At 54.6% G+C, this 69,253-nt stretch overlaps 1 protein-coding gene and 1 long non-coding RNA gene across 3 annotated transcripts in view; one reads left to right on the forward strand and one right to left on the reverse strand.

Moving 5' to 3' along the window:
* Positions 1 to 1,683: 1,683 nt before the first annotated feature.
* MUC4 (mucin 4, cell surface associated) lies at positions 1,684 to 57,053 on the reverse strand. Of its 2 annotated transcripts, none has more exons than XM_089331901.1 (25): positions 56,923 to 57,053; positions 29,732 to 39,868; positions 24,775 to 24,927; positions 23,526 to 23,659; positions 22,705 to 22,869; positions 21,846 to 22,001; positions 20,684 to 20,814; positions 18,443 to 18,531; positions 16,777 to 16,956; positions 16,508 to 16,636; positions 15,712 to 15,831; positions 15,171 to 15,379; positions 14,593 to 14,683; positions 14,013 to 14,180; positions 13,534 to 13,635; positions 12,963 to 13,196; positions 10,807 to 10,944; positions 9,332 to 9,513; positions 8,182 to 8,341; positions 7,208 to 7,387; positions 6,720 to 6,793; positions 5,658 to 5,722; positions 5,334 to 5,569; positions 2,996 to 3,158; positions 1,684 to 2,196 (listed from the first exon to the last, which is right to left on the reverse strand). In XM_089331901.1, exons 1-25 carry the CDS (start codon positions 57,002 to 57,004, stop codon positions 2,001 to 2,003), a joined length of 13,674 nt encoding a protein of 4,557 aa, XP_089188027.1. In that variant the 5' UTR covers positions 57,005 to 57,053; the 3' UTR covers positions 1,684 to 2,000. The 2 variants fall into 2 exon arrangements, with proteins under 2 accessions (XP_089188027.1, XP_089188026.1); XM_089331900.1 differs by having other exon boundaries at positions 25,253 to 39,868.
* Positions 57,054 to 67,571: 10,518 nt separating this feature from the next.
* Positions 67,572 to 69,253, forward strand: part of LOC149127024 (uncharacterized) — a 6,513-nt gene continuing 4,831 nt past the window's right edge. Inside the window, exon 1 of the long non-coding RNA XR_016232102.1 lies at positions 67,572 to 67,689. This is a non-coding gene — a long non-coding RNA (uncharacterized LOC149127024). The remainder of the gene's footprint in view (positions 67,690 to 69,253) is intronic.

Raw genomic sequence — 69,253 nt, forward strand, 5'->3', positions numbered from 1 at the left:
ATGGAAGTTGATCAGGTTTCTGGGAACAAATGGAGACAGAGTAGGGTTGAGGGACTTTGGGGTCCGGGAAAGAACAGAAAAAATTAAATGAGAGTACTTCAAAAGAGGTCCTGGAAAATGGAATTAAAAGATAAATTTAGGGGCCAGCACTGTAGCGTAGCCTGTGAAGCCACCGTCTTTAGTGCTGGTATCCTATAGATGGCACCGGTTCAAGTCCCAGCTGCTCCACTCTGATCCGGCTCTCTGCTATGGCCTGGGAAAGCAGTGGAGGATGGCCCAGGTCCTTGGGCCCCTGCACCCACATGGGATACCAGGAAAAAGTTCCTGGCTCCTGTCTTTGGCCTGGCCCAGTCCTGGCCATTGTGGCCATCTGGGAGAGTGAACCAGCTCATGGAAGACCCCTCTCCCTCTGTCTCTTTCTCTCTAACTCTGCCTTTCAAGTAAATACATCTTTTTTTTTTTTTTTTTAAAGATAAGTAGAGGCAAAAACTTTTGAAATTAACACGGGTAAGAGATCATCAAAGGTCATGGAAGATAAATATTATAAAAAACACACACAGATTCCTCCATGTGGGGGACTCTCTGCTTTCCTTTTCAGAGAGCTAAGCTTTGGCTTTGTTGAAGTGGGAGAAGAATGTGACACACAGGTGGAAGTGATATGGGGGTCACAAAGGAGGGGGTTAGATAGGAATAAGTGAGCCAGGATATTTCCTCACAACTTGTGTCTCTGCAACCCTGAACTGTATCTCCACCCCTTGCGTGCCAATCCACTATGCCCACTTTCCCATGATGCACCTGCATCTCATCCGGGACTGGGAAGGAGATGCCATAATAGCCACGTGGAAGTTAAAACCCACACGGAGGCACCATGAAACTCCCAGAAAATCTCACATACACTGAATCCCGCCTAAACTCCACCCCGTTTGTATATTCAGTTGGGGACAGGCCCATATGCCATAAAGGGAAACACTGTATGCGGGAGTGGCCTGTTTAATGGCATCTCACCCTGGCTGTTGGTCCTTGCTTCCCCCGCCCCCCTGCATTGCCGTCATAGGCATCGCTGGCCCTCTTACAGCCTTTGTGTTTCCTTGTGGGGTTGCCACACGCACGTGTGAATGCATTCTCTCTCTCAAAAGGCTTATTTATGTATTTGAATGGCAGAGTGATGGGGGAGCTCAGAGAGAGAGAACTCGTCCGTGTGCTGGTTCACTCCCACAAATGGCCACAGAGGTCCAGGCTGGGCCAGGATCAAACCAAGAGTCTGAAACTCCATCTGGGTCTCCCATATGAGTAGCAGGGGCCCAAGTAACTGAGCTGTCATCCGTTGCTTTCCCAGGCACATTAACAGGGAGCTGGATGAGAAGTGGAGCCAGCGGGACTTGAATCGGAGTTTATATGGGATTCCTGTGTCACAATGCTGCGCCCCTCCTCCAATAAGCCCTGCTCTTATTATTGCACTGCTTGGTATTATCTCACGTGGGAGCAAGCATTGGGAATAAAATCCAGGATACATGTTCCCACAGCGGTTGCAAGGACTCCTGCCCGGTTGCAGTCGCTGAGGTTTCTCAGGATGCGGCAACCGAGCCTGTAGGACTGGATCCAGCCGCCCGGCTCTTCCACACACACCGGCGGCTGGGAATGGGTAACCTTCATTTCATGATTTGGAGACGCAAAAACTCAGACTTTATCTAAATAGACTTTAATCAGAAGTAAACCAGAGAGTTTTGTGTGCAAAGTCGTATTGGTTAACTTAAAGCCACCAGCCCACTACCGGGCTTGCGCGTGCACAGGCGCAAGCCCGGGTGCTCTTTGCGGGGATGTCTGCGTGAGAACACGTCCGTTTCAGTGCGCCTGCGCGCTGGTGGCTCTGGACGAGGTAGTCTCGTCTTTTTTCCCTTTCTTCATTCTGCTCCGAGGATCCCGATGGACCTTCAGTCATTTCCCCTTTTCCAGTGTCCCCAAAACAATGGCTCCGTGCGGCGAGCCCGCGGGGCGAGGCCTCAGCCCACCAAGCCCAGAGGGTAGGAGGACTTGACCCTGCCGCAGGCGCAGAGGCGCAGGAGCACAAACGTGGCGATCGCCAGCAGCAGGAGCGCGCCTAGGGCCCCGAAGAGGATCCCCAAGAAGGCCCCGACTTTGACGCCCAGGTGCTCGCAGCGCTCGCCCCAGGGCGAGTAGATGGAGAAGGGCACACAGCTGGGGACAGAGAGAGAGAGAGGGCGCGCGGTCAGCGGCGGCGAGGCGGGTGTTCCACCTCCCATGCCCTCCTGGTCTGCCGGGGCCAGAGGAGCTTCTCCAGGGCCGGCCGCGCCCACGCGCTGGGGAGAAGGCAAGTCCACAGGGACCCGGACTGCGCGGGCCACAGGCGGATGGGCGTGGCCCCGGCCCCGCCCCGGCTCCACAAGCCCCTCCTTAGCCAGGGTCTGGAAGCGCAGTGGGGGCGAGGTGGATCCAGGGCGCTCAGGTGGCAGAGTCTGGGCTGGTGCTGGGACTCTGTCCACACAGGGGCCCCTGGGACTATTCACAGACGCAAGGGGCATGAGGCGCCCGCGTAGGGGGCCTCTCCTTGCTGCGTTCTCTCACGGGGCGGGGGCGGGGAGGTTGGGGGGACGGGCAGTGCTGGCCCTGGACACAAGACTGTAGGTTCCTTCTCCCCTCAGAGACGGCAGAAGCAAAACCGGGTGGAAGAGTTTGATTTGGAAACCATGGCCTGCTGCAAAGCTTACCGGGAGCCCTGGAAGGGTCCCAGTCACCTGCAAGCTGCAGTGGGCACCACACCCCCTCGGGGCCCATCAGCTTCAGAGGTAACCCAGCAGGCATGGGCTTTCCTCTTCTATGATCCCTTTGCCTCTGGCCCCAGCTCTCTCTAATTACAAAGGAGGCCTCCTGATTGTCACTGGCCACCAGTTACCATCGCACTCCCGGATCCCTGTTGAGGGTCCTGCCTGGCTTGGATTCCCCAGCCCTGTCTTGCACTTCCTCCCCCCGGCCCTACCTGCAGCGGGGCCCGTCGGGCAGGTGCTGGCACTGGCCTCCGTGGTCACAGTAGCCCTCGGTGCACGGGGACGTGCAGGTGAAGCCGCTCTGGGGGCCGTAGACCAGGTGGTAGCCCTCGTAGCCATTGCATTTGAGGTATGTCTCCAGCGTGCTCACATTCACTGTCAGGGAGGACCCAGATGAACATGGAGTGTCATGGGTTAAGTTAACACCTTTTCAATCGAGACTTCCACAGCAGGCATTGATCTGAGAGCTCATTGGAAAAGTGCATCAACACGTGTCCATGGATACACAGATCCGCGGGGTTGACGACAACAGTAATGTTTAATGGGAGTTAAGTCAGTTACTGCACATCCCTGCCCAGGCCGTGTCAGTTTTGATGGGATGGAAAATGCATTGGTGATGAGCAGGTTTTGAAGTTGGTCAGATCTGAGTTGAAATTCAAACTCTCCTACTAACGCGTATGGGCCAGGGGAACTATCTTACTGCTTTGAGCCTCAGTTTATTGTATTTTGCAGAGGAAATTAATAATAACACTAACCTTGCTGTGAGGTTTAAATGAGGTAGTATAAGACATGACACACAGCAGGCACTCAATACACAGTACCTATTACATCATTATATTTTTAAATGCATCATCAGGCACTAAATGCAAGCACATTGGTATAAAATATCTAATGGGACTCCACACACATTTAGGAAGTAATATGTTCACAATTGTTCGGTGGGGGGGTTGGCCGCACTAGGTCTGATTCAGTCCCTTAATGAACATCCATGTGAGTGGCGATCCTCACACGTGAGTTCAGAGGATGTGTACAGTGCTGTCGCTGGGGAGGGGCTACAGGTTATTTTTCTTCTTTTTGTTAACTGGTGTCTCCCGAGTTTCTGTGATAGTGTTGATGCGTAATGAAGAATTGTGGACTTTCCTAAACAAACTGCATCCGCAGGGCTGCCTCCCCCTTCTCCCAACGCGACTCCCAGCATACAGCAGCTCTGAGGGCCCGCGCCTTGTCCCAGCAGGGAGGACACTTAACCTGGATTCTAGAAGCCCATGTTAAAACAGCAATAGTTTGGTGCTTGGAATGGTCACTGTTCTATTCACTCTCCCATTCCAGAAAACAGGGTGGCCCCTTGGTTTCTCTCCCTCGTTCCTGTTCGGGAAGAACCAGGGGCTGCGAGAGCTAAAAGGGGCCTCAGAAGCTCCATGTCAGTTTCCAGATGGGGTGCGGAGGCCCTGCCTGGGAAGAAGACCGCCTCTGGGTCGTGCCTGCAGGCAGGGCGACATTTGCGCCCCTGGCCAGTCTCCAGTTTAACACCTCCAGCTGGAGGGCCAAGGCGATGGGGTTGTCTTTGGGTGGCGTAAGTGCTATAGTCTTTTAAGCAAACTGCTAGCCATTTTCAAAAGGAAAGAAAACCCTTAGAGCAGGAGTCGGGAGAGGCCCTGCGGGAGTAACTAAATGCTCTGTGAAGCCGTCCGCCTGCACATGCCTCAGCAGCATGTGGTGCTCCTGCCCGGAATCTACAGACGGGAGGGTTAAATGTCTAAAACTTATCTGGGAGCCGGCGCCGTGGCTCAATAGGCTAATCCTCCACCTTGCGGCGCCGGCACACCGGGTTCTAGTCCCGGTTGGGGCGCCGGATTCTGTCCCGGTTGCCCCTCTTCCAGGCCAGCTCTCTGCTATGGCCAGGGAGTGCAGTGGAGGATGGCCCAGGTGCTTGGGCCCTGCACCCCATGGGAGACCAGGAAAAGCACCTGGCTCCTGGCTCCTGCCAGGATCAGCGCGGTGCGCCGGCTGCAGCGGCGGCCATTGGAGGGTGAACCAGCGGCAAAAAGGAAGACCTTTCTCTCTCTGTCTCTCTCACTGTCCACTCTGCCTGTCAAAAAAAAAAAAAAAAAAAAAAAAAAAAAAATAAAACTTATCTGGGTGGGCTGGGGTGGGGTGCACGTTTGGCACAGCGGTCAAGTTGCTGCTTGGAACAGTCGCATCCCAGGTGCAAGTCCTGCCTCAGCTACTTCCAATCTAGCTTCCTGCTGGTGTGAACCCTGGGAGGTAGCAGGTGTTATCTTGGGCCCCTGCCACCTATGTAAGAGACTCTGATGGTGGGGTCACCTGGCCCAGTCCTGTTGTTGCAGACATTCTGGGGAGTGAACCATCAGGTAGGGAATCTGTTTCTCTTTCAAATAAAAAGGAAAATGAGCAATGTGGAAAAAACTTTTTTTCTTTTGAAAATGGCAAAATGAAGCCACCAAACCACACCTTCCCACTGTGGCCTGTGTGGGCTGCAGGCCTGTGGCAGGCCCCTCCCCTCCCCCTCCTCCAGGTGGAGGGACTCACGCGCTGCGAGATCATGCACGTCCACCCTTGAGATGGGGTAGAAGAGCACGTTGTTCCTGGGCCCCTCGCTCCTCTTCCACCTCCTCCTCTGAGCCTGCAGGAAGAAGGCCTGCACCACTGCCTCCTGAAGCCGGTTGTTGAGGAAGTCGATGACAGGGCCCTGAGGCCGGTACTGGAAATGCGAGGTGACCTTCCAGCGCTGAATGAGGCTTCCCGAGCCGGGGGCCGGAGAGGCGCTGTGTTCGAGAGGACAGTGAGGGGCAAAGGGTGTGTGGGGAGAAGACGCTGGTGGGGGTGGGGCAGGCAGGGGGCAGTCCCGCTTACATCGGTTCCACTAGGCTGTTCCAGAGAAAGGCACGCACGTCCAGGGTCCCCAGCCTGTAGGCCACCTGCAGTGGAGGACGAGCGGATGGGAAGGTGGTGAGTGGTGAGGCCCGATCCACTTCGATGTCTGTGTCTGCCTTTGAGACTTGGGCCCCGGGACCCCCAGAACATTCTCACCCATCTCTGCATCCCCACACCCCAGTCCAGCTCAGAAACGGATGCTGGTATTTGCCTAATATTTGTTGGTGAGTCAAGGCTTCTACATTCTTCCCCCACTCCTCTGCCTGGCGTGACAGCCCCTGCCTGGCCTCCCCTCCCTGCAGGTTTCCCGGACATCAGTGGTTTAGGCGGACTGAGGGGACGGTCAGCTTTGGAGCCGATGGGAACCATGTGCTCTCAAAGAACGAGCCAGGATTTGAACTGTACCCCAGAGCTCCTGGTCTGATGTGGTAGACAGATGTCGGGCGAGGTTACCATATAGTGTGTGGTGTGCCACAGCAATAGCAGTGAGAATGGCAGTGATAATAGTTTTTGAATGCATATCGTAATTCAGGCACCATGCTTGGTGCTTCACAGAACATCATCATTTGAACCTTGATAAGCACTGGAACTATGATTATTCCTATTTTTACCAATGAGCCACTAAATAATTTGTCAAACACATGTGTTCTAGCAAGTGGTAGAGCAGGGACATGAATCCTCAACCACACAATAACTGGTAACTTTGCCTGTGACTGAGGGATGGACAGGATGTGGGCATCAGGGAGAGGGAGCCCCCAGTGTCCTCTGGGAAGTCAGGGAAAGCTCGTGTTGCTTCCCCCACATACTACCCAAGGAGTGCAGGTCTGGAGGGGTGCTCAGCGGGAGCAGCTGGGGTGGCTTGGCACCCTCGACTCTGTGGTCTCTGTCCCCAGCTTTCCTGACTTTTTAACCCCCAGGCCCTCCCCGCTCCGGGGCCAAAAGGCCATAGGCTCCTCCGGTGATTGCATCTCGATGAGGGACAGACAGGTGCTGGTCCAGCCCTCATTTGAACCTGCCGGGAGCTGGGCCCGCAGCACTGACCGAGGCGTTGACCTCTGCTACGGAGGCATTTTCATCTTCGATGAGCAAGAGCTGGATGGTTCTTAAGGGAAGCTCTGGAGATGGGAGAAGCAAATTCGTCATCAGTCAGGGTTTACCTGGACTTACCCAAGAAGTCCATTGGACCAGCCCATGCACCTGCTGCATTCCACAGTGACAGAGGCCGCTGGAGAAATTGGCAGTGCCTGGGTCCCCTGGGCCTCACCCCTGTGCCCGTCCTGTGATGGCCAGAGTTTCCATGATTCTCATCCCGCCGAGCCATGCCGTCCCTGCTTCAGCCTTTGTTCAGCAGACTGCTCAGGCCCATGGCTCATGCTGGGATGGCCGCCCCCAGGGTGTCCCCCAGCTCATCACCACCCAAGAGAACGGGGGGGTTCTGCCCTGTGGATTTGAAGGAACTTAGTCCTGGACCCCAAAGGTGACAGCAGTGTGGAGGTGGGCGTGGGGATGGCAGGGCCACCTGGCTGTACCTTGATGGGTGGTTGGAGTGAAGCTATTCCCAGCCAGGAAGCAGCGGGCGTCAGTGAAGGCTGGGGGGCAGGTGCAGGAGGGCTGGCAGCTCAGCGTCGGGGCAATGTAGCAGTGGCCCTGGTTGTGGCAGTAATTCACAGGGCAGGAGTGGTTCTGACAGAGGTCGGAGTTCTCCAGGGCTGCAGAGGGAGCCGTGAGGTCAGCCGCAGCATGGTGGTACCGCAGTGGGGAGGAGCCCCCGGCCTGGGCAAACTTGCTCTCGGGACAGGCTTGGGTCCCTTCCCCTCGTGCCTACCCAGTTTCTGTGCTGCTTGTGGGCCACTCTGAACCCCAAACTACCCTCTCCCCCTTTCCAGGCATGTTGCTGCCGGGCAGCCCTGTCCATCTGCCGGGGAGCTGCCCGTCCCCCTCTGCAGGAGGGACGTGTGTGCCAGGATGGCCCCTGAAGGCCTCCCTCCCTGCCACCTCCTGTCTGCCTTTATAAGGCAGGGGTTCTGCCCACTCTGGCCTGCTCCTGACTTTGTGTGATGCGTGGGGGCCGTGTGGGGAGCCGCCCTGTGACCATGGCTGCAGTGGTCTGAGGTGGAGAGGCAGCAGCTGGGAGAGGACTGGAAGGGGAACGGAGGCACCTCTGCTGCTGCGTCCGCATGAGCTCCCCCTAATGTTCCTAGGTGCAGAGACCCTGGAGACCCCCAAGCAGCCCCAGGGGCCCCGCTTGCCACTGGGTCCCCAGCCTTCTCCCAGCCATCGTCAGCCTCCTGCCCTGGGTTTTTCCCATCGATGCTGCCGGGCTACTCTGCCCCGGCCCCTCCCCTATGCCTTTGCAGCCTTTCTTCCACCCACCACCGCCTGCCCAAGCCCTCCTTTCCACCCCCATCTGTCTAAAGACTTGCAGGAAGAGCGAGAGAACGGCTTGCCTTGGCTCTCCTGGGCCCCAGCGCCTGGTCCTGTCTTGGGCATGTTCCTGGCTCACCTGCACAGTGCCGCCCGTCTCCGGTCATGTCTATGGGGCAGGCCTCGCAGCCTCGCTCAGGAACGCAGCTCACGCCAGGGAAGCACTCCTCCTCACAGGGGTCCTTGGAGCGCTCACAGAAGCGGCCAAAGGTGTCCCCATCACACTTGCAGTCAGCCACCTGGAACGAGTGGCCGATCACTGGGCGGCTGGGAGGCAGGTGAGCCATTAAGGGCTGCGCGATGCTTCTGTTCTGACGTCAGTGGACCTTGTGTCTTTGTCTTAGTTCTGCCAACATCTGCTCAGCGCCACCCTGACCAGGACCCTGTCTAAAGCCACCCCACCCTCCCTGGGCCATTTATCCTGACCCCTGCCTGGCCCTGCACCAGGGCTCAGCTTCTTCCCTCGCATGCTGTATCTGCTTGCCCCAAATCCTTTCCCGAGTAAGACAGGAAGGGAAGGGAGGGTGGGGGAAAAAGCACACGGGGACAAGATTCAGGATGAGACCAAGTGTCTTGGCCAGAAACCTAAATGCACAAGGAGTTCCTCTGAACTGAGAAAGAGATGCTTCCTCAGCAGGAGACAGACAGCAGCGTAGAAAGCAAAGGGGTCTGAGGATATCAGGATAGAGGGACCCGTGCCTCTCTTCCCAACACTGCGGTGATGAGGCCCCAGCGAGAACCGGCCGCGTGCAGCTCTGGCCGACAGCCCCGGGAGCGGCCGCTCGGGCGGCGGCCTGCATCTGAGCTCGGCCCAGGAGCAGCCGAGCGGCTCCAGGGGCTGATGGCAGAGCCGTGATGGGAACTTGTGCAGACTCACGCCCAGGAACTGCACAGACTTCTTCCCCCACCTTGTGCCCATTCGCTGGGTTCACCCCACTGGAGGGAACGGGAGCCGCTGGAGCTGTGGGAAAGGCTGAGATAGATGTTTCCTGCCAGCCTGGCAGAATGGGAGGTGGGACATAAAAGTTCAGTTGAATTTTAAGCAATCAAAAATGTTCTATCTCCTGCCATGGGATTTCATGGCTTGAGAATGGTGCCTGCTCCATCCACCTCCCAACACGTGGCTTACTCAGGAGAGGCAGAACCTGGTATCCCTTCCATTTTCTACTTCCTCCCCTCAGCGCGCAATCTCCCCTGCCCCTCCCCCACCACACCCACCCTAGTCTCACCTGGAGGGAGGAATTGCCCACCCAGCTGGTCTGGTTGTACAGACACTGGCTCTCTGCACTGCATGCACAGAGCACGGTCTGGGGCTGGAAGGCAGACGAGAGGCCCGTCTTGGTGCTTCTCACTAGGATCTCCAGAGTGAACGGTTCCAGTGACTTCGGGGTCCACAGCAATGTGCCGTTCTCTGCCCAGGGAGGATGGGATCACTGAGAGCTGGGACCCTGGGATTTCCTGGCACCTGACACTTCCACCCCACCAACCTCACCAGGCCTGTCCTTGGAACAAGGCTGCTGTCCTGGGTGCTGCAAGCTGGAGGCAGGTGCAGCTGTCCCCAGTTGCCTGACTGTGGGGAGCAACTCCACAGGGGGAAGGAGATTCCCCCCAAGAGACCCCAGAGGGTGACCCAGCCAGGGCCTGCACCAGAATGGGATGCCCTGGGTGACAGAGAATGAGGGCCAAGACCTGCTGACACTGCCCCAGGCTGCCCTGCTGGCCCTACTGCTTTACCTCACTGCCTCCCACTCATCGCCCCGATTTCTCACCTCCCTCCGCTCACTCCCTGGGCCTCTGATTACCCCTTCAGACACCAGACGTCAGTGAAACACCACAGGGCACCTTCTGATGAAAGCTGTCTTACACTTTTCAAGAAAACAGGAATGTCTCCTTAGGACAGCAGGTGCCGGGAGCTGACAGCAGGGGACAGACACGAGTGACTTACAGACCAGCGCTGTCCAGGAGAGGAGCACAGTGGGAAAGAAAAGTATCCTGACACCACTGTCATACACTAGGGAGGCCGCTGCGTGCGACAGCAGCGAGGCAGGCCCTTCTTACACACGGGCAAAGAACAGGAAGCAGAGAGGGGTCAGAGCTCAGAAGGTCCCCGAGGGCTTTGGTTTAGCAGAGCTGGCCTCGAAGAAGAGCTGCATCCCTGTGCTTGGACTCTTCCGCCCAGGTCAAGGAGACAGGCCAGGGCCTCCAACACCCTTACGGAGAGGGAAGGGGGAAGCATTGCTGATTCCAGCACAGAAAATCAGCCAGGGAGAGACAGCCAGGGAAGCGTGGTTAGCAAGAAGACTAAGGACGGTGCCAAATGAAGGCATCTATATTTCTTTAATCCTTGTTCCACATTGTATCTTTCTGTTAATAGATACGAAAATATTATAAATCACCATTGTTAAATTATACTTGATCACTCTAATAATTTGGCGACTGCATAACACTGATGAAAGCTGACTGCATAGTGTGAGGTCGAGATTAAATGATCTTTGAATCACTTGTGCTGACCCAGTCCTCTGCAGGCCCACCCCTCCGGTTCACTGGGGACACCTATCTGAATTCCCGATGTCATTTTTAGAACTGCTGCTCCTTGATAGTCAAGTGAAAAAGTGACAGGAACTCGTGCAGGGTACAGAGACGCAAAATTCCCCAAAGCCTGACTCTCCCCCCCCCCCCCCGCCCCGCTGGCACAGGTTCTGACCGAAGAGCTTGATGTCAGTGCAGTTGTTTCTGAGCGTGAACACAACATTCTCCGAGTCGCTGGTGTACGGAATCCACACGGTCTTCCCCTTATAGGCGCAAATCACATGCTCGCCCTTGATGGAGGGCGGGAACTGATCTGAAACGCAAAGAGGGGACTCGGGGTCTGAGGCTGGACACTGCTGCCTTCCCAGCCTCTCCTCTCCCTTCCTCAGCTACGACGTGTGTGAGGCATTCCCAGGACCGAGACCACCTCTGGAAACAAGAAGTACCCTGTGCACCTGCCCACAGACCCACGCAGAGCAGGCTGGGGCTGTACCGCTCACCCGGCCAAATCCTCAGCCTCTCTTTTTCTACTTCCTCTTCAGACAGGGCCCTGTTCTAGTCTTTTCTGAACAGGAGTACTATGCAGGCATGGCATGAACTGAAGCAGAGAACAGGACTGTTCAGACCAGCACAGAGCTCTGCCTTCGGGAAAGGACTGAAGGCCACGAGGCTCATATCCAAATGGACACTGCGTTTGTCTGGAAGGAGACAGGGACTAGAATCTCTGCTCTGGTCTCTAATTCTGGGAGCCCTGCTATTTCCATTTCATTGTTTCTTCATTCATTCATTCATCCAATCAGGCATTTGACAAGTACTTATTGAGCATCTAATAAGTGGCTGGCACCATTCTAAGACAAAGTAATAAACAAACACTAAAAACGGTATGTATGAAAATGACGACATATCTTAGTTATAAATGCTACAGAGAAGAAGTAAAGCTGGCAAGGTGAGTGGGAAGTGGGTGAACGTGAAGTTTTACATAGGGCAGTCACGGGAGAGCTCACTGAGGCAGCTGAGACAGCTTGTGCGATACCCACATCCCACATCAGAGCAGAGTGCCTGGGTTCAATGCTGGCTCCACTAATGACCCAGCCTCCCGCTAACGTGCACCCCGGGAGGCAGCAGGCCATGGCTCGGGTACTTGGATTCCTGCCACCCACGAAAGACACTCAGTTTGAGTTGCTGCTGACTCCCAGCTTCAGCCTGGTTCAGCCCTGACTACTGGAAGCATTTACAGAAGAAACCAGCAGACAGAAGACCTTTCTCTCTATTTCTGTCTCTGTCTTTCCTTCTCTGTGTCTCTCTGCCTTTCAAATAAAAAATAAAATAAGCTTGTAGCTATTTTAAAAGAAAAAGAGAGGTGCTAGCACTACAGCCTACGGCACCAGCATTCCATATGAGTACTGGTTCATGTCCCAGCTGCTCCACTTCTGATCCAGCTCCCTGCTAATGCGCCTGGGAAAGCAGTAGAAGATGGTCCAAGTTCTTGGGCCCCTACACTCATGTGGGAGACCCAGAGGAGGCTCCTGGCTCCTGGCTTCAAATAGGCCCAGCCCAGGCCATTGTGGCCATCTGGGAAGTGAGCCAGCAGATGTAAGATAGCTCTCTCTCTCTCTCTCTCTCTCTTAAATAAATAAATCTAAAAAAAAAAAGGGGGGGGTGGCTCTGTTGCACAGTGGGTTAATCCTCTGCCTGCAGTGCCCACATCCCATATGGGCACTGGTTCTAATCCCGGCTACTCCACTTCTGATCCAGTTCTCTGCTATGGCCTGGGAAAGCAGTAGAAGATGGCCCAAGGCCCCTGCACCCACATGGGAGACATGGAGGAAGCTCCTGGCTCCTGGTTTCAGATCAGCTCAGCAGCTCCGGCTGTTGTGGCCATTTGGGGAGTGAACCAGCAGATGGAAGACCTTTCTCTCTATCTCTCTCACTGTCTATAACTCTACCTCTCAAATAAATAAGTAAAATCTTTAAAAACACTTAAAAAAAAAAGGAAAGGAAAAGAGAGGCCTCACAGAGAGGTGACATTGGAATAAAGGCTCTGAGGAGGTGAGGGGGCTGTGGCTGATGGGGGAAGGGCATTCCATGCAAGCGAACAGCTCCTGCAAAGTGTGGGAGTTGACAGTGAGCCTGCAGCATGTTTGGAAAATGCTAAGAAGCCAGTGAGGCTGCAGGAGGGAGCAGGGTGGAGTGAGCTGGGGAGTCACTGGGGGGTTGGGAGCATGGGCGGTCACATGAGTAAAAGCTAATAAAAACGCTTCGCTGGTAGGTGTGTCCCGCTCCCTGGCTCTCCCCACTGCTGGGAAGGCCTCACCGGGCCTCGGCACTCACTCTGGGTGGCGTTCATCTGCCGGTACGTTCTAAACAGTGTCCTGGTGTGGATGCCTGCACCGGCGTCTCGCATGGCCAGGGCGTCATAGATGCATTGTCTGTCTCCACTGCACCCAGAGACCAGAGCCGGGTCCCCGGAGCTGTTGTCCAGCAGTTGGAAGAAGAAGACAGGGGTGAAGGTGGGAGGCAGCTGGTCGTCCCTCTGGCCAAGGAGGCCTGTCCCGTTGAGCTTCCCTGTAACACCCGGGTGCAAAGGCAGAGGGCTGAGGTTGCTGCCGGTTGCTGCTGTGTCTCCCCAACCTCATCCTCACTTTCTGTGTTCAGGGCTAGGGAGGGCAGTCGAGGGACAGAATGGCTTCCAGCATCGGAGCCTGCAAATCTCTGCCCTTGGAGGAAGGGCCACCTGCTTCCCAGGCCTCTTCCAGGTGGGAGGGGGTGGAGGGGACAAAGTGGGTGGGGGTAGGGGTGGGCACCAGCACCCTCAGGCCTCCCCCTGGCCTTTGGCCCCAACCTGACAGAGGAGGGGACACTGCACCTGGCTCCCACGCCCCGCCCTGCGGCCCAGACTCACAGGTCATCCCATAGTGGAAAAGCTGCTCCTCGGAGCTCCCGCGGGCCACGGAAGTGCCATTGGGCATCCGGAAGTCATCATCGGGATTGTTGTTCCAGAGCCCTGAGGGCACAGGAGGAGGCTGCATGCTCTGGGAGTGGCCCCCCCTCCCCAGGAGGGTGCGAGGGGCCTGGGCAGCCTGTGCCAGGTACCTCTGTTTGGGGTTCAGGCCTCGGGGAGGAGAAGAGGGGCCACACCGCACACCGCAGCTCTGGGGAGGGAGGAGGAGAAAGGAAGGAGGAAATGGAGGCAGACAGGAGGGATTTGCAGAAAGGAAGGGAAAATGGGGTGGGGCGCCTGCCCCAGAGCCCATGCTTGCTGCGGCCCAGGCGGGAGGTCGGGGGGAGAGGACAGGAAGTGAACCTCAGAGGTGGCCACTCCATGCAGGCAGGGGGAGCCCTGCAGAGGTATCCGTGTGGGTCTGCACCCCTGCCACTCACCCAGGAGGCCCTCCGTGCGGCCCTGGTACTCCTCTGGGAGGCTGGAGGAGGCGTGGAGGAGGTGGGAGACAGCCATCACCGAGATGGCCACCGTGCCATCAAAGCTGGCTGAGACCTGAGAGCCATTGCGGGTCAGCAGCACCCCGGTGGTGTTGAAAATCTCCTGGCCTGCAGGATGGCAGACAGGTGAGGAAGCAGCCAGCACGGGGACCCTGTGGCCACCAGACCAGGTGGCGGCTGGACCCCCGAGGCAGAGAGGAGACCCCAGGACGGCCTTGGGATGTCATAGTGGGGCTATCCTAGTGGCCCCAAACTACATACAAGGGTCACCCCAGGGCCCGGACCACTCCTTCTTCCTGGGGCCTGGAGCTGGGTGTTAGCAAAGGAGAGGACCCCAGCACTGCACGGATGGTGGTGTTCCTCGGGCAGCCCAGCTGCTGACGGCACAGCCAGGGTGGCCTGCTCCGCCCAACGCTGCTGCCTCCATGCCCTCACACTCTGCCCCCAGGGTGCTGGGCAGCCCGCTGCGCTCCCGCCCGGGGATACAGGAGAGGCCGGCTGGCCACTCTCCCCAGCCTACCTTCTGCATCTTCAAGGTCGGTTTCAAATGTCACAGTCTGGTTATTGTGCAGCACACGGATTGTGTCATTGGGCTCCAGGAACCATTGAACCTGGAAGGGAATAGGAGTCCTGAGCTGGACTGACAGGGGGAGCAGAGAGCTAGGAAGGAGGCTCCAAGAGAAGTGCTCAGGCCTGGACCTGAGCCCCGGAGGCAGAGGAAGGTGATGAGAGGGTGGCAGTGAGATTGTGCCCGCTGACACCTGTGGAGGGCCCTGCATGGCAGTCTGGGTGCTAGACACATCTCTTGGATGATCTCATTCAAATCTCACGACAGCCACTCGAGCGAGGTATTGTCCCCATTTTATCAGAAGAAAACCGAGGCACTGGAAGCTAAGCAGCTCCTTCAAAGTGAGCTTCAGGTAAGTGGAGGAGCCAGGGCCAGGTCTTCCTCTGGGGCTGCTCTCTTGGCTGGCCCGTGTCCTCCCACCCGCCTGCTTCCCTTTCTTTGCCCTCATCCCCTTCCCGGGTCTCAGGCTGCAGCTGGAGGCCCCTGTCAGGGTGGGGGGATGCAGGGACATGTGGGCACCTCTCCCTCACCGTGATGGGGGCCAGGCTGCTGGACTCATACTGAGCTGCAAAGGCAATGAAGTTGGTGGCCTGGGCGGAGCCGGTCTGGGCAGTGCGGCCTTGCAGCAGGAAGGAGGAGTTCCCGTCCCAGGCCCGGACCAGCAGGAAGTCCCCCAGACCATTGAAGGTGAAATTGGCGCCATCCAAGGTGGTGATGTGGGGGTCCCCAAACATCCAACCTGGGAAAACAGGGGGTACCACATTAGCAAGCCGGGGGTCAGGCCTGAGCTCGCCCACGCTCCCCAGGAACAGCATCTGCCTGGGGAGGGGGCATGGAGGAGGGCACGCCTCCTCCAGGACTTCTTGCCCTCGGGGGCCCCTCTCCCCTTCCGCCAATGCTATGTGCAAAGTCACACATACCCACACCAGCCCCACGCGGAATTGTCGCCCGCATCCCCTGTGGCTACAGCTCTGCCCCAGGAGGCCGGGCCTCTCCTGATTCAGGCTCCTTGACCCCAAGGTCAAGAGGCAAGCACTGCCCCAGATGCTGCAGCTGGGCCTCGACCCTCACCCGGCCTGGAGGGCCTGTATCCGGCACAGCTGACGGGCGGCCGCCTCCACTTGTACAGCGAGCAGAAGGAGGGCTTGTCGTTCCAGTGGCAGCACCAGTTCTGCGCCTCCAGTTCCTGCTCTGTGGGGAAGAGCAGCATGTTGGGGGCCACAGGGACGGGGCGGGGGGGGACCAGCCACAGGGGGCGGGGTTAGGCACGGCGGTGTTGGGAGCGGGAAGCAGAGGAGCGTGGCTGTGGCACCTGCCCGAAACTGTCCCAATCCCACCCTGCACAGTGAATGGCCAACTGGAGGCCCCCGTGGCCTGCAGGTGAGTCGGGGCCATTGTGCAGTGGGGCACACAGTGGGAGGGCCTGACTGATGGTCAGGGACCACGGAGACTGCGAGGGGACGGGGGAGGCTGGAAGGACACAGAGACTGCCCCCAACCCTGCACCCCAGGGGCTCCTGAGCGCCCTTCCTTGGAGGGTCTGGAGGGAGCTGCCCCACAGTCTTGCCTCACACAGTCTGCCAGTGTGGGACCAGAGGGATGGGTTAGACCCGGGCCTCGCTCTTTTCCCAGGAAGACGTCCCCATCCTGGACTGGGGCCACAGGGCCAAGGGGGAGGGGGCAGACGCCCCTCAGCATCAGTCCCTAGCAGTCAGCAGGCAGGGATGCTGGGCGTTTCATAACTTTAAGATCGGGGTGGATAGAACTCGGGCAAGGGGGACAAGAGGCATTTCTGGTGCTCCACAGCTGGGCCGGGCAGAGCCGTGGGCTCGCGAGCAGGTGGAGTAGCTCTCCATGGGCGCACTTACCAAAGTGCCAAGGACTGTCCACTCCCCAGCCTTCGCGAAGCTCTCCCCAGGGCCCGTAGCTGCAGCACACGCCTCCTTGCCAGGAGGAGAAGCGGCACAGCTTCCGGCCGCCGCCATGGCCCCACCAGCCTGCAACAAGGGCAGACACATGAGGTCCAGGCTGGGGGATGCCTGGGGTGGGGCAGAGGAGTGTTTCTGGGGAGAGGCTGCTGGGGGTCAGCCATGAGCAGAGGGTAGGTGGGTAGGCTGTGGGGACAGGAAGGTGTCACCTGAGCCCACAGGCCGGAATCGTAAGTCCCATCGTCCCTGCTGCCAGGTGCAAGGGCAGGAGATCTGGTTCCAGTTCCAGCTGGGCCACTGAGGCTGGCTCTGCAGCCACTGCTGGCACTTGAGATAGTAGTTGGGTATCGCCTCCCTGTGGAGCCTGTAGATCTGCAGCCCCCGGAGGCCTGCAGGAGCAAGGGAAGGGGGTCAGCCCCAGAGCCCGGGGCCTCAGGCCTGCTCTAGCTCTAGTGTTAGCCACAGCTCCTAAACACACACCCTCGGGCCACTCCCCACCTCTCTGGACAGCTCAGAGATGGGGGGGTTCAGCTGAGACTGGCAATGGTTCCTCCCCAAAGCCCCTTTGATGCAAGCCCTTGAGCCTTCAAATCCTGGATCTTAGGATAAAACCCTGGGGCAAGTGCTGGGCAGTGAGGGCTCGCCTGCACACAGCTCCGAGCCAACCCTGGCCCACCCCGCTGTCGCTGTGGGCTCCAACACCTTCCAGTCCCCCCAAATCACATCCTCACACAGCTCGTGCCTCAGTCAGGGATACCATCCCCCTGCTGGTCACACGATCAGACACTGGGCCTTGAACCTTCACCCTCCCTCCCTCCCAGTGCACAGAGGTGGGTGCAGGGGCTTGCTCCAATGCCATGAGGCCAAGGAAACCGCCCCTGTGCCCAGACTGGAAGGAGAAACCCCACCGGGGGTTCAATGTGAGACTTTAACCCCGGGAAGCTACACGCTGCCCACCCCAGCCGAACGGTAGCAAGGGGATTCCACAGCCAGAGAGGACACAATACAGCACAGGAGATTTTAACCCTGTATCCACGCAGGTGAAGAAATGATCGACATAACCACAATTTGTTAAGATTTTCAGAAGAATAATCATCGTTTATGATAATCTGCTCATGTATCTTCTCCGCCTGGTGTCAGAAGAAACACATCAGATACTCCGCCCCAACACAGGCACGCACACACACACACGTGCACGTACATGCATGCACGCACAACACTATCGCAGTGCACCTCTGGCTCACAGATGCATCTCGTGAGACGGCCCTGATGTGACGGGCAGCCCTCTCCGTAAGCTGGCACGGGGCCTTGACTTAGCTCATGTTTCCAGTTACCAAAAACTGTTGCCACAAAACAAACAGGACCTCAAAAATGCTTCACAGTTGACACGGCTGATGTCTATGCCCAAACGTCCTTTCTTCTCTCACCCTCTGGGAACTGTCGGGGCCTCCAGGCATCACGTTGAGCCGTGGACCAGCCACCACAGTCTGGCTTTTTACCCAATTACAAGCTGTTTGAGAGCCAGTAGCAGTTGGCTTTCTCTTGTTTCTCATTTTCCTGGCTGCTAGCATGGTCTTGTCCCAACTGCCCGTTCATAACCCCGCCTCCCACAGCACCCTGGTCTCACTTCCAGGACAGGTGTCTCTGCTGAGGGAGGAAACACAGCCCCCACTGAGACCATCCTGTGTCTGAGGGATGGAGGGTACTGTCTGCTCCCGGGAGTACTGGGTCCTAAGCACCCCTGTAGGAGGCCCCACCGTGCAAGCTGTGGGCAGTCTTTGGGGTGGAGGAGAGGGTAGCAAGCTGTCCTCAGGACCACCGTGGTGGGCGGAGTGGAGAGAGCACCTCCACAGTGTCATCAGGCAGCCCTCTTACCTAGTTTGGAATTCAGCCATCGGTCCGGACGATACCTCTCCCACACTGGCCGGGAAATCAGCGGGCTGTTGGCAAAATACCCGTCTGCACTGCAGGCAAAGGAAAAGCTGTCAGGCGTCGGCGTGCACGACCCGCCCGAGCGCAAACTCTGAGCTGAAAGGCCGATCGTTCGCTGAGCTGCTTGGTCAGCCCGTCCGCACTCATGCGTCCAGCTCCTCGGCAGCCAGCTGCTGGCCGGCCAACTGCTGGCCGGCCAACTGCACGGTCAGCCGCTCAGCCTGAGCGGGAGCAGGGAGGAGGCGCACGGGCAGTGGGCTGAGGCCATCGGCCATCTGATTCCTGCCTGCAAGGAACTGGCAGACCCACGTGGCCAGGAGGGAGGGGCACGAAAACAGCAGAGTTCCTTTCTGCTTGTTTCCCCGCACCCAGAAACTGGAGAAGCATAGGCGAGGGGACAGCATACTGGGAGAGGGGGAGTGGTCTCTGCAGTTAGCCAGCCACGGGCTCACCTGTGGAGTCTAGCACTTAACTAACTAGCTTGGTGACCACAGGCAAGTAAGTTACTTAAGCTCTCTTCTTAGTGCCCACATCTGAGTCAAAGGGGTCACAGCTGGGGCAGACATCTGCACAGTGGTTAAGACACCACGTGGGGTACCTGCATCCCATACTGGAGTGCCTGAGTTTGAATCTCCACTTAGCTTCCCGCTAATGTGCACCATGGCGGGTACTTGGGTTCCTAACACCCACGTGGGAGACCCGGATGGAGTTCTGGGTTCCTGGCTTTGACCTGTTGCAGCCTTAGCTGTTGTGGGTTCTTGGAGAGTGAACCAGTGGATGAACAATATCTCTCTCTCTCTCTGTATTTGCCTTTCAAATAAATATTTTCTTTTTTTTTCTTTTTTTCTTTTTTTGACAGGCAGAGTGGACAGTGAGAGAGAGAGACAGAGAGAAAGATCTTCTTTGTCATTGGTTCACCTTCCAATGGCCGCTGTGGCCGGCACACCGCGCTGATCCGAAGGCAGGAGCCAGGTGCTTATCCTGGTCTCCCATGGGGTGCAGGGGCCAAGCACTTGGGCCATCCTCCACTGTACTCCCTGACCACAGCAGAGAGCTGGCCTGGAAGAGGGGCAACTGGGACAGAATCCGGCGCGCCAACTGGGACTAGAACCCGGTGTGCTGGCGCCACAAGGCGGAGGATTAGCCTATTGAGCCGCGACGCCGGCTAAAATATTTTCTTAAAAGGGATTACAGTAGCTTCTGCTTCACAGTGTTGTAAGAATTAAGTGCGGTAACGTTTGTTAATCGCTCAGCACTGCCTGAGGACCTGAAACAATGGTGCGGAGACCTCCACCTCCACTGCCGCCATCCTCAGTGGCATGTCCAGGAGGACAGCAGGGAGCGGCCACCTGCAGCATGGCTCCACAGAGTGCTGGCTCCTGGCCTTCTCTCCTGTCTGACACAGGCTGGATGACACATAACATGGGCAAGGCCTCCCGTGGCTGTGTCAGGATGGTGTGCAGTTCCTGGCTGGTAGGGTAATTCTACTCCTTTCTTCTTCATGGCACATCAAGAAGCCAATGAAAGCAGTGTAATACAGGGACAACCTGCACACACCCCAGTGTAGGCAGAGACGATCTGTAGCAATTACCTGCCACAAATGACATGTGACCGTCACACCCCAGCACATCTGGTGAACTGTTATATCAGACACTAGGCCACCTCACACACAAGAACCCCCATTCAACCATCCACAGCCCCTGTTGCATGCTCTAGGTAGGTGAAGAATTCCCAGGAAGGCAGACTCCAGCCTCCCTGAGCATTGGTTCAAATCCCTGCTTTGCCACTTCCTAGCCTGTGACCTGTTTGCATCTCAGCCCTCTTATCTGCAGAGTGGGCATAGTACAAGGTGTCTACTGTTACCACCATTCGTTATCACTCTGACACTTGAGAAGTCGAGAGGGGCCAGCCAGTGTCAGTGGGAATCAGGGAAGTCAAAGCTCTAGAAACGATTACACTGCACCAGGATTGGGATAGGAAAGAAGAGAGTGGAAGAACAGGTGGAGACTTTATAATTGGAAACAGCGTGGTGGGAGGCTCCATGAGAACTGGAGTCAGCCTGAATCAGAAGCATCAGCAAGGAGGAGCCTCGTCTCGTCCAGGGCACAGAGGTGTTGGTGCAGCAAACCCCGTTCTGCACCCTCCCTGTAACCTGCTCAGGGCTGCCAGCTGCTCCCGTCCTACCTGGAGAAGCCCATGAGGACCGAGTTGCCTGGGCGCTGGGCTACATCCCACTGCATCCCATTGCTCTGGTAAAGAAACAGTGCGTAGGACGTGCTCCCGTCGGTGGAGAGGATGGCCTGGTAGGTGCAGGTCTGGCAGATGGTGGGAGGCAAACATAGGGATGCCTGTGAGAGACGTGGGGTCTCCTCCCTGTTGTCCCCCACTCCTGCCCCAATACACACATCACATGTTCCTGGTCCACCTGGCTTCAAATGCTGGCAAACTTAGGGCAGCTTTCTGATTGGGATTCAAGTACTGAACCTTGGTGGATCGGCCACCTCTGTGACTTTTTATCCAGGAGGGGAGATAAAGGGCTGTGGGTTAGGGTCCAGTTAGAAGAGGGCTCATGAGAGAAGCTGCAGAATCCTGAGACATTGGCTGGGATGTCAGAGAGCTGGGGGGAGGGGTCTTAGCTTGCTGGGGGATATTTAAGGACACTGTGCGGACTGTCCCCTGCACCTGCAGCACGTGGGAGCTCTGTGAAGGCACGGGGCTTGTGCACAGCAGGCAGTCAATGGTTGGTCGAGTGAGTGAATCAGTGAGTGACTTGAGACCTCATTTGCTAGCTGGGTGTCCCTGAGCAGGCTGCTTACCCTCTCTGACCACTGTCTTCCTCATCTCGAATGTGGGAAACAACATCGGGTTGAGTCATGTGCAACTGCCAATAGCCAGCCGTGTCTGACCCACAAAAATGCCAGTCCCTGTGTTCCAACCTCGTAACACCTGGTTCACTGGGGTCATGTACGTACAGGGAACTTAAACATTCATGGAAAAATGGAACTAAAAGTGTATGTTGGTGCCAAGAATATTTTGGAATCCATGAATAGTTTGTTCATAAATATTTTTTCATGAACTTTTTGAAGAATCCTCATAGGCATGGATTTCAACTTTTTTTTTTTTTTTTGCAACCAAATCAACATACTTTTAGATTCTGTTTCCATGAACACTTTGTAGTCCCCCTGTGAATGGCCGAGGCCTGGCTCCCAATGAGTGCTCAGCAAGTGGTGGGGGTGGCTGTGGCAGCCACAGTCAGTGCTCTTTCCTGAGTCAGAGGGCTTTGCCGAAGTCGCTCGTGCCTGGGATTCCCAGGTCACTCCAGGGGAGCTGCTATGGGTCCACTCACCCCAAAGGTCCACTGGGCAGGATAGGCGGGGGCGTTGGCCCAGGTGACCTTTAAGGTCCACTTGGCTTTGTAGTTCCAGGAGTTTGTGAACCTTCGAATCCAAGACTCCACCTGCCAGACTAGCGGGTTGTGTTCATTATAGAATGTCTCATATTCCTGTGCAAAGAGGGCAGATGGGAATGGAAATGAGAGGCCCATGTGACACCCCTAGGGCCCCCTTTTCTGCTTGGGGACCCCGCTCATCACAGACCTCATGCTGCCCATCCTTCCCTGTCCCAGGACTGCATTTTTACGAGCTTTTCAGACCTTAACATCAGTGAAAACATGGGCTGCAGGAAAGCCTGGGGGTGTGGAATGGAGGTTTCTGGCCCAGAAATACAAATCTCTCCTGTACTAGCTCAGAGAGTGTGGCCACTTCTGCCCGTTTTTACTTCTCCATGTCTGGTGGCTTCTTGGAGACAGGCATTGTCTCCCCCTCTTTGGAGCCTCTGCAGCACCTTATCCACGGCAGGACCACCAGACGCATTGGCTGCAGTATCTTTCATCCCCTGCTCTCACCAGCTGGAATTAGTAACCCACCCCCAGGAGCTCGGGAGAGGTCCTGCTTGATGTAGACGCCCTGCAGCCTTATTTCAAACCACATTGAATTCCACAGCCCTCCTCCCTGGCTCCCCCAGGTCTTCTCAGGGTTGACTGGGGGGAAGTGGGGAGCATTCCTGAAACTGAGTGTTCCACATTGGCCTTCTCTCTTCTCCCTGATCTAAGACTCTGTTGCCAGCCCCTGTGAGCCCAGGCTGGGACAGCTGGAGCCCTTGCAATGCCCTCCACATGGCCCTTGGTCTCCCTGGCCAGCTCCCACCTGGTAAAATATGGTTCCCCGACGGATGGAGAAGTCAGCATCGTCCCAGAAGGGAGCCACCACGGCCACGGGGTCCCAGGCTGTGAAGCCTCGCCGAGGCGGATTGGGGTAGGAGAAGATCTGGCTGTCTGACTCCGGGAAGATGATCTGGCCGTTGTCTGTGAACTGAGCACGGGGTTGCAAGGCTACCATTCAGGGAGGGCTGTGTGTGTACACGGTGATCTCACACAAGTACCCTCCCCCAGCGCCGGGTTTGGAGGCTGTGGGGTTTGGCTTGCCTCAGTGGGAGACCCCTGACTGCAACCCGCGGTCTCATCCTGAAGCTTGGGGTACAGCCGACAGAGCTAAAGGGATCGACACCCTCCCTCCTCCGCTGTGCTGCCCTTTCACAGTGTCTGAGGGCCGCAGGGGCCAGGCCTGCCATTCCAGCTCCAGCTCCGGGAACCAGGAAGTCATCGCAACAAACGGAAACTGCAGGAACCAGTCAAGCTGCCCCAGGGCAGCCCCTGACCTGGAACAAGGCCTCTTGCAAGCAAGCCCCAAGGAGCTGACGGGGTCCACCCTGTCTACCGGGATAAGGACGCTGGGGTGCGCCCCGACAGGGAGGTCTCTCGCCTCGCTCCCCGCCCGTTCCCCCCAGCTGGAGCGCCGACCCGAAAGCAGACTGTGTGCTCCTTCTTCAGTAGGAGCCTAGCACGCCCGGCTCCCACTCGCCCCGCCCACGGGTCGCGACTTCCACTCGCCCCGCCCCCAGCCTGGGCGGAGACTGCGGGGTCGGGGAGCACAGGCCCCGGATGTGTTGCGCGTAGTCGGGGACTCACGTAGAGGGAATCTCGCAGAAAGGAGCCCAGGGGGAAGCCAATGCGGGGCTTGAAGAGCTGAGAGGTGAAGTCCACTGTCCTCCTGACGAACGGCGTGTCTCCAACGCTGGACCCGTAGGGAAAGAGGGAGACGCCTGGGCCCGCGGGAGAGAAGAGTCGGAAGTCCTCGTGGGCCCTGGTCTCATCCCGGCCTCACGGGGTCTCCCAGAGGTCGTCTCCCACGCCGCTCCGCTCCTCACCCTTGCTCTCTGCTTCCCCCGAGGGGTGCCAGGTGCCGGAGACTCCTCTCCCCGTCTCCACCCGCACCTGTTCCCTAACCCGATCCACTCTTGGAGAAAGACAATTCCCACTGTCAGAACTCCAACAGCCTGCCCTGCATCTGTCATGGCAGCCATGATGCTTTTAAAGTCGGAAGGCAAAACTCCTATGTAGTGACGATTAGGCACGGAAAGGCGGCCTTTTTCTAAGACTTGCTTCCCGAGATGGTATTTATCCAGACAGAAGTCCTTAGACTGTCCCGGGACCCGCTTGAATGCTTGCCCTCCAGTTTGAGCCCTAAATATTTCTCCTCCTCTCTGTACTGGCACCAGCGACTCGTTGGTGCCTCAGCTGCTCTTGCTTGGACTCCTGCAGCCACCTCTGCTGTTCTCCTCGCCTCATCCCTCACACCTGCACCACAGTTGCACAAAAGACAACCCCTGACTAGGCTCACCCCCATACCTTGGTTGCAGCTGCTCAGGCTCTCCTCCCGACCCCCCACCCCCCCGCCTGGGGCGCTTCTCCTCTGGCTCCCATACTCTCCTGCCAGGAAGCCTCCTGTTCACCAGGAAACCACGCCCACATCCCAGAGGGATTTTCCAGTGAGTGCACCAAATACTCTAGGCCAGTTCCCCTAACTGCACCTGCCAGGACCGAGCTGGCCCTTGCTGAATGGCACATTGGTCCTTGCTCTGTCTCCAGCTCCTAGCCTGTGCCATCAGCTCAACTCTTGGCTCTGCCTCACGGGCCTCTGTAAGGCCTTTTTGACCGACAGAGCAGAGACTGAGCAAACGGGCTGAGACTGGACATTGGTTACATCCCCTCTCCATGGCCATGTGTGGAGCAGATGGGACAGTGGAGATAACAGAGAACTGGTTCTCCAGTGACTCAGGGCCTTCCCTGGCAGATCCCATGTAACTGCCACAACTATAATGTCTACATCTAGCTCAGTCGCACGGTGGTGAGGGTCCACCTGCACAGCCTCACTCACCTTGTCCCTGCTGGACGGGGACAGAGGGAGTTGTTGAACGGAAGCCTGTGGATGTGGTGGGCGTGGAGTTCGTAGGGGTCAGGGAGGTTGTTGAGGGCGGTGACAGTGCTGTGCTTCTCCCACCATTTATCCACAGTGAGGTTGGGATCATTCCTAGACATGTAGGAAGACAGGAGGGGATCTCACAGTCAGAGTAGCAGAGTCAAACAGATTCAGAGAAATCAGGAGCTAGAAGAGACAGCTAGAAACCTTCTTGGTCTGTCGACTATCATATCCAAACCACCGCCTACATGAGCAGTTTTCCACTGGGGCAGAGATGAGGCCTTGTCACCCACCACACCTGCTGCTCACTTCCTCCTCCCCGGGGTAGGACTGACCATAGCTCTAACCTGCAATGCTGCTTTACCAACATTTTCTAGTGCCCCTACAGACTGAATTGCACCAGTGGGCCACTAGAGATACTGGAGTCCCCACCTACCTGATGTTTCGGTCTTCGTTGTGGAGCCCAAAGATGCTGTGGGTGGGGAGGAAGTAGTTGTAACTGGCAGGGGAGCAGTGTGACCTGGAACTAGGGTAGGAGGACTCCCGGTGCTGGGAGGGCCAGGTACAGACTGAGACAATGAAGAATTACTAGAAGAAGCATGGAAACTTGGTATGGCCTGAGTTGTACCTAAGTTACTAAGGGAAGTAGAGGAGGAGGAAGAGGAGTCTGTGGATGCCTGCAGAGTAGTAGGATGCTTAGATTCTGAAGATGATCCAAGAGTGGTCTTGGTTGAAGGTGGAAATGGTAACGACAGTGTAGAACCAAAAATGCTTGTAGGACTCATATTCTCTGGACTTGTCCTGGAGGTGGTGGCAGATGTTTGAACAGCTGCAGGAGGCCCACGAGGGTATGTGCTGGAGATACCCATTGAGGAGGGAGGGGCTCGTGTGGATTCCGTTGAGGAGGCACTGGGACGTGCTGGTGAAGTGACGACCGCTGTCGTGCTCTCGGGGACGACCGACTTGGGGCCTGTTAGAACTTCCTCACTTGAGTCGACAACTGACGGAGAACTAGGGGCTGCATCTCTCAGGGTGGTGGGCCCCACCGCAGATGGCCCTCCTGCTGTCCCTGATGACAAAGCTGGCATTGTCGTCTGGCTCCCATGGCTGTGGCTGCCTGGGGTTGGGATAGAGGCTGTGCTGCTGCCTGAAGGTGAGGGAGTGCGAGTCTCGGTTTGTGATGTGTGCTCAGTGGGCATGGTTGTGGGCGAGGGTGGTGGCGCTGTGACTGCTGAGAAGGTGTCAGTGAGCTGCCAGGCCAAGGTGCTGACTTCAGGTCCTCTGGTGGCTCCTGCACTTGGAGTGTGAGCCATCTGGGAGACAGCTGGCTTCTCCCGAGGGGTCCTGGAAGACGCTGTCCAATCAGTCGGGACCCCAGTGATGGTAGGAGGAGAGGTGCTGGGTACAGCAGGAGACCTCATTCCTACGGCTGCAGGGGTAGCGTCAGGACTGGTGCCAGAGGACAACAGCTCAGCCGTTGGCGGAGCTGCGTGGCTGCTGCTGGAGGGAGTTGTGGGAAAGTCGGTGGTCTTGGCTGCAGTGGCCGTTTCCGGGAAAGCCCTTCCAGAGGTTGTGCCCCTTGCCGTGGGGGAAGACGTGGAAACCGTGGCTGCGGCGGTGGGGTCTGGCACTGAGGGGGCTGGTGTGCTGGGCTGAGCCTCCCCGGTGGTCTCTGTGCCTCGGGTCTGCTGGGTTTGGGAAATGACTTGGGCTGTGTCAGGGGAGGTGCTTGCAAAAGGCAATGCCTGCTGTCCTCCCGGGCCCCCTGATGGGGAGGTGACAGCAGCGTCCTGGGAAACCGTGCTTGCTGTGGAGAGTGATGGGGCTCCGGAGGGCCGGAGGGTGGGGCTGGGGCTGGGTGGTGCTGGCCGTGGTCCTGTGGCTGGGTGGCTGTCCCTGGAGGGTGCAGGGATGGAGGTTGTCACCGCAGCCACGGTGGATGCCTCCTGAGGAGTGCTTTCTGAGGATGAGGGTCCACTTGGTGTGGCAGAAGACGCTGCGGATGTTGCCACATTGGGTGTGTCAGTCTCGGGGGTGATTGAACTCATGGCTTGGGATTCTGGTGTGGTCAGTGTGGCGTGAGTGTGACCTATGCTGGGCATAGACAAGGATTCCCGAGGAAAGCTGCTGGGTGGGAGTGGTGTGGACTGCCTTGCTGGGCCTGCTGTTGCAGAGGTATCAAAGGTGGTGCTTCTGGTAACAGTGGCTGAGAGGTCTCCTGGGTTCTCTTGGCTGGTGACAGGGCTGGTGGGGCTAGCCCACAGATCCGTTGCTGGGCCAGCATCAATGGATGGGGACACAGCAGAGGTAGGCACGTGCACGTAGGCATTGGTTACCCCTGGTGATGAAGTGCTGGTTTCTGATGGGGTTGCAACAGCGATGCTGGGTAGTGGGTGAGTAGACTTGTCTGCTGCAGCAAGTGTGGAGCTGCCTACACTCCCAGGGCTCTTTGTAGAGCTTACAGAGGTCGACCTTGTCCTGGAGGTGGTGGCAGATGTTTGAACAGCTGCAGGAGGCCCACGAGGGTGTGTGCTGGAGATACCCATTGAGGAGGGAGGGGCTCGTGTGGATTCCGTTGAGGAGGCACTGGGACGTGCTGGTGAAGTGACGACCGCTGTCGTGTTCTCGGGGACGACCGACTTGGGGCCTGTTAGAACTTCCTCACTTGAGTCGACAACTGACGGAGAACTAGGGGCTGCATCTCCCAGGGTGGTGGGCCCCACTGCAGATGGCCCTCCTGCTGTCCCTGATGACAAAGCTGGCATTGTCGTCTGGCTCCCATGGCTGTGGCTGCCTGGGGTTGGGATAGAGGCTGTGCTGCTGCCTGAAGGTGAGGGAGTGCGAGTCTCGGTTTGTGATGTGTGCTCAGTGGGCATGGTTGTGGGCGAGGGTGGTGGCGCTGTGACTGCTGAGAAGGTGTCAGTGAGCTGCCAGGCCAAGGTGCTGACTTCAGGTCCTCTGGTGGCTCCTGCACTTGGAGTGTGAGCCATCTGGGAGACAGCTGGCTTCTCCCGAGGGGTCCTGGAAGACGCTGTCCAATCAGTCGGGACCCCAGTGATGGTAGGAGGAGAGGTGCTGGGTACAGCAGGAGACCTCATTCCTACGGCTGCAGGGGTAGCGTCAGGACTGGTGCCAGAGGACAACAGCTCAGCCGTTGGCGGAGCTGCGTGGCTGCTGCTGGAGGGAGTTGTGGGAAAGTCGGTGGTCTTGGCTGCAGTGGCCGTCTCCGGGAAAGCCCTTCCAGAGGTTGTGCCCCTTGCCGTGGGGGAAGACGTGGCAGCCGTGGCTGCGGCGGTGGGGTCTGGCACTGAGGGGGCTGGTGTGCTGGGCTGAGCCTCCCCGGTGGTCTCTGTGCCTCGAGTCTGCTGGGTTTGGGAAATGACTTGGGCTGTGTCAGGGGAGGTGCTTGCAAAAGGCAATGCCTGCTGTCCTCCTGGGCCCCCTGATGGGGAGGTGACAGCAGCGTCCTGGGAAACCGTGCTTGCTGTGGAGAGTGATGGGGCTCCGGAGAGCCGGAGGGTGGGGCTGGGGCTGGGTGGTGCTGGCCGTGGTCCTGTGGCTGGGTGGCTGTCCCTGGAGGGTGCAGGGATGGAGGTTGTCACCGCAGCCACGGTGGATGCCTCCTGAGGAGTGCTTTCTGAGGATGAGGGTCCACTTGGTGTGGCAGAAGACGCTGCGGATGTTGCCACATTGGGTGTGTCAGTCTCGGGGGTGATTGAACTCATGGCTTGGGATTCTGGTGTGGTCAGTGTGGCGTGAGTGTGACCTATGCTGGGCATAGACAAGGATTCCCGAGGAGAGCTGCTGGGAGAGTGTGGTGTTGACTGAGCTTTTGGCCATGCTGTGATAGTTTCTTGAGATGTATGTCTGCTTATTGTTGATGAAGGAGATGGGGATGCCACTGTTTCCATGACCATAGTTGAACCAGAGCTCGGACTGTTGATGTGAATCTCTCCAGTGGTCCTTGGACCTTGTGTCCATTGTGTCTGGGAAACTGCTATCATGGTTTTCTGAGTAGATGGGCTCATATCAGGCTGTGTGGTTGACTCTCCTAATTCTCCTGTTGTTGGGACCTCAGGTGTGACCCAAACTGTGGTGCCAGTTGTTGAAGGAGTTGGGCTTTTGGTGACAAGGTAACAGGTAACTCCTGTTGGCATTGACAATAGTTCTTTTGGAAGCTGAGTTGTGTTGTTATCAACAGAGAATGATGATGTCACCATTGTCATTTTCTCTGTAATGAATGTCTCCTGGGACATACTTGTAGAAATCAGGCTGCTGTCATGAGACCATCTTGGAGTCTCTGTGCCTTTTCTTTGGTAGGTGGGGAAAACTGTTAATGTTTTTGAAGTTAAAGAACTAGTTGAGAGGGGTGTGGTTGACACTTTAGAAGTGAGTACAGGCATGTTCCCAGTTGTAGGTAGTGATGTGTGCCCTCTGTTTTCCACAGTGGAGTCTGGGGAGGTTGGCATTTTGGATACCTCCATTGTTGTTGGGTCTGTGTTGTGGGTACTGGAAGGAGGTACAGTGGCCATTTTAGTTGGAGGGATTGTCTCCTGGGAAATGGTCTCTGTCAGAGTGTGTCCACTCAGAGAAGATGTAGGAGTTGATGCAGTCTCCTCTGTAGGGGCACTGGTGTGGGATGCTGTGCTGGTACCCATGCTCTGAGTCTGGGGGTTCCATGAAAATGCTAATGTTCCCTGCATAAAGGTGCTAGAAGAAGTTGTAGTAGATTCTCTTTCTGCTGTAGCAGGTGTTGAGAATGCTGAAGGCACCGGCATAAACTTTGTAGTTACACTAAGTGGCATGTCCGCTGTATTCCATGGAGTGTGATGTGTAGAGGTTGGCCTGGGAACCATTCCTAATGTTCTATGCAGGATGTTAGTAACCTTGGAAGGATGTGAGATGGTTGACTCACCTGGAGGTGATGTAGCCGAAGGAAGGGTCCCTATTGCATCCAGAGTGGAGGTCGTTAAAGAGGTTGATGCAGATTTTTCTTTTGTTGCAGCTGTTGTGGAGACTGCTGAGGTGACTAGAGGAGGACTCCCAGTGTTAGAGGATGACGTGTCTTCTGCGGTTGCCAGAGTTGAGTGTGCAGAAGTTGGCATTGTCACCACTCCTGCTGTTCTCAGCGGTGTCTTGCTGACTATGGAAACAGATGTGGTGGCTGTTTCACCTGGAGGGGATGTTGCCTGAGAAATTGTCAGTGACACACTATGTCTACCTGGGGAGGATGGAGGTGCTGATGTGGTCACTTCCACATGGGTGCTGGTTGGAGATCCTCTGGTGGTCTCCCTACCCTGAGTCTGTAGATTCTGAGAAACGGCTGATGTTTCCTGAGTGGAGGTTGTTGAAGAAGTTGCTGTTGTGGAGACTCCTGAGGTGACTGGGGGAGGACTCCCAGTTCTAGGGGATGACATATTTTCTGCGGTTGCCAGAGTTGAGTGTGCAGAAGTTGGCATTGTCACCACTCCTGCTGTTCTCGGGGGTGTCTTGCTGACTATGGAAACAGATGTGGTGGCTGTTTCACTTGGAGGGGATGTCTGCTTAGAGACAGTCTCTGTCAGCGTGTTTCCACCTGGGGAGGATGGAGGTGATGATGTGGTCACGTCTGGATGGGTGCTGGTTGGAGATCCTCTGGTGGTCTCCCCACCCTGAGTCTGTGGATTCTGAGAAACTGCTGATGTTTCTTGAGTGGAGGTTGTTGAAGTAGTTGCTGCTCCTGCTGAGGTGACTGGAGGAGGACTCCCAGATTTAGGTGATGATGTGCCATCTGTAGTTCCAACAGTTGAGTGTGTGGAAGTTGGTGTTGTGAGCACTTCTGATGTCGTTGATGGTGTCTTGCTGAAACTGGAGGGAGCTGTGCTGGCTGTTTCACCAGGATGGGATGTTGCCCGAGACACTGTCTGTGTCAGAGTGTTTCCACCCTGGGAGGTTGGAGGTGATGATGTGGTCACTTCCACATGGGTGCTGGTTGGAGATCCTCTGGTGGTCTCCAGACTCAGAGTCTGTGGATTCTGAGAAACGGCTGATGTTTCCTGAGTGGAGGTTGTTGAAGAAGTTGCTGTTGAGGAGACCACTGAGGTGACTGGAGGAGGACTCCCAGTTTTAGGTGTTGACGTTTCTTCGGTTGTTTCCACAGTTGAATATGAGGAGGTTGGAGTTTTGAGCACTTCTGATGTTGTTGATGTCTGGCTAACACTGGAGGGAGATGTGGCTGTTTCACCTGGAGGGGATGTCACCTGAGAGACAGTCTCTGTCAGGGTGTTTCCACCTGGGGAGGATGGAGGTGCTGATGTGGTCACCTCCACATGGGTGCTGGTTGGAGATCCTCTGGTGGTCTCCCCACCCCGAGTCTGTGGATTCTGAGAAACAGCTGATGTTTCCTGAGTGGAGGTTGTTGAAGAAGTTGCTGTTGTGGAGACCACTGAGGTGACTGGAGGAGGACTCCCAGTGTTAGGGGATGACGTGTCTTCTGCGGTTGCCAGAGTTGAGTGTGCAGAAGTTGACGTTGTCACCACTCCTGCTGTTCTCGGGGGTGTCTTGCTGACTATGGAAACAGATGTGGTGGCTGTTTCACCAGGATGGGATGTTGCCCGAGACACTGTCTGTGTCAGAGTGTTTCCACCCTGGGAGGTTGGAGGTGATGATGAGGTCACTTCCACATGGGTGCTGGTTGGAGATCCTCTGGTGGTCTCCAGACTCAGAGTCTGTGGATTCTGAGAAACGGCTGATGTTTCCTGAGTGGAGGTTGTTGAAGAAGTTGCTGTTGAGGAGACCACTGAGGTGACTGGAGGAGGACTCCCAGTTTTGGGTGATGATGTTTCTTCTGTTGTTTCTACAGTTGAATATGTAGAAGTTGGTGTTGTGAGCACTTCGGATGTTGATGGCATCTGGCTAAATTTGGAGGGAGATGTGGTGGCTGTTTCACCTGGAGTGGATGTCACCTGAGAGACTGTCTGTGTCAGAGTGTGTCTACCTGGGGAGGAAGGAGGTGCTGATGTAGTCACCTCCACATGGGTGCTGGTTGGAGATTCTCTGGTGGTCTCCCTACCCTGAGTCTCTGGATTCTGAGAAACTGCTAATGTTTCCTGAGTGGAGGTTGTTGAAGAAGTTGCTGTTGAGGAGACTCCTGAGGTGACTGGAGGAGGACTCCCAGTGTTAGGGGATGACGTGTCTTCTGCGGTTGCCAGAGTTGAGTGTGCAGAAGTTGGCATTGTCACCACTCCTGCTGTTCTCGGGGGTGTCTTGCTGACTATGGAAACAGATGTGGTGGCTGTTTCACTTGGAGGGGATGTCTGCTTAGAGACAGTCTCTGTCAGTGTGTTTCCACCTGGGGAGGATGGAGTTGATGATGTGGTCACGTCTGGATGGGTGCTGGTTGGAGATTCTCTGGTGGTCTCCCTACCCTCAGTCTGTGGATTCTGAGAAACAGTTAATGTTTCCTGAGTGGAGGTTGTTGAAGAAGTTGTTGTTGTGGAGACCACTGAGGTGACTGGAGGAGGACTCCCAGTTTTAGGTGTTGACGTTTCTTCGGTTGTTTCCACAGTTGAATATGAGGAGGTTGGAGTTTTGAGCATTTCTGATGTTGTTGATGTCTGGCTAACACTGGAGGGAGATGTGGCTGTTTCACCTGGAGGGGATGTCACCTGAGAGACAGTCTCTGTCAGGGTGTTTCCACCTGGGGAGGAAGGAGGTATTGATGTAGTCACCTCCACATGGGTGCTGGTTGGAGATCCTCTGGTGGTCTCCCCACCCTGAGTCTGAGGATTCTGAGAAACTGTTGATGTTTCCTGAGTGGAGGCTGTTGAAGTAGTTGCTGCTGCTGCTGAGGTGACTGGAGGAGGACTCCCAGATTTAGGTGATGACGTGCCATCTGTAGTTCCAACAGTTGAGTGTGTGGAAGTTGGTGTTGTGAGCACTTCTGATGTCGTTGATGGTGTCTTGCTGAAACTGGAGGGAGCTGTGCTGGCTGTTTCACCAGGATGGGATGTTGCCCGAGACACTGTCTGTGTCAGAGTGTTTCCACCCTGGGAGGTTGGAGGTGATGATGTGGTCACTTCCACATGGGTGCTGGTTGGAGATCCTCTGGTGGTCTCCAGACTCAGAGTCTGTGGATTCTGAGAAACGGCTGATGTTTCCTGAGTGGAGGTTGTTGAAGAAGTTGCTGTTGAGGAGACCGCTGAGGTGACTGGAGGAGGACTCCCAGTTTTAGGTGTTGACGTTTCTTCGGTTGTTTCCACAGTTGAATATGAGGAGGTTGGAGTTTTGAGCACTTCTGATGTTGTTGATGTCTGGCTAACACTGGAGGGAGATGTGGCTGTTTCACCTGGAGGGGATGTCACCTGAGAGACAGTCTCTGTCAGGGTGTTTCCACCTGGGGAGGAAGGAGGTATTGATGTAGTCACCTCCACATGGGTGCTGGTTGGAGATCCTCTGGTGGTCTCCCCACCCCGAGTCTGTGGATTCTGAGAAACTGTTGATGTTTCCTGAGTGGAGGCTGTTGAAGTAGTTGCTGCTGCTGCTGAGGTGACTGGAGGAGGACTCCCAGATTTAGGTGATGATGTGCCATCTGTAGTTCCAACAGTTGAGTGTGTGGAAGTTGGTGTTGTGAGCACTTCTGATGTCGTTGATGGTGTCTTGCTGAAACTGGAGGGAGCTGTGCTGGCTGTTTCACCAGGATGGGATGTTGCCCGAGACACTGTCTGTGTCAGAGTGTTTCCACCCTGGGAGGTTGGAGGTGATGATGTGGTCACTTCCACATGGGTGCTGGTTGGAGATCCTCTGGTGGTCTCCAGACTTAGAGTCTGTGGATTCTGAGAAACGGCTGATGTTTCCTGAGTGGAGGTTGTTGAAGAAGTTGCTGTTGAGGAGACCGCTGAGGTGACTGGAGGAGGACTCCCAGTTTTAGGTGTTGACGTTTCTTCGGTTGTTTCCACAGTTGAATATGAGGAGGTTGGAGTTTTGAGCACTTCTGATGTTGTTGATGTCTGGCTAACACTGGAGGGAGATGTGGCTGTTTCACCTGGAGGGGATGTCACCTGAGAGACAGTCTCTGTCAGGGTGTTTCCACCTGGGGAGGATGGAGGTGCTGATGTGGTCACCTCCACATGGGTGCTGGTTGGAGATCCTCTGGTGGTCTCCCCACCCTGAGTCTGTGGATTCTGAGAAACAGCTGATGTTTCCTGAGTGGAGGTTGTTGAAGAAGTTGCTGTTGTGGAGACCACTGAGGTGACTGGAGGAGGACTCCCAGTTCTAGGGGATGACGTGTCTTCTGCGGTTGCCAGAGTTGAGTGTGTGGAAGTTGGTGTTGTCACCACTCCTGCTGTTCTCGGGGGTGTCTTGTTGACTATGGAAACAGATGTGGTGGCTGTTTCACCAGGATGGGATGTTGCCCGAGACACTGTCTGTGTCAGAGTGTTTCCACCCTGGGAGGTTGGAGGTGATGATGAGGTCACTTCCACATGGGTGCTGGTTGGAGATCCTCTGGTGGTCTCCAGACTCAGAGTCTGTGGATTCTGAGAAACGGCTGATGTTTCCTGAGTGGAGGTTGTTGAAGAAGTTGCTGTTGAGGAGACCACTGAGGTGACTGGAGGAGGACTCCCAGTTTTGGGTGATGATGTTTCTTCTGTTGTTTCTACAGTTGAATATGTAGAAGTTGGTGTTGTGAGCACTTCGGATGTTGATGGCATCTGGCTAAATTTGGAGGGAGATGTGGTGGCTGTTTCACCTGGAGTGGATGTCACCTGAGAGACTGTCTGTGTCAGAGTGTGTCTACCTGGGGAGGAAGGAGGTGCTGATGTAGTCACCTCCACATGGGTGCTGGTTGGAGATTCTCTGGTGGTCTCCCTACCCTGAGTCTCTGGATTCTGAGAAACTGCTAATGTTTCCTGAGTGGAGGTTGTTGAAGAAGTTGCTGTTGAGGAGACTCCTGAGGTGACTGGAGGAGGACTCCCAGTGTTAGGGGATGACGTGTCTTCTGCGGTTGCCAGAGTTGAGTGTGCAGAAGTTGGCATTGTCACCACTCCTGCTGTTCTCGGGGGTGTCTTGCTGACTATGGAAACAGATGTGGTGGCTGTTTCACTTGGAGGGGATGTCTGCTTAGAGACAGTCTCTGTCAGTGTGTTTCCACCTGGGGAGGATGGAGTTGATGATGTGGTCACGTCTGGATGGGTGCTGGTTGGAGATTCTCTGGTGGTCTCCCTACCCTCAGTCTGTGGATTCTGAGAAACAGTTAATGTTTCCTGAGTGGAGGTTGTTGAAGAAGTTGTTGTTGTGGAGACCACTGAGGTGACTGGAGGAGGACTCCCAGTTTTAGGTGTTGACGTTTCTTCAGTTGTTTCCACAGTTGAATATGAGGAGGTTGGAGTTTTGAGCACTTCTGATGTTGTTGATGTCTGGCTAACACTGGAGGGAGATGTGGCTGTTTCACCTGGAGGGGATGTCACCTGAGAGACAGTCTCTGTCAGGGTGTTTCCACCTGGGGAGGAAGGAGGTATTGATGTAGTCACCTCCACATGGGTGCTGGTTGGAGATCCTCTGGTGGTCTCCCCACCCTGAGTCTGTGGATTCTGAGAAACTGTTGATGTTTCCTGAGTGGAGGCTGTTGAAGTAGTTGCTGCTGCTGCTGAGGTGACTGGAGGAGGACTCCCAGATTTAGGTGATGACGTGCCATCTGTAGTTCCAACAGTTGAGTGTGTGGAAGTTGGTGTTGTGAGCACTTCTGATGTCGTTGATGGTGTCTTGCTGAAACTGGAGGGAGCTGTGCTGGCTGTTTCACCAGGATGGGATGTTGCCCGAGACACTGTCTGTGTCAGAGTGTTTCCACCCTGGGAGGTTGGAGGTGATGATGTGGTCACTTCCACATGGGTGCTGGTTGGAGATCCTCTGGTGGTCTCCAGACTCAGAGTCTGTGGATTCTGAGAAACGGCTGATGTTTCCTGAGTGGAGGTTGTTGAAGAAGTTGCTGTTGAGGAGACTGCTGAGGTGACTGGAGGAGGACTCCCAGTTTTAGGTGTTGACGTTTCTTCGGTTGTTTCCACAGTTGAATATGAGGAGGTTGGAGTTTTGAGCACTTCTGATGTTGTTGATGTCTGGCTAACACTGGAGGGAGATGTGGCTGTTTCACCTGGAGGGGATGTCACCTGAGAGACAGTCTCTGTCAGGGTGTTTCCACCTGGGGAGGAAGGAGGTGTTGATGTAGTCACCTCCACATGGGTGCTGGTTGGAGATCCTCTGGTGGTCTCCCCACCCTGAGTCTGTGGATTCTGAGAAACTGTTGATGTTTCCTGAGTGGAGGCTGTTGAAGTAGTTGCTGCTGCTGCTGAGGTGACTGGAGGAGGACTCCCAGATTTAGGTGATGACGTGCCATCTGTAGTTCCAACAGTTGAGTGTGTGGAAGTTGGTGTTGTGAGCACTTCTGATGTCGTTGATGGTGTCTTGCTGAAACTGGAGGGAGCTGTGCTGGCTGTTTCACCAGGATGGGATGTTGCCCGAGACACTGTCTGTGTCAGAGTGTTTCCACCCTGGGAGGTTGGAGGTGATGATGTGGTCACTTCCACATGGGTGCTGGTTGGAGATCCTCTGGTGGTCTCCAGACTCAGAGTCTGTGGATTCTGAGAAACGGCTGATGTTTCCTGAGTGGAGGTTGTTGAAGAAGTTGCTGTTGAGGAGACCACTGAGGTGACTGGAGGAGGACTCCCAGTTTTAGGTGTTGACGTTTCTTCGGTTGTTTCCACAGTTGAATATGAGGAGGTTGGAGTTTTGAGCACTTCTGATGTTGTTGATGTCTGGCTAACACTGGAGGGAGATGTGGCTGTTTCACCTGGAGGGGATGTCACCTGAGAGACAGTCTCTGTCAGGGTGTTTCCACCTGGGGAGGATGGAGGTGCTGATGTGGTCACCTCCACATGGGTGCTGGTTGGAGATCCTCTGGTGGTCTCCCCACCCCGAGTCTGTGGATTCTGAGAAACAGCTGATGTTTCCTGAGTGGAGGTTGTTGAAGAAGTTGCTGTTGTGGAGACCACTGAGGTGACTGGAGGAGGACTCCCAGTGTTAGGGGATGACGTGTCTTCTGCGGTTGCCAGAGTTGAGTGTGCAGAAGTTGACGTTGTCACCACTCCTGCTGTTCTCGGGGGTGTCTTGCTGACTATGGAAACAGATGTGGTGGCTGTTTCACTTGGAGGGGATGTCTGCTTAGAGACAGTCTCTGTCAGCGTGTTTCCACCTGGGGCGGATGGAGGTGATGATGTGGTCACGTCTGGATGGGTGCTGGTTGGAGATTCTCTGGTGGTCTCCCTACCCTCAGTCTGTGGATTCTGAGAAACAGTTAATGTTTCCTGAGTGGAGGTTGTTGAAGAAGTTGTTGTTGTGGAGACCACTGAGGTGACTGGAGGAGGACTCCCAGTTTTAGGTGTTGACGTTTCTTCTGTTCTTTCTACAGTTGAGTATATAGAAGTTGGTTTTGTGAGCATTTCTGATGTTGTTGATGGTGTCTGACTAAAACTGGAGTGAGATGTGACTGTTTCACATGGAGATGTTGTTTTCTGAGAGGCTGTCTGTGTCAGAGTGTGTCCACCTGGGGAGGATGGAGGTACTAATGTGGTCGCTTGCACATGGGTACTGGTTGGAGATTCTCTGGTGGTCTCTTTACTCTGAGTCTGTTGATTCCTAGAAACGGCTGATGTTTCCTGAGTGGAAGAAGAAGTTGCTGTTGTGGAGACTCCTGAGGTGACTGGAGGAGGACTCCCAGTGTTAGGGGATGATGTGTCTTCTGCGGTTGCCAGAGTTGAGTGTGCAGAAGTTGACGTTGTCACCACTCCTGCTGTTCTCGGGGGTGTCTTGCTGACTATGGAAACAGATGTGGTGGCTGTTTCACCAGGATGGGATGTTGCCCGAGACACTGTCTGTGTCAGAGTGTTTCCACCCTGGGAGGTTGGAGGTGATGATGAGGTCACTTCCACATGGGTGCTGGTTGGAGATCCTCTGGTGGTCTCCAGACTCAGAGTCTGTGGATTCTGAGAAACGGCTGATGTTTCCTGAGTGGAGGTTGTTGAAGAAGTTGCTGTTGAGGAGACCACTGAGGTGACTGGAGGAGGACTCCCAGTTTTGGGTGATGATGTTTCTTCTGTTGTTTCTACAGTTGAATATGTAGAAGTTGGTGTTGTGAGCACTTCGGATGTTGATGGCATCTGGCTAAATTTGGAGGGAGATGTGGTGGCTGTTTCACCTGGAGTGGATGTCACCTGAGAGACTGTCTGTGTCAGAGTGTGTCTACCTGGGGAGGAAGGAGGTGCTGATGTAGTCACCTCCACATGGGTGCTGGTTGGAGATTCTCTGGTGGTCTCCCTACCCTGAGTCTCTGGATTCTGAGAAACTGCTAATGTTTCCTGAGTGGAGGTTGTTGAAGAAGTTGCTGTTGAGGAGACTCCTGAGGTGACTGGAGGAGGACTCCCAGTGTTAGGGGATGATGTGTCTTCTGCGGTTGCCAGAGTTGAGTGTGCAGAAGTTGGCATTGTCACCACTCCTGCTGTTCTCGGGGGTGTCTTGCTGACTATGGAAACAGATGTGGTGGCTGTTTCACTTGGAGGGGATGTCTGCTTAGAGACAGTCTCTGTCAGCGTGTTTCTACCTGGGGCGGATGGAGGTGATGATGTGGTCACGTCTGGATGGGTGCTGGTTGGAGATTCTCTGGTGGTCTCCCTACCCTCAGTCTGTGGATTCTGAGAAACAGTTAATGTTTCCTGAGTGGAGGTTGTTGAAGAAGTTGCTGTTGAGGAGACCGCTGAGGTGACTGGAGGAGGACTCCCAGTTTTAAGTGTTGACGTTTCTTCTGTTCTTTCTACAGTTGAGTATATAGAAGTTGGTTTTGTGAGCACTTCTGAGGTTGTTGATGGTGTCTTGCTGAAACTGGAGTGAGATGTGGCTATTTCACTTGGAGGGGTTGTTTTCTGAGAGGCTGTCTGTGTCAGAGTGTGTCCACCTGGGGAAGATGGAGGTGCTGATGTAGTCACCTCCACATGGGTGCTGGTTGGAGATCCTCTGGTGGTCTCCCCACCCTGAGTCTGTAGATTCTGAGAAACTGCTAATGTTTCCTGAGTGGAGGTTGTTGAAGAAGTTGCTGTTGAGGAGACCACTGAGGTAACTGGAGGAGGACTCCCAGTTTTGGGTGATGATGTTTCTTCTGTTGTTTCTACAGTTGAATATGTAGAAGTTGGTGTTGTGAGCACTTCGGATGTTGATGGCATCTGGCTAAATTTGGAGGGAGATGTGGTGGCTGTTTCACCTGGAGTGGATGTCACCTGAGAGACTGTCTGTGTCAGAGTGTGTCTACCTGGGGAGGAAGGAGGTGCTGATGTAGTCACCTCCACATGGGTGCTGGTTGGAGATTCTCTGGTGGTCTCTGTACTGTGAGTCTGTGGAATCTGAGAAACTGCTAATGTTTCCTGAGTGGAGGCTGTTGAAGTAGTTGCTGCTGCTGCTGAGGTGACTGGAGGAGGACTCCCAGATTTAGGTGATGACGTGCCATCTGTAGTTCCAACAGTTGAGTGTGTGGAAGTTGGTGTTGTGAGCACTTCTGATGTCGTTGATGGTGTCTTGCTGAAACTGGAGGGAGCTGTGCTGGCTGTTTCACCAGGATGGGATGTTGCCCGAGACACTGTCTGTGTCAGAGTGTTTCCACCCTGGGAGGTTGGAGGTGATGATGTGGTCACTTCCACATGGGTACTGGTTGGAGATCCTCTGGTTTTCTCCCCACCCTGAGTCTGTGGGTTCTGAGAAACGGCTGATATTTCCTGAGTGCAGGTTGTTGAAGAAATTGCTGTTGAGGAGACCACTGAGGTGACTGGAGGAGGACTCCCAGTTTTCGATGATGATGTGTCTTCTGTTGTCACAGTTGAATGTTTTGAATTTGACGTTGACGTTGCTGTTGTCAAGGTTGTATTGCTGAACGTGGAAGTAGATGTAATGGGTGTTTTCCTTGGAGTACTTGTCGTCTGAGAGTCTGTTGTAGTTTGTCCACTTATGGTTGATGTAGAAACTGTTGTTTCAACATTTCCTTTAATTTAAAATAGAAGACTTTATGAGCCTTGAGTGTTTGGCTCATTGTTGCTCAAGTGTTATGCAAATTTAATACTATAGCCAACCTCTACTGTATCATGGCTGTAAGACTTGCTTTATTAGCCAGTGCTAATTATTTTGCACCATAGGCAGGTTCCTACTGGTGAATAATAATGTAGTAATTAGCATGTGTCAACACTTTGGCTTTATTACAGATGATTTTGGAAGGTAGTGCACCTCCTGGTTTCCCCAGGCAAAGCTTAAAAGCCGAGATATAGGTGCTTTAGTCTCATAACATTGTTTAATTGAAATACACAGATCCACATTCATTAAGATACCCCAACAATGGCAGTAGTGGTAACAACAGCAACCTCTACACACTCAACTGTGGCAACATCAGAACACACATCATCACCTAAATCTGGGAGTCCTGCTCCTGTCACCTCAGCAGTCTCCACAACGACCTTGCCAAATACCGAATACACCCTTCCTTAGGGCAGGTGAGGGGTACACAAAGATGGAGGCAGCTCCCTCAGCACGGGGCGTGGACGGCAGCTGACGGAACAGAAGCTGGCCGTTCGCAGCCCCATCTGCAGGGTGGAGGCTGAATGAGCTGGGGCAGCAGGGCTGCTCTTCCATACGGCTCCAGCCAGGGTGCAGAGAGTGCCTGGGGTAAGCTTAAGGAGAAGTTCCATGGTAAAGCGAGGGGATAGGATTCCCGCGGGGGCCGGGGCCTGGTCAGGCCCACTTTGAATTGTTTTAAACGAGAGATCCCCAGAACATAGTGAGCAACTTTCTGACTCACGCTGTCTTGTCAGGGAGTAAAAAGCCAAGGGCAGACTAGAAGGAGAAAGAGACGTTTTAAACTCCACGGTGGGAGGGAGGCTGATTCCCAGAGTTCCCGCTTGTCTGCAGGCTCACGTCCAAGACCTGCAGTGGATGTCTGAAACCGGCGGTCCCAGACAGACTGTATATATATACTGTGGGGTTCCCCATACATACATGCATATGAGAAAGTTTAATTTGTAAATGTGTCACAGTGAGAGACTAACAGCAATAACTAACAGAAAAGGACAGTTATAACAATAGAACAGAAATTATTTAATTTATGAATGATTTCTTTCAAGAATTTTCTATTTAATATTTCGGACTTCACTTGACCAAAGTGTTACTTGTTTTCAAAGTAAATTACATTTCTACCTTTTTTTTTTCATTGTTCATATTTGTCCCAATCTAGCGGAAACCCGAGAAGTAAATGCACAGCCTCTAGCTCTGGCTGTGATAGGGCCTTCCCGAAAGAAAGAAGGACTGATCTTGGGAGAGGAATGTGGCAGTATCTGGCCTCTGACAGTTTCAGCATCTGCCTGTCAGCACAGTGCTGTAGGACTAACCAGTGTTAGTGTATTGTTCATTATATGTGGGGGTGGGAGAATATTAGACCTGATAAGGTAACCTAGTCCATATGGGATGCCGGTACGTTAACCCGCTGCGACACAGCGCCGGCCCCTTTTTTTTTTTTTTAATTTATGGGTGCTGGTTCTAGTCCCAGTTGCTTCTCTTCCAGTCCAGCTCTCTGCTGTAGCCTGGGAAAGCAGTGGAGGATGGCCCAAGTCCTTGGGCCCCTGCACCCGCATGGGAGACTAGGAGGAAGCACCTCCTAGTCTGGCATCAGATTGGCACAGCTCTGGCCGTTGCGGCCACTTGGGGTGAACCAGCGGAGGGAAGACCTTTCTCTCTGTCTCTCTCCTCTCTCTCTCACTGTCTGTAACTCTACCTGTCATATAAATAAATAAAAATCTAAAAAAAGAAAAGAAAAAAGAAATCATGGTTCCTGCTAAAGCCTTGGTGTTTCTGTTCAAGTACCCCGCTATGTGGGAACATCCTAATAGAATGTGAATTTAATTGGTCATGATTGGCTTTCTTTTTTCTGTTTATTTCCCAAACACAATGTTTAAATTTCAACTTATTTGTTCAAAATACTCAACTGCACCTACTCCCACTACCTACTGTCCTCCTGAACTTTGGCTTGAAAATCTCTTGGTGTTCAAAACCAAGAACAAACCAAGAACACTTGGGTTCTTTTCTTTTAGAAACATATCCCTTTTTTCCTTTCAGGTTTTTATTAGCTTTCTAGCTGTTCTCAAATCTTTTTTTTTTTTTTTAACCTCAGTGCTCACAGCTAGTTGAGGTAGCGGGGAAGATTCACAGAGAGACAAACTCCCGGGGAAGGACTTAGATGGATGTATGTTCCTGGAGGTGACTGATTCCGCCAGTTTCTCTTCTGCAGAGAGAGCAATTTAGACTCCCAAGAGAGTGAGAGTGATTATAAACCAGCTCTAATTCATGACAAGAGAAGTGGCTCACAGTCACAACCTTCCACACTTCATTGATAATAGCCGCTTCCTGGTGACACACTTTTTTTTTTTTTTTTTTGACAGGCAGAGTTAGACAGTGAGAGAGACAGAGAGAAAGGTCTTCCGTCTTCCATCCGTTCATTCACCCCCCCAAATGGCCGCTACGGCCGGCGCGCTGCACAGATCTGAAGCCAGGAGCCAGGTTCTTCCTCCTGGTCTCCCACACAGGTGCAGGGGCCCAAGCACTTGGGCCATCCTCCACTGCCTTCCCAGGGCCACAGCAGAGAGCTGGACTGGAAGAGGAGCAACCGGGACAGAATCCGGCGCCCCAACCGGGACTAGAACCCAGGGTGCTGGCACCTCAGGCGGAGGATTAGCCTAGTGAGCCGCGGCGGTGACACTCTTCTAAGCAGATATGGACAAAGGCAGGGGTGGAGCTGCAGAGCTGTGTCAGGAGGTCCTATCCAAAATGCCTCTGTTTCCACCTTAAAGAGCAAATTCCTTTTTTTACATTATGAGATTTATTTGTAGAATTCCCAATTCTATATCTGCTCTGTCAATAAAACTGCTAAACCTGGTTTAGTTTTAAAAATATTCTCTATGTAATTATTGTAACCTTATTTCCTAAGAACATAATTAAGAGCCTTGCTCAATCATCAGCCTGAGTCAACAAAGCCATGTACTTGCTCAAGTTTCTGAACTTGTAGTTTCTCCTCAATTAGCATCTTTTCAGACCCTTCATCATTTCTGCTAAAATAGGCATCAGTGGCAAAGCTTTCATAATAGCACAGACCATTTTTTTTTTAATGTCAATAGTACGGAAGGAGAGAAGAGCCTTTAGCTAAAAAACCTGCAAATGCCAGATAATGTGATATATATGTTTATAATGCACAGTAGAACTTGGAAGAAAGAGAAGAAAACACTCAGGAGTGAAGAAACTAAAAACTAGATGGCAAGCTAGGGAGTCTGCCAATTTCTAAGATTTGTGGCTATGAGTTTTAAGGTTTGAAAGGGGAAAGAAAATACCATCTGAGATCAAGACATTGTGAACCGAGTTTCCTTTGCATAAAGCTGAAACCCTTGGTGGTAAAGGTTGATTTAAAAAAAAAGGAAGCAAGAAGAAAAAGAAGGGGGCTGGTGTTGTGGCAAATCAGGTAAAGCCAGTACCAACATCCTATATGGGTGTCTCAGCTGTTCCACTTCCCATCCAGCTCCCTGCTAATGAGCCTGGGAAAAGCAGCAGAGGATGGCCCAAGTACTTAGGGCCTTGCACCCACGTGGGAGACCCAGAGGAAGCTCCTGGCTTCTGGTTTGGCTTGGCTCTGCAGCCATCTGGGGAGTGAACCAGTGGATGAAAATCTCTGTCTGTCTGTCACTCCCTCTCTGTTACTCTGACTTTCAAATAAATCAATAAATCTTTAAAAGAAGAAAAGCAGAATGAAGGCTAGAATAACAATAGAATAGAACATGATATAGAAACAATTATAAAGAGAATCAATGAAGCCAAAAGTTGATTGTTTGAAGATAAAATAGATGAACGCCTGGAAAGATTAAGAGAGAGAGAGAGGAAGAGGGAATGAGGAAGAAGGTAAGAAAGGAAAGAGAAGGAAAAAAGAAAAGAAGACTTTAGGAATAAAAAGAGAAAAGAACTTCAGAAAAAAATTTAAGGCCCAATGCTCTGCTGAATTTATACCAAAAATGTGAAAATTTAGATGAACTGGGCAATTTCCTTAAAATATAATATCAAAAATTAATCAAGAAAAAATAGATAGCCTGAATATGAACCTTTAAATTGAATCAGCAGTTTAAAAGAAGAACCCACCCACTCACCAAAAAAGGTAGACCAAGATTATTCTACAGGCAGTTTTCATCAGACATTCAAAGAATAGGTAATTTGTTTAATGAAAACTCTTTCAGAGTTTAGAAAAAATGCTCTACAGCTAACTTTATAAGACTGATAGAATTTCAATGCCAAGACCACGCAAAGGCAGCCTAAAGAAAGGGAAATAAATAATTAGTAAATCTCAGAAATAATATAAATGAAAATATTCTAAACCAAACATCAGCAAGTCACATCCAATGTGGGATTTTTTTAAAAGCACATCCATCATGACCAAGCTGAGTTTAAACCAGAAATATAGGATGCAAATCACCATAAAAACAGCAGACAAGAAAACATGACCATCTCAGCCAACATAGGAAAAGTATTTCTTGGTGAGACTCTTAGTAAATGAAAAATAGGAGTTAACTCCCTTAAGTTGTTAATATCAATTAAAAACCTATAGTTAGCATAATTCCTAAAGGAAATACTTCCTTGAAAATGAGGAATAAGACTATGATGCCAGAAATCACCACTTCTGTCCAACATTAGGTTTTAGGACTTCACCAGTGCAATAAGGTAAGAAAAATGAACAAAAGCTATGATGGTAAAAGAGGTTCTGTTTAGGGGGCTAGCACTGGGGTGTAGCAGATTAAGCCAGGCCTGTAGCACCAGTATCCCATAAGGGCTGCTCTGCTTCCAATCCAGCTCTCTGTTATGGCCTGGGAGAGCAGTGGAAGATGACCCAAGTGCTTGGGCCCCTGCACCCAGGAGACCCAGAAGAAGCTCCTGGCTCCTGGCTTTGGATCCACCTACCTCTGGCCGTTGCGGCCATTTGGGGAATGAACCAGCCAATGGAAGATCTCTCTTTCTGTATCGCCTTCTCTCTTGGTGACTCTGCTTTTCCTTTTCTTAAAGATTTATTTATTTATTCAGGCCAGCGCCGCGGCTCACTAGGCTAATCCTCCGCCTTGCGGCGCCGGCACACCGGGTTCTAGTCCCGGTCAGGGCGCTGGATTCTGTCCCGGTTGCCCCTCTTCCAGGCCAGCTCTCTGCTGTGGCCAGGGAGTGCAGTGGAGGATGGCCCAAGTACTTGGGCCCTGCACCCCATGGGAGACCAGGAGAAGCACCTGGCTCCTGCCATCGGATCAGTGCCGGCGCGCTGCGGCCATTGGAGGGTGAACCAATGGCAAAAGGAAGACCTTTCTCTCTGTCTCTGTCTCTCACTATCCACTCTGCCTGTCAAAAAAAAAAAAGAATAAATTTAACAAAAAATACTTTATCTTTCTTTGTGGACAAAGTTACACAAATTCACTGAAATTAAAGACATTCTCATTATCCATATTTTGAGAAATAAACACCTATAGTTGAAAGGCCCCAAATCTATAATTTTATTACTCAGATGGATACACTTGTGCTTCCTTTCAGGATTTTTTTGCTGTCTTTAAGAAACACGTACCTAGTGTATCCTGCTTTACTAACTTGATGCATAGCATGGGCATTTCTTCGCATTCCTATTTTTGTTCATGTGGCCTGAGAGAGAAAGCTTCTTGGCTTTAGATGGTGGTTCTTTCCCTGCCCCTCTCAGAGGCCAGGAAGCGCCAACTCAGCCCAGCAGCAGGATTTTTTATTTTATTTTATTTTAGACAGAGTTATAGACAGTGAGCGAGAGAGACAGAGACAAAGATCTTCCTTTGGTTCATTCCCCAAATGGCCGCTACGGCCGGTGCCGCGCCGATCCGAAGCCAGGAGCCAGGTGCTTCCTCTGGGTCTCCCATGTGGGTGCAGGGGCCCTCCACTGCCCTCCCCGGGCCACAGTAGAGAGCTGGACTGGAAGAGGAGCAACTGGGACTAGAACCCAGCGCCCATATGGGATGCCGGCGCCGCAGGCGGAGGATTAACCAAGTGAGCCACAGCTCCACCTCCGCAGCAGCAGGATCTTGGGTGTTGTGTGGAAACTCCCGCCCTGAGCCTGGAGGACCCCCTCCCAACAATCCCCCAGCTGGAAACCGCTCTATAAGTAAGAGCAGCAGCACGGGGAGGACAGCCCCTCCCCCATGGCACCTCCTGCAGTGTGTCCTGCCACTCCTTCTCTGTGCCATCACGAGTGCCCAGGGTCAGGGGCTTTCTGCTGCTTTATGCTTCTCCCATACACTGCTGGTGCATGGATGGCACATGTGTGTGTTCGTCCGTGCCCCAGTGGAGTACGGACATCACCTTCAATTTCCGCGGGAAGTCATACCGCTTCCCAGGGAAAGCTCACCATTCATTCCACTCACTACTGGGCGTACACACTGCCTCCAGGGTGTTGCTTTTGTAAACAAAGCTTTTACCACTCTCTGCGTGCCTAAATGCTTTGTTTTTCTTTCATGATTTCAGCTTGCTTCCTTACACAAATGTCTGTTAGAGGAATTACTGGTTAACGCAGTTACAAACACGTTCATGTTATTCCCACGTTTGGCCACATTTCTGTGCAGGTAGGTCACGCCAACTCACACCTCCATGGGCAGTGTAGGAGACACCACCTGTGTTCTGATAGTCACCCCTTTAGAAAAAAAAACCTGGCTTTGCAAGATCGATGTTAAATCTGGCCAAAGAGGGGTGGGCCCTGGTAGCCTCCCCTTCAGACCTTTGTTTAAAGAGTTTGCTCATCCTGAGTGATTGATTAGAGTTTCCTGCTTCAGCCTGCGCTGCCGCGCAGTAGGAAAGCAAGTGAGCAGCCGCTGGGTGTTGGTGCTGTAGTTTCATTGTCTTGGGGAACAAACCAGATCTGCTGGGCTTGCTGCGAGAGGGAAGAGATGAGATTAGCCGTGGTTACAATGCAGCCACAGGGGTTGTGGAACCATCAGTGCTAAATCTCTCCCCTCAACTGTTTAGGAAAACAGTTGACAGAGAGCCAGCAGGTTATTCTTAGGTGAGGAATCCTGCTGAGGGGAGGGGCCCCCAGGAAAGTTCCTGTTTGGAGCAAATGGTCCTCAAAGAGCTGGGCGCCTCCGTGAGGAATCCTGGGGGGGCAGGGGTGGGGGGCGCTTCTACAAATGTATTCCTGGGGCCATGACTGGAGCCCGCTTGCCTGTGTACTGGATGGGGCCCAGAGATCTAGGTGATTCCGACGCGGGTCCTCTATGGATCTCATTGTTGGAAACACTGCCCTTAAAATAAATGACAGTAGCCGCTCTTAAAGATGCTTGCACGCTAAGCCCACCTGACTGAAGTCATGAGAGAACGTGGGGTCTTAAGCAAGCTTTGTTCACAGCAGCCCAGCCTGGTCCTCGATGCTCCAGTGCTGCCCAAACCAACCAGCCTTGTCTTTCGCCAGACTGCAAGCTGGGCTCTTCTGGTCCCGAGAGACCGTCAGATCCCCCAGAATGCTACATGCGAAAGGCATCGGCAGAGCAGAGAGCCAGAGCCGGAGCCAGAGCCGGAGCCGGGGGCTGTGAGGAGCTGAAGTGTGGGAGCAGCGAGGATGCCGGAGCCGGAGCTGGAGCCAGAACCAGGGCCGTGAGGAGCCCATGTGTGAGAGCCCCAAGCCCGCCCGCCCTCTCCCTCCCGTGACGTTCCATCTTCAGCTTCGCTGCGAAGACCCAAGCCAGCTCTCAGACGTCCCTGAACCCTCGCCTCCAGGAAAGGTCTCTGTCTTTGCCAGGCTCCAGCTTGCCTCGGAAGAGAGACTCCGTCCTCCCCGAAAGGCTGGGCGCCTCCGAAAGTCCCGTCTGCTCCCCTCCTGCCCTGCGCCCTGCTCTCTCCACCACTTCCCTGTCCCAGGGCCTCTTCCTGCATGGCCTGCACTCTCTGTGTCTAGAATGAAATCCTTCCACCTGTCTCCTGTCCTCCTTGTCGCCATCGTCTGTTCTGCCCTCGAGCATCTTGGAAGAGAGGCTCAAACTCACCACCTCCTCTTCCTCACCCACCCATGACACTCTGCCCCCACCACCTCATGGAAGCCACTCCCCTCCAAGCGTTCCAGAATCTCCCTCCTAGTCACCATTATCAGTTCTGTGTTATCTCTGTGAAATGTGCCACCTGCCCCTTTATTTATGTGACACATTTACGGGGCACTGGCCTCTCTGTTGCCCCTTGGCCAGCGTCCCCACGATACACACATGCTTTACGCTCTCAGAAGCAGAGCATTGTCTCCACTCCCCCCCCCCCCCCCCCGTCCTCCAGTCCCCTGGGCGGCTTCTCTCAGCCCCTCCGGCCCCAGCTACAGCTGTGTTTCTGGGTGTCACCTCCAACCCTTCCCCTCTCTGCCACACACACTCTCTCCCCTCTTGCACAGTCGCATCCGCGGTCATGCCGTATGCACCTGTAGTTCTGCCCGGACGTCTCACCTTCCCGGCTCCTGCCTACCCAGTGTAACCTCTGCGAGGTGAACTTTCCTCGCACCATTTCCTCGTGTTCCTGCCTTCTGCTAATTGCTAACAGTAGTCTCCCAGGTAGCCGGGCCACAACCCAGATCACCTTCAGCTCCTTCCTCTTCCTTGTCCCCTCCGTCACAGTTGGGCACCGGCTCTTATTCCTGGAGACCGCTTCTCCGTCACACCCTCAGGGTCGCTTGGGCATCCTCATGACTTCCTCACAGCAGCTCCCTCACTGCCCCTCCCAATCCAGGCTGCCCACCCCCCTCCAAGCCCCCAGCTGTCACCACGTGGACGCAGAGCTCAAGTAGGGACGGAGGAGTGGTCACTGCCCTGCCACATGCAGAGGGGTCTGAGCCCGGGTGCAAGTCTGGTACATTGTCAAGGGCAAATGACGGGATGCTGGGATATCTCTACCAGTTCTCCTACGATCTCCTCTCCATGGTGCTATCAGAGTGGGTTGTGATGGCTTTGGACCTGCTGGGCTGATAAGACCACCATCCAAAGACACATGTGTGGCGTTGTCTAACATAAATGTTCATTTTTAAGAAGCTCTCTCCAAGGAGGGAGCCTTGTCCAGCCCCGGAAGTGGGGGACAGCCCTCTGTTCATCGGTTCCCTACCACCGTGCCAGCCAGAGAGCTCTCTGCTAGGTGCTCACTGGTCTCCCCTTGAACTTCTCGGGTGGGGGGCATCCAGGAGTTGTCCTCTGCCTTTCAGAGCGCTGAGAAGGCAAAATGAAAGTGAAGACCAGATGGCTTCTCCCAGGTGTTGTGAGAAGGCCTTAGGCAGGCGGGGCGGGGCTGACTCAGGACTGGGAGTGGTGGCAGCAGGTGGCGATGCTGGCGATAACATTCCATCCGGAGCAGCCCGAGGTCACTCCCCCAAGGGAAGACAAAGCCTGCGCCCTGCATGCCTGTGGCTGGGGCTTATTCTTAGCATCTGATCTGTTTATCTGGAGTTTTTCCTGGAATTGGAGGAATTGGAGGAACCCATAGGTGAGGAAACCTGTCACCTCCAGGTTTCATTTTTCTGCTGTTATTTCTCCTTTGCCGGGCTGCTAAGGGCAGTGTGGAGCCCAAGGCAAACACCCAGCTGCGAGGATAGCCTCGGGCAGCAGGTGTGGGGACGAGTGAAGAAGTTGGGGAGAGGGATGGAGCCACCAACTTCCAGTCTGGCCACAGGGTCCTGCCCATAGGCTGTGTGGTCTTTAGAATCAACCGTGACCAATGGGACATCCCCTGGGCACTTTTCCTCTATAGCTCCTAGAATTCAAGATGAGCAGAGACAGTAACTCCAAATGCCCCTGGAGCAGCTCACCTCAGGATACCTGCAGCAGCTGGAACACACCTGGCCCGCTGCTGCACGGTCACGCGATGTATAAATGAGCCCTTGTGTCTTCCATGCCCTGGTCCCTGGCTCCTTCAGTGGAGGCTGGAGGAAGGGTGAGATTGTACTTTTGCATGGTGCCCGGACCAGGAGGAGGCCAGCATGATGACTGCAGGCTTCCTGGTGCAGCCCTCGGCTGGGAGGGTGTGCCTACCTCCACGGGGAGCCAGGAGAGATGAGGCTCCAGCACCTAGACGGCGGAGGCTGGGGACCAAACTTCTTCTGAGGAGGGGAAGGTGTTGGGAACCAGGCAGCTGGTGCTGGGCTGGTGTGCTACGGTCGGAGCTGGGTTTGGTGTCTCTTGGCTTGGCCCTGGAGCTTCTGTGGCTATTGGCTGGAGAGCCGAGGTCCCATCGCCATCAGATGCTAGCGGGAATGAGGCTAGGTGACCAGCAGCAATGCCCACGGTGAAGAAATGCCTGGTTGAGAGGCTTGGCTTTGTGTGACGTCAGCAGTATGTTGGAAAGAATACACAGAGCTCTTGCTGTGGAGCCAGCTGGGATGGGTGGAGTCTAAATGACCTCCCTTGGTGTCACTGACCTGAACTTTTGAGGTCAGCCCAGAGGACTGATGAGGGACAAGAGGGGGCTTGAGAAACCTGGGATGACATCAGTGACTCCCCACCCCCTAGCACCCCAGAGCACTGTGCCGCTGGTCTCTGACTTAGGGAAGAAGGGAAGGCTACAGGAGAGCGGTTTTGTAGGGATTACTATGACTTGGTTGGTTTTGCTGGGACTCCTGCCAGACAACCGTGCTTGACACGCCCTAACCAGCTTCTTTCTGAACCTGACATGGGCAAGAAACAGGAGAATCTGATGAGGCTGTGCAATGGTTCGGAGCATAGATCGCAGAGTCAGACTGACCACCATGTGCTATGTGACTCAATTTTCATGACCTCTCTGAGGCTTAGGGTCCTCACACAGAAAATTAGGGTAATGATAGATAAAAGTCCCAACGGGGTAATGTATATGCAATACTCAGCTCAAAATCTTAGCTCAACAGACATCACTCTGCACCACCTGTTATCTTTGTCTCTATGGAGCCCTGAGATGCTGGCAAAGGCAGCCATCCCTGGGACCCAATCCTCGTCGGAGCAGGCCCTCTGCTTGCTGCCATTTTGTTTTGTTGACAGGCAGAGTGGACAGTGAGAGACAGAGACAGAGAGAAAGGTCTTCCTTTGCTGTTGGTTCACCATCCAATGGCCGCCGCGGCTGATGCACTGCAGCCGGCACACCGCGCGGATCCGAAAGCAGGAGCCAGGTGCTTCTCCTGGTCTCCCATGGGGTGCAAGGCCCAAGCACTTGGGCCATCCTCCACTGTACTCCCGGGCCACAGCAGAGAGCTGGCCTGGAAGAGGGGCAACCGGGACAGAATCCGGTGCCCTGACCGGGACTAGAACCCGGTGTGCCAGCGTCGCAAGGCAGAGGATTAGCCTAGTGAGCCACGGCGCTGGCTCTTGCTGCTGTTTTACACTTTCCCAGATCACTACTCCACCACCAGGCCGAGTCACAGCAGCTTCCGCCTGGACACCTACAGCTGGCTCCTCACTGGTCTCTCGTGGCACCCCTGCCCCTTCCAACCTATTTTCCATACAGCATCCTTACCTAAAACCCTTCAGATCCATAATCCACTGCACAGCGTGCAAGGCCTGCGTGACCCAGCACCTGCCTCCTCACAGACACCCTCCAAGGGGCCAAGCTCTTTCCTGACTGTGCACCTGTTCTCGCTCTGCCTGTCTTTCCCGCCATGTGCTGCCCCTGGCTTGCCCTCAGCCTGCGGGTCTCAGGCATACAGACAGCACGTCCTCAGCGAGGTCCCATCTGGGCTCACTGACCTAAAGGAAGCTCCCCACATACATGTTTGTTCCTCATCGCACTCACCGCTTTGGTAAGTGGGAACTTTTCTGCAATTATTTAATGTCTGTCTGCCGATGGGGAGATCCCGGCTCTGGAAGGTTGGGCCACGTCTGTCTCGATCTTCCCCCTGCGCACACAGTGCTCTCCTAGAACAATGCCAGGTGCATTATGGTGTGTAACAAACAAGTGAATGAAGGAATGAATGAATGGCTCCCTCGGCAGAGGCTGTGCATGCCAGCCTGGTTTGTAGGTTTGTTTGCGGAATGTTGTGTGTTGCCGTGGAAGCTTGGTCAACCAGGGCTTGGGAGACCCGGATTCAGACCCCCTCAGGTCACGTGATATAGACAGGTCAGCTGACATGAACAGAGAGCTTCAGAAGGCGGAAGGCCTGCCTTACTCATCTTCCCTACAGAGCCCCTGGCATGGGTAGCAGTTCAGCGAGCGAATGAATAGCTCCCAAGTCCAAGCTCTTTCCTATTCCGAATTCCCCAAAACCTGCTATCCACTGGGCTTTTGCAACCCAACAGCGATGTAAGTTGAGGGTCCTCTCTGTAGAGAGCAGTGGGCAACACAGTCCTGAGATGCACAGGCAGGGGGCACAGAGCTGCCCGTGACAAGGACCAGGACCCACCATGAGCCTGGCCGCCATTGTGCGGGCCTCATGCACAGACAGACACAGGCGCTGGGATCCTGGGGCCTCTTCAGAGCCTCAAGGGAGGTGTCGAGGGTGTAACCCTCTGCAAACAAACCCAACAAATTCAGTGCATTTCAGCTCGACTCTGCAGTCTACACTGGGGGATGGGGCGGCAAGGAAGCTGAATGCCCCCTTGCAATGAACGCAGCCTCGTGGGAATAAAACGTACACAAGGATTCGTACAGTGTAGCCGCGTATAGAATGACAGAAGCCAACAACTCTTGCTCCTTCAACGTCCAGCCTGGAAGCCGATGCTTCCCGGCCAGCCCCTGGCTTCCCGCTTGCCCGTGTCCTAAGCACACATGGCCTTGTCCCTATTTCGACTTCTTTTCCAGAGCAGGGGGATCTAGATCTCATGTCACCACTTGTGGGCCGCACTGACCACCCTGAACAAACAAAGAAGGAATGCGTTGTCATCCATCTAATGACAAGTCATGGCACCTGACCCCGGACACCTGCGGCTCTTTCGTGACCTTGCCATGCTAGCATCCCCTCCTTTATGGCCCCTTTCTAAGCCCCCAAACACCCTCACGCAGCAGAGCCTCAGAAGTTTGTCATGCTCTCATCTGTTGATAGATTAAATGCTCTCTTTCCTTTATCCCAAAACCTCGTTATTTTGATTGGCACCAGGGACAGACACTGAACTATCGGTAAGAGCACAGGGGAGGGGCTGGTCCTGTGGTATAGTGGATGAGGTTGCCACCTGCAGCACCAGCATCCCAAATGGGTGCCAGTTCAAGCTCTGGGTGCTCCACTTCTTTTTTTTTTTTTTTTTGACAGGCAGAGTGGACAGTGAGAGAGAGAGACAGAGAGAGAAAGGTCTTCCTTTGCCGTTGGATCACCCTCCAATGGCCGCCTGCTGCAGCCAGCACACCGCGCTGATCCGATGGCAGGAGCCAGGATCCAGGTGCTTTTCCTGGTCTCCCATGGGGTGCAGGGCCCAAGCACCTGGGCCATCCTCCACTGCACTCCCTGGCCATAGCAGAGAGCTGGCCTGGAAGAGGGGCAACCGGGACAGAATCCGGCGCCCCAACCGGGACTAGAACCCGTTGTGCCGGCGCCGCAAGGTGGAGGATTAGCCTATTGAGCCACGGCGCCGGCTCATGGGTGCTCCACTTCTGATCCAGCTCCCTGCTATGGCCTGGGAGGGCAGTGGAGAATGATGGCCCAAGTCCTCGGGCCCTGCACCCGCATGGGAGACCCAGAAGAAGATCCTGGCTCCTGGCTTCAGATCAGCCCAGCTCCGGCAGTTGCAGCCATTTGGGGAGTGAATCAGCAGATGGAAGGCCATTCTCTCTCTTTCTCTCTCTCTACCTCTGCCTCTCTGTAACTCTGCCTTTCAAATAGATAAATAAATCTTAAAAAAAAAAATAAAAAAAAAATAAAAAAAAAAAGCACAGGGGAGTAAATGGGAAGAGATGGCCATCCAGTCTCGGTCCTGGCCCTGACAGAAGTGGCTCCTGGAGCTGCATGACGTGCCTGCTGGAGTCCCTCAGCAGTGCCGGGAAACCCGAGAACAGCGTGGGTGCAAAGCCACCGCATGAGCCCACAAACGGCCAACAGCGTCTTGGCCTCTCCTGGCAATGAAGACACAAACCATTTGCACGTCACACACGGCCAGATCACACTCTGCCTTGGAGCCAAGCCCGGACACCAACAGCGCAGAGGAGATTGCGAGGCAGTGAGCCGAGCCGTGCCGCAGAGCTGTCAGCTGCAGCGTGCCTCTGTGCTGTAGGGGTGACACCATCCTGCCATCAGCCGCATTCTGCGTAAACCAAGCCAGCGCCCGCTCGCCGCAGGAAAGACAGGCGTGGCTCCTCAAACAGCACCTGCCCCTGCGCTGACAAACGTCCCCTCTCAGGTTGGCCACATGACCCCCTCGTCCCCCTCTCCCCGGCTCTGAAACCGAGCGTTCCCCCCTCAAACAAGGGTCATTCTACCCTCGTGACAGCGCTGTGCAGTGGCCCCTTTCCATTTGGCCCGCTTTGCCAATGAAGACCCTGGGACTGCCGAGCTAAAGAGACTTCGCCTATAGCCAGCAACGCGGACTGACCCGGGCCTTCTGGTTTTAGGTCCTCGCTCTGCACCCTACAGCCATGGAGCCACGGCCTGAAGGCGGCTGATTTTTCTCGGCAGGACCTCTCGTCCAGGGAACCTCTCCTTGTGGGTGTCCCTGAGCTCGGGGGACAGATGGGCCGTGGAGGGTGTGGTAGGGGATAGATTTTGGGGTTCCCTGAGAGAAGGCTAGCAGGAACCTTCACCTCTGGGCCCCTGTGGCTGGAGGGCTCCTCCCCCGCCTGCACTTGCCACAGCCTCAAAACCTCCGAGGCCGCCCAGGGTGGAGGCCCGGGTCAGTGGGCCGTGAAGGGCTCATTTTGGCCCCGTTTCCTTACCGTGGGGCATGGCCGTGGGACTGCCAGGTTTTGCTCTGAGTCATGCTGCTGGGAACCACCAGGGGCCACTGGGCTTCCATTGGCTCCTCGTCCGGCCCCCCGCCCCCCTCCCAGCCCCCTGCCCTTTGCCTTTCACCCTTTTACAGCAGGAAGTCCTTGCCACTGCCAGCCCTGTGCCAAGGCCCGGGGTGGAGGGAGGGGTTCCTGCTGGCTGAGGGCAGAGTAAGCTCTGGCACCTGCTTCCCTGTGCCACCCAGGCTTGGGGAGGGTCCTGCCAGCAATGCGGAAAGACACCCTAGAGCAAATGGAGGCAGGTCACCTGGGAGCTGCCCTGGTGTGGGGGGGTACTGCCTGCCTAGCCCGGGATCTCCATCAGCTTCCTGGGTGCCATCTCCCATGCCACATGCCACGCCCACCTCCCTGCTCCAGCTCTGCTCCATATACAGCACTCAGCTCCAGGCACACACACACTCCTCCGGGTCCCACTAGCTGTTGGTCCTCCATGCCCTCTTGAGGCCACGCCCTCTGTTGCCCCAGCCTCGCCCCCTTCCTAGCTTCTCTTGAGCGTGGTGACCCTGACACAGGTCAAGTCACCTAATGCTTTGGGGCTGGTTGACTTTTTTTTAAAAAGATTTATTTTATTTATTTGAAAGGGAGAAAGAGAGAGAGAGATTGAGAGAGAGAGAGAGAGAGAGGCCTTCCATCTGCTGGTTCACTCCCCAAGTGACTGCAAGTCAGAGCTAGCCCAGGCTGAAGCCAGGGGCCAGGAGCTTCTTCTAGGTTTCCCACATGGGTGCAGGGGCCCAAGCACTTGGGCCATCTTTTGCTGCTTTCCCAGGCCATTAGCAGAGAGCTGGCTCAACAGAGCAGCTGGGACTCGAATCGGCACCCGTATGGAATGCTGGCACTGCAGGAGAGGCTTAATCTACTACGCCACAACACTGGCCCCTAGGGGTTGGCTTTAAGCCACAGAAGGTGGAAACCTAAGAGATCAGGGCTCAGGAGTCGTGCCATTCGCTGCCCCTAGGAGAATTGATGGGACCGGGCCCTGGCCAGGACGGTCAGCAGCAAAGCCAGGCCTGGCCCCAGGACTCCGGCATCCCGGTCATCTTCCCTGTGCTGCCCGGGAGTCCTCACTGCCACAGGGGCCCCTTCCTCCACACCCTCAGGCCAGGACTCTGAGGGGCTGGCCGTGGGGGGCGGGGGGCTCCTTCTAGCCTCTGTTTCCGCACTGTGGTAGGAGAGGGGTGGGGAGCATTGGGGTCAGCTGTGGGGTGTTGCCATTTACTCCTAGCCTAGTCCTTAAAATTTCAAGGGTAGTGAGGGTGCCACTTCCGGCCGCGAGGAGCCAGCCCCAGGTTGCCATTTCTGCTGCGGCAGGGTGCCAGGGCTGTTGGGGTGGGGAGGAAGCTGCGGTTCTAACCCTGCCTGGGGCTCCTGACCCCTCACGCTCTCCAGACCCCAGACACTCCCAGAGGACTCAGACACCAGGCACACCGTGCAACCCATCTGGAGCTGGCAGGAGAGCCGGGAAGGGGCAGGAAGAGGGCCGGCTGCACCCGCCCCAGCTGCCAGGGACGTCGGGCTGTGCAGCTGGCTGAGGCCACTGCCTGAGCCACGAGGCCCATCTGAGGGCATTTGGCCAAGAGGAGACTTTACCCCAAGCTCGGGGGCAAGTGCCTACTGCTCCCCCCGCTATGCCCCACCTTTGCGCCCCTCCCCGCCGCTGTCCTGGCTGGTCCCTGCCTTCTCCCTCCGTGCGCCTCCTCTGGCCTGCCCTCTGTCTCCATCCCCTCAGCCTTGGATGTGTCGGTCTTCCCGGCCTTGTCCTCTGCCTGCACGTGTCTATAGGAGGTTTTCTTCCATGTCTGTCACCTAGCTTCCTGTCTTTCTCTGTCAGTCTCTGTCGTCCGCACTCACCCCTCCCTCCAGCTCTGCCTACCTGTCTCTTTTGCTCCACACGCTAAGCCTTGCCCCCCAGGGGCTCCCCCAGAACCAGGCCACCCCCATCCCCAGACATCTCTGCTTGCCTCTGTCTCTGTTCCCTCTCTTCTGTCTTGGTCTTTCTAGTGTTTTCCCTCACTCCTACCCCATTTCTGTCCCGTCCCTTTCCCTAGTCCCAGCTCCCCTGCTGGACCCCTGAAGCCCACCTCCCTGTGCCCCCAGAACACTGCAAGGCGCATCACTTACCCAGGAGTACCGTGCAGAGGAGGCAGGAGTACAAACAGCTCAGGAACCCCGTGGGGGCCCTGGTCCAGGGGGCCCCCGCCATGGCTGCAGACGGCTCCCGGGGCTCCACAGCACCCAGCCCAGACACAGCCCAGCGAGCAGCAGAGGTGAGTCCGGTCCGCCGGCAGCTGGCCAGAAACAGGTGTACTTCCCCACAGGGGCCCAAATGAGTACCTAGGGGGAGGAGGACAAAAGAAGGCGGGGCCCGGTGCCAATCATCCTGGGGCCGGCTGTTCTTTCCTCAATCCCCACCCCCTCCCCCCACCAGGAAAGAAAATACTGATACACCCATTGCCCTACTCCTCTGCACTGGGGGGTGTGGGGGCGTAGGGACAAGTCACCCCGGAAATGCGTGGGCCGGCCTCCTGCCTGGGTCCCTGGCCCTCTCTTCCTGCCCCTGTCCCACCAGAGCCTTGGATGACCCCAGAGGGAGCCACTGGGTCACTTCATGGGACGGATAAGAATGGGGGAGGAGGGGCGGAGAAGGGGTGAGTTCAGCACAGGCAGTGGGAGTCTGTGTGAGGTGAGAGGCAGGAAGCAGAGACGCTGTGAGCGTTTCTCGGGTAGGACTGCTGGGCTCGGATGCCTGCTTGGTGCCTGCTCTGGGTAGACCCGCAGCCCAGAGCCGGTGCAGGGGCGATCAGGGCGAGCAGCCTGAGGAACGCGGCCTGGATGGAGGGGCTGAGGGGAGCAGCTGGGGAGACGTGAGTAACTGGGGTGCCACTTGGCCCAGCAGTTAAGACGCTGATTATAATACCCGTGGTCTTCGGCAGAGGACCTAGGGCCGTGGGACCCTGGCCTGGCTCTGCTCCTGTCTCCAGTTTCCTGCTAACACACATCCTGGGAGGCCGTACTGACCGCTCAACTGATTGTGTTTCTTTTTCTTTTTCCTTTTTTTTTTTTTTTTAAGATTTATTTATTTATTTGAAAGGCAGAGGACTCAGGGAGTCCTCTTGGAGTCAGAGGAGAAAAAGAGAGACACACAGAGAGAGAGGTCTTCCATCCACTGGTTCACTCCCCAGATGGCTACGACAGCCAGAGCTGTGCCAATCCAAAGGCAGGAGCCAAGAGCTTCTTCTGAGTCTCCCACATGGGTGCAGGGGCCCAAGGACTTGGGCCATCCTCTACTGCTTTCCCAGGCCATAGCAGAGAGCTAGATTGGAAGTAGAGAAACCAGGACTTGAACTGGCACCCTTATGGGATGCCAGCACTGCAGGCGGTGGCTTTACCCGCTATGCCACAGCACCTACACCCGATTGGGTTTCTAACACCCATGTTCCAGATCTGAACCGAGTCCCTGGCTCCTGCCCCTACAGTGCTTTGGGCATTTGAGGAGTGAAACAGTAGCTAGGTGTTTCTCTCTCTCCCCACCCCCCACTCTCTGTAATAAATTTTAAAACATTAAAAAGGGGGGAGTGTGGGAATAACAGCAACCTAGGAGGAAGTGGAGGATGTTTTTAGAGACCTCAGGCCTCATGACAAACCATTTGGCCTGCTGGGACGCACAGGCACAAACAAGAAGGGAAAGAGCCAGCACACGGTGGGGTGCCAGGCGGGGTCCCTAAGGTGAGGGAGGGTGCGTGGTGTGCTGCACAGAGAAAGCAAGGGTGACTTCCCACGGCCTGGCCAGAGTGGATCCCTGCGTCTGATACTGCACACTCCATTCCCTGTGAGATGAGCTCAAGATCCGGGCACTGCAGAGTCCAGGACGAGGAGGCAGCGTGTCCATGTCCCCAGCAGCCAGCCTTGCCCAGGAAGGCACGGGGCCGGCCCAGGAAGGCACGGGGCCGGCACAGGGGCGTCATCTCAGAAGACCGAGGGCCCTACCACGCTGTGGACCACTTGCCTTCTGAAGCGAGAAGTCCGCTTATGGCCCAAGCCCAATGGCAGGACACCAGTGCTACAACACAGATGCCGTAGAGAAGGGACACGGCATCCACATGAGTCCCTCCGCCTCTGTGTGGACCAGTGGATCCCATCCTTCCCTGGAAGCAGGAACATTGTGCAGGTAAAGTCTGGGGCAGCGAGAACCTGGACGGAGGAGCCTGCATGGACATCAAGGCCCAACTTGGCCTTCTTGGTCCTTTTTCTGTGTTCTTGCTCATTGGATCTCCCTACAGACTTGGCATGCATGTTTGTTTAATGACTTTCTCTGGACCACAGTTTCCCTTCTACTGAGGAGACTAAAACATCTCAGGTTTGCCAAAGCAAGAGTTGGACATCGGGGCTGGTGCTGTGGCGCAGAGGTTAAAGTCCCGGCCTGCACTCACATCCTACCTGAGTGCCTGGGTTTAAGCCCCAGCTCCACTCTCAATTCCAGCTTCCTGCTAATGCACACCCTGGGAGGCAGCAGGTGATGGCTCCTGTACTTGGGTCCCGGCCACCCATATGGGAGACCAGATTGAATTCTTGGCTCCTGACTTTGGCCTGGCCCAGCTCCTGCTGTTGTAGGCGTTTGGAGAGTGAACCAGTGGATGAGATCTCTCTCTCCTTCTGCCTGTGTGTCTGTCTGTCTGTCTCTCTCTCTCGCTCAGATAAATTTTTAAAAATAAAGAAAAAAGAGGTGCCTGGGCTGTGGCATAGCAGGTGAAGCAGCCTCCTGCGGTGCTGGCATCCCATATGGGCATCCATTTGAGACCTGGCTGCTCCACTTCCAATCCAGCTCTCTGCTATGGCCTGGGAAAGCTTGGGCCCCTGCACCCACGTGGGAGACCTAGAAGAAGCTCCTGGCTCCTGGCTTCGGATCGGTGCAGCTCTGGCCGTTGTGGCCATCTGGGGAGTGAACCAGAGATGGAAACCTCTTTTTCTCTCTCTGCCTCTCCTTCTTTCTCTGTGTAACTCTGACTTTCAAATAAATAAATAAATCTTTTTAAAAAATAAATAAAAAATAAAAGAAAAGAAAAATTAAAAAAGGGGACCTAGGAAAGATGGACATTCACGTCCGTGCCCCGCCTTCCCCCGTGGCTCCCTCCGCGTGTCTCCCTCCGTGGCTGATGTCGGGATGCAGTTAGGGGCCAGGTGTCTTAACATTTGCCCAGCACTTCAGCATCTACTCCCTCATTTCAGCCTCATAACCTTTGAGTGAGTGGTAGTGTTTCCATTTCACAGATGAGGAAAACAGGCCTCGATGAGGCCACGATTTGCCTTGGGTGGCAAAGCTGGGTTCAAGCCCAGGTATCCCAAACCCCTCGTGGATGCTTGACTCCACAGCAGCCTCTGAACACACTTTGTGCCTCTGGCCTGGCTTGCATTAGAACGTGAGAGCTATCCGTGTCAGGTTGACAAGATATCCAATCGAATTCTTTTTTTTTTTTTAAGATTTTATTTATTTATTTGAGAGGCAGAGTTACAGACAGAGAGAAGAGGAGAGAGACAGAGAGAGAGATCTCCTATCTACTGGTTCACTCCCCAAATAGCTGCAACAGCCAGAGCTGGGCTGATCTGAAGCCAGGAGCCCCTAGCTTCTTCCAGGTCTCCCATGTGGGTGCAGGGACCCAAGCACTTGGGCCATCTTCTGCTGCTTTCCCAGGCATATTAGCAGGGAGCTGGATTGGAAGTGGAGCAGCCGGGACTCGAACTGGTGCCCATATAGGATACTGGCGCCACCGGCAGAGGCTTAGCCTACTACACCACAGTGCCAGCCCCCAGGAAATTTGTAAGTACCCCAAAGGGGAGCTTCCAGTTTTGAGGGGACCCTAAATTGTTTACTTCTATCTGAGGTATGCCTTCAGGGACCCTCGTGCCACTCAGCCTGTCAGCCTGAAGACACTAACACTGAGAAAGGGCAGGAAGTTGGTTACTTCGTTGGGTTCATTAAATCTTGAATAAAAACACTGTGAGCACAGTGCCTGGCCGTGCATGTGCCCCACAGCCCTGGCAGGTGCGGCTCGCTACCCCCAGCTCACGCGTGAGAAAACCGAGCTTCTGGGAAATGAACATGCGCCCTTATTATCCCTGAGTCACAGGTCAGGTTAGTGAGTGAATGAAACCATAGAAAGGTGCTTCCTGGTGACATTTGTGCCGGCTCACGCGCCGAGTCACAAAGCTGGAATCTGAGCCCAGCTGTATCTGGCCCCAAAGCAAAAGAGAGGAGTTCCCCCGGGCTGGGCGCTGGTCCACGCTGTGTCTGCACAGCCGGCTCCAAGGCCACCCTTACAGGTAGTCTTGCTCCACGGCTGCCAGGACAGGGTCAGCAGACGGCTCCAGCTCTCGGCCCCTGCAGCTGGGATCACACTCTCCTCCGGGCCTCCCTGTGGCCAGTGACCAAGCAAGGCAGCAGTGCAAGGACAGCCGCCCCCCCCCCCAACAATCTGTGCCTTAGAGCACTCCACTGGACAGGGACTATGGCATTGCCAGCTTTGCCACGGCCCCTTGCACAGTTCTGCCTCCTGCCTGGGCTCTGAGCAGCCAAATCCGGGTCTTCAAGCGAGATTTCTAAGCTACTCCAGGTGGGAGCCCCTAGCTTCTGGGGATCCCCCCAGAATGGCTCACTTCTGAGTGCTCAATGCCTTCATAGCTGTCACTGCCAAGTGAACCCCTTTGTCCTAACTGCACTCAGTCCCCACAGGGATGCGACCCGAGATCTCAACTCACAGGAATTGTCACTGCACAGATAGAGACCGGCGCTACGAGACCCGGATGCAACGGCACCACAGGAAGCTGTGTGGGCCTGGAGGGCTGGCCTCGTCCTGGGCATGAGCCCTGTCCATGAGAAGCCCTCGGGGCTCCAAGCAAAAGGACCAGAGGGGCTGACACTGGGTGGTCCCATGGCTGACGCCCCTCACAGGGGCGAGGTAGCCTGGGTGCTGCTGTGAAGCCGGGAGATGCGGTGGTGAAGGGCCGTGGCCCCAGGGCTGCGGTGAAGGCAGCGGCCCTAGGTTCTGGGCTATACAGAGGCCACTGCCATTCTCCTGGGATTGGGTTCTCAGCTCCATTCTCTAACGTGTGGAGCATTTTCACGCCATGAGCTCATTTCCCTTCTCGTTCTACCTCTGGGGCAGAGGGGGGCTTCATGTCCACCTAGCGACAGCTGCAGGCACCACGTCCCCAAGACCCAGGGGCCATCCTGTGTCGACAGGAGGGCATGGACAGACAGTGTTGGCTTGGAGCCCAGGAATCCAAGCTTACTCCACACACTCAGCTTTAAGAAGAAAACAAAGGCCAGGAGGTGAGCGACAGTGCTAAGCCAGAAACCCAGCATCTGGGCCCCTGGGTTTGCCACCTGTGGCCTACTCTGTGGACTTTCCTACCCTCCCCCCTTCTAGGATTTATTTATTTATGTGAAAGTCAAGGTTACACAGAGAGAGGGAAACCTGAAAAAAGGAAAAGACAGAGGAGTACCTGAGAGCTGGGCCCATCACTGCCGGGGTTATGTCCCCTCCAAAACCCATGCTGAAATGTCAGGTGACTCGGCCGTGAGGGTGTCACCCTCGCAGGTGGATTGGTGCCGTCATCATGGGTGTGGCTGGGCTGTGACGCACTCAGAAGGCCCTCACCAGAGGCAGCATCTTGCTCGATACAGCAGCAGACAATGCACCATGCCAGTGCTCACTCACTCCACATTAGGGCCACATCCACAGTGTTCCCATGGCAGGGTGTAGGCGAGGAGCCCGGGCTCTGACTGGGGCACTAGGAGGATGCACCTGGAGGTGGAGCAACCGGGCAGAAAGAGCACTGGAGATCTGGGTCAAGGCCCAGATGCGCCCCTCCCCGGGGCACACCCTTCTCTCTGCACCTGCCAAAATGAGGGGTTTGGGCTACATGGTGGCCAGGGTCTCTTCTGTCCTTTTCTTTTTCAGGTTTCAAAGAGGGAAGTCCAGAGGCTGGTGGTGAGTTAAGCTGCTGCCTGCAACGCCAACATCTCATATGGTTGCACTTCAAGTCCCTGCTGCTCCACTTCTGATCCAGCTCTGGGAAAGCAGCAGAAGCTGGCCCAAGGGCTTGGGCCCCTGCACCCACATGGGAGGCCTGGAAGAAGCTCCTGGATCCTGGCTTCTGCCTGGCCCAGCCCTGGATGTTGTGGACATTTGGGGAGTAAACCAGCGGATGAAAGATCTCTCTATATACATTTCTCTTTCCCTCTCTCTAACTCTGCCTTTCAAATAAATAAATAAATCTTTGAAAAGAAAAGAAAAGAAAGTTTGGAGCTGGCATTGTGGGGTAGCTTTTAAGCTGTGACTTATGATGCCAGCATCTGTTACCAGAGCACCAGTTAAGACCTAGCAGCTCCATTTTCAGTCCAGTTCCCTTCTAACACACCTATGAAGGCGGCAGAGGATGGTCCAGGTGCTTGGGACCCTGCTGCCCATGTGGGAGACCTGGATGGGGTTCCTGCTTCAGTTGTTGCAGGTATTTGGGGAGCAGAAGGAAGTTCTCTCTGTCTCTCCCTTTTCTTCCTCTCTGTCACCCTGCCTTTCAAATAAATAAATAAATCTTTTTTAAAAAATCCGAAATCTATGCATAGTTTTTGCTTAAATAAAGTTTACTGGGTTTTTCTTCACTGTAAAGGTAATACATGCTCATTATATGTATCAGCATACTTCAAGGTAAGGAGAAGAAAAACATCATCAGTGTTTCACCATCCATGAACGGCCATAGCTGGATGGGATTTTTTTTCTAAGATTTATTTTTATTTACTTGAAAGCAGAGTTACAGAGAGAGGTAGAGACACAGAGAGAGAGAGGTCTTCCACCTGCTGGTTCACTCCCCAAATGGGCCACAACGCCTGGAGTTGAGCTGATCTGAAGCCAGGATCCAGGAGCCTTTCAGATCTCCCACGTGGGTGCAGGGGCCCAAGGACTGCTTTCCCAGGCCAAAACAGAGAGCTGGATCAGAAGTGGTGCAGCCAGGACTAGAACTGGCGCCCATATGGGATGCTGGCATGGCAGGTTGGGACTTTAACCGACTGCGCCACAGCGCCAGCCCCAGTCTGATATATTTCTGGCCTTTTCCCCATAAACAGCTCCCAGATGCAGTTTTAATTTATCAAATCACAGATATAATTTGGATTTCTACTTCACCACCAAGCTTTGTGTTTTTTTTTTTTAATTAATTATTTTATTTGAAAGGCAGAGACAGAGACAGAGAGAATCTCCATCTGCTGGTTGACTCCTCAAATGCTTGCGAAAGCTGAGGCTGGGCCAGGCTGAAGCCAGGAGCCGAGCGCTCCATCCAGGTCTCTCCCACCTAAACCTTTCCCCTGGTGTCACGGGCACTTGCTCACGCACTCGTAAAGACTGCACACTATTTCACAGTGACTGCCAGCAGTTCTTCCGCTAGGCTGGATACTTGGGTTGTTCTCAGTCATCCCTGTTCCAGGTCACACAGAGATGCCAATCTTTGTGCTTAAAGCTCCCTCTGTGTTGAATTTAATCAGAATCAAGCCTCAGCAGCCCTGCCCTTCCCTCTCGGGCAGCAGGAAGTCAGCGAGCGGGAACTAGCCAAGTTCAGGTTCTTAGACACGCGGGGTCCAAGGAGTCTGTTCACGCTGACAGTCTAACAGTAGAGGCAAAACCAAGAGCAGAGTGAGGTAATCACGGGAGACATAGGGACGGTGGGTGGATTAAGGGCTCTGCAGATGGTAAACAGATGGAGGCCCCAGAACTCCCTGCTGGGTGAGCTCCCAGCCAAGAGCCTTGGCGGGCAGCCAGGCCTCGCATCTGCATACCTGAGCCTTGATGCTAAGCCCAGGTGAATATTCTAGAGACAGCGAACCAGAGAAAAGGTAGAGGGGGTTTAGCTGAGGGCAAGGGCAGAAGAAAGGGGAGACAGCCCTGGAGCTGCCCAGTGAGGCTTCTCCCTCCTCCTCTGCTCCCTTCTCCGCTGCAGAGGAAGGCCCAGGGCGCAGAAGGGGACGGAGCCCGGGAGACCTCGCAAGCCTGCCCCTCCTCCCGCTGGTGTGCGGTAGGGGCAGCATAGCTCACACCCAGGGTCCACCTGGCAACCGGGGAACCCAAGTGCCAGGCACCAGGCCAGGCCCGGGGATGCTGTGAGGGGCGATGCGAGGACTCCCACCCTCATGGGGCCGCCGCCACCTGACAGCATCTAGACATGGTGGGGGTGGGGAGGTGGCTCTGAGCACCACGCCTGCGGGGCCTTTGGACAGCAGAAATGAACAGCCTCACAGTTGTGGAGGCTGAGTCCGAACCCAAGGTGCTGGCGGCGGCAGCTCCCTCCGAAGGCTGCAGGGGAGGGGTTCGCCTTGCCACGGCCCTGCTTCTGGTGTTTCCCAGCCTCACCCGCCCCCCAACATGTCCTGCAGCTCCCGGCCACTGCACTCTAAGCTCTACCTCCCTCCTTCCATCCTCCGCCCCGTGTCTATATCCCTCGCTTATAGAGACCCCAGCTCTCAGACGGGCCCCATCCCCCATCCGGTAAGACTGGGGAACCTAACCAATAACCTCTGCAGAAAACCCTGTCTCCAAATGTGCTCATTCTGAGGCTCTGGGAGACACGCATTTTGGAGGGACCCTCACCCAACCCGGTACAAATCTCTTGGGGACAGTCAGGGGAGAGGGGGACATGCACCGGCTGTCACAATGGACGCGTCCTGGGGGAAATGACCACCGATATGGGAGGGCTGGCAGGTGAGCCCATTTCACCCTAGGCTGGCCCTGGAAATCCCCAAACACCTGCCCATATCACCACTGAGTCACGAGCCAGCCTGAGTGACCACGGAAACAGGTGGATTCATTCCCTGATCAAAATCCCCAGGGGTGTGAAGCTGGGCAGACAGACTCAGGAGCCCCCCACCCCCACCCCGCCCTGGCTGCTGAGCCTCCTGGGGCCCAGGCTGTGACCACCTCAGCCAGAAGAGAGCGGATGGCCAATGGCGTCAGAGAGCTGCCCCGCCCCCTGATTGCAGCCCTGCCTTCTCGCAGGTGGACCTGCTCCAGTCGAGTGAAGGGACCGCACTTCCTAGTTTCCTCGTGACCTCGTAGAGCAGAGCAAGCGTGGGAGAGGGGAGAAGGGAGAGGGCAGGACAGTTTACTCAAAAATCCGTCAACCCCACCCAGTCCTCAAGCATTCCGGGTGTCAGCACCCAGCCCCCACGTGCTCTGGGGGAGGGGGTGGAGGAACTAGACCCAGACTTTTTCTCTTGAGCCTGCGCAATGCCTGGCTCTCTCTTTCCTGGAAAAAGCGGCTTTGCCCGGCCCCTTTGAACTGCTTCCTCAGGTGTACTTGGAATGTTCTCTCTGCTCAACCCCTGTGCCCCACCCCACCCCCACTCCCTGGCGCCGGGGGAGGTGGCGAGAGGGTTTCCCCCCCACCCAGAAATATTTTATTTAAGGAACACAGATTTCATGCATTTCATAAATACAACTTTAGGAACACAGTGATTCTTCCCACCACACCCGCCCTCCCACCCACTCTCCCACCCCTTTTCCTCCTCCCTCTCCTACTCCCATTCTTATTTTTTGCTAACATTAATTTTCAATTAACTTTATACACAGAAGATCAACTCTACACTAAGAGTTCAACACATTCTGTAAAAAAAAAAAAAAAAAAACTGTTCCTCAACAGTTGAGATGAGGGCTGTTCAAAGTCATCACATCTCAAAGTGGCAATTTCACTTCTACAGATTGCTTTTAGGTGCTCTGTTAGTTATCACAGATCAGGGAGGACATATGGTGTTCATCCTTTTGGGACAGGCTTATTTCACCAAGTATGATGTTTTCCAGTTTCATCCATTTTGTTGCAAATGACAATATTTCATTTTTTACCTCTGTGTAGTATTCCATGGTGTACATGTCCCATAATTTCTTTATCTAGTCTTCAGTTGACAGGCATTTGGGCTGATTCCATATCAGCTGCAGTAAAAATGGGTTCTGACGGACAAGGCTGCCTCCCACGTGGCTGCAATAACTGCAAGATGCAGTTCACACTGAAGCAAAAGTTCAGTTCTTGGGGCTAAAGATGACTTTATCCCCCAGACACCAAGGACGGAATGAGCTGCCCACGCTCTGAGGAAGTCCAGGAGGTGGCCAGCTAGGAAGGAGGGTGTCAGAAGAGCTGCTGTTGAGCCCTAGAAGGCAGATTGGGTGCTGGGGGGATCGAGTAAGAGCTTTGCCTAGTGAGCTAAGCCTAGATGAGCCTCAGTTTCCACATCCGCGCAATGGGAGCAATAGCAACAAGTCCTATTAGCTTAGTACATAGTAAAGTCCTCAACAAATGTTAGTCCCCTCTCCTTCCCCCTCAGGAAGGTGAACATTGAAAAAGAGACAAAAAAATTAATTTGGGAGGAGAGTCTGGGGTTGTCCTGGGTACAGGGGTCAGCTCAGGGCTGTGAGGTTACAGGGTCCTGGGGTGGTCAGCATGGCTGCACCTGGTGGGTTTCCTATATGCAGGGAAGCTCCATGCAATGATTATGCGGTTTGGTAAGTATTGCTGTGGATTTGTTCTGAGAGGAGGAATGTGGTGGGGGCAAGAGGGGCGGAGACACCACACAGACCCCGGGAGTCGGGTAAAAGCAGGCCAGAGGTGAGCAGCCGGCAGACTTGTTTATTTCAATTGGTACAGAAGCTTATATAGCCAAGGCAGCCAATCCAGTCAAGGGGCGGTCTATGCCCTAACCAATTACGGCATGCTGCCAGGCAGTTTCAGAAGCCATCCAATCACAGCCTGTTGTCAGGCAGGCTCCGTTGTCAGGTGGGTTTCAAAGCCATTCCTGAGTAACTGATGCTCGATTGCCAGCGGCCATCTTGGCATGGCTTTCTCATTCCACCACAGGTAAGTTCTTCCAGGAGCGTGGTGTAGGGAATGCAGGAGAGGAGCCTGTTTGAGAGAATGGGGTCTTGAGAATCAGAGGCTGTAGGATTGGCTCAGCTGACTAAAAAGAGCAATCTCCAAGGGTAAGGGAGAGTCCTGGAAGGACACTGGAGGCTTCTTCTCTTCTTCTTCTTTTTTTTTTTTTTTAAGATTTTTTTAAATTTATTTGAAAGGCAGAGTTACACAGAGAGAGAAGGAGAGGCAGAGAGAGGGAGAGAGAGAGAGAGGTCTTCCATCCGCTGGTTCACTCCCCAATTGGCCGCAATGGCCGGAGCTGCATTGATCCGAAGCCAGGAGTCAGGAGCTTCTTCCGGGTCTCCCATGTGGATGCAGACGCCCAAGGACTTGGGCCATCTTCCACTGCTTTCCCAGGCCATAGCAGAGAGCTGGATCAGAAGTGGGGCAGCCAGGACTCTAACCAGTGCCTATATGGGAAACTGGCACTGCAGGTGGCAGCTTTATGCACTACGCCACAGCACCAGCCCTGAGTTTTTTTCTCTTCTGACACTAGACTGTCTCCCAGAGCAGAGAAATGGCAAGCCCTGGAGGCAACCTCACTGTGTGGGAGAGTTCAAATTCCAGCTCCAACGTCTGCCACAAATATCAATTTACTGTGATCTGTGCAAGCTTGTGGAAAACTGGGATTAAAAGATAAGTTTATTTTGGTACATGATGTTTTGAAATCCACACAGTATTTTTTTCATAACATTCCATGAACTTTTTAAATGCTCCTGTATGCATCAATTTCAAAATATTTGCATGTGGGTGCAGGGGCCCAAGGACTTGCGCCATCTTCTGCTTTTCCAGGTACATTAGCGGAGAGTTGAATCGGAAGTAGAGCAGGCAGGACTCAAATCGGTGCTCATTTAGGGCTACACAAAAACACTGGCCAAAACACTGGCCCCAAGATTGCTTTTTTAAAAAATGCTTTAAGGGCCAGTGCTGTGGTGCAGTAGGTTAAGCCTCCGTCTGCAGTGCTGGTATCCCAGGTGGGCACTGGTTCGTGTCCCGGATACTCCTCTTCTGATCCAGCTCTATGCTGTGGCCTGGGAAAGCGTCAGTTTGGCCCAAATGCTTGGGCCCCTGCACCTGTGTGGGAGACCTGGAAGAAGCTCCTGCTTTCTGGCTTTGGATCCGCCTAGCTTTGGGGAGTGAACCAGCAGATGGAAGACCTCTCTCTCTGTCTCTCCCTCTCTCTGTCTGTAACTCTGTTTCTCAAATAAACAAAATCATTTAAAAAATGTTCTAAAAGATATCATGAGCTCTTATATCCTGGGTCCCCCTTAATGAGCCTGGGCAGCCAAGGCTCAATTCCCTGGTCACCCCGAGACTGCTGGACCTGCCCTCGCTTGGCGTGGCCCCCCTGCCGAGAGGCAGGCCCACACCCAGCTGACCCTAGTAGCAGGAGGCGCTGCGGGCAGTGCTGCAAAGAAGCAGGATGTTGGCATTCAGCCCGCGAGGCCTTGGCTTTCTGAGAACTTGGCCGTCTAAAGACATCGCTCCTCCCGCTCCCGTGACAGCAGGG

Source organism: Oryctolagus cuniculus, chromosome 4 (genome assembly GCF_051225735.1).
Source record: "Oryctolagus cuniculus isolate XC-2025 breed Fujian yellow rabbit chromosome 4, ASM5122573v1, whole genome shotgun sequence".
Classification (NCBI taxonomy): Eukaryota; Metazoa; Chordata; class Mammalia; order Lagomorpha; family Leporidae; genus Oryctolagus; species Oryctolagus cuniculus.

Excerpts from the sequence above, each read along its gene's own strand:
- MUC4 (XM_089331900.1), bottom strand. The coding sequence starts at position 57,004 with ATGGCGGGGGCCCCCTGGACCAGGGCCCCCACGGGGTTCCTGAGCTGT. Across the intron at positions 13,636-14,012 it reads CCGCACGGAGGGCCTCCTGG|GGCTCTGGAACAACAATCCC; the intron begins GTGAGTGGCAGG and ends CTGTGCCCTCAG. Across the intron at positions 5,723-6,719 it reads TAGCAGAGGTCAACGCCTCG|GTGGCCTACAGGCTGGGGAC; the intron begins GTCAGTGCTGCG and ends CCTCCACTGCAG.